The sequence below is a fragment of the Bidens hawaiensis genome, unplaced genomic scaffold, assembly GCF_021521415.1.
Source record: "Bidens hawaiensis isolate Kalapana, Puna unplaced genomic scaffold, B.hawaiensis_p1.1 tig00027334_1, whole genome shotgun sequence".
NCBI classification, from domain to species: Eukaryota; Viridiplantae; Streptophyta; class Magnoliopsida; order Asterales; family Asteraceae; genus Bidens; species Bidens hawaiensis.
Window position 1 is genome coordinate 112,001 of NW_027494424.1, and position 72,089 is coordinate 184,089.

At 37.9% G+C, this 72,089-nt stretch overlaps 3 protein-coding genes across 3 annotated transcripts; 1 reads left to right on the top strand and 2 right to left on the bottom strand.

Moving 5' to 3' along the window:
- Positions 1–21,756: 21,756 nt before the first annotated feature.
- On the top strand, positions 21,757–22,816 carry LOC143575307 (uncharacterized). Its single transcript, XM_077059714.1, has 2 exons — positions 21,757–22,584; positions 22,662–22,816. The coding sequence occupies exons 1-2, from the start codon at positions 21,757–21,759 to the stop codon at positions 22,722–22,724; spliced, it is 891 nt and encodes a 296-aa protein (XP_076915829.1). The 3' UTR covers positions 22,725–22,816.
- Positions 22,817–23,489: 673 nt separating this feature from the next.
- LOC143575311 (protein DETOXIFICATION 44, chloroplastic-like) lies at positions 23,490–33,735 on the bottom strand. The gene is made up of 13 exons (XM_077059717.1): positions 33,452–33,735; positions 33,255–33,376; positions 32,472–32,609; positions 32,256–32,398; positions 32,027–32,162; positions 31,829–31,925; positions 30,858–30,958; positions 30,596–30,759; positions 29,778–29,849; positions 29,569–29,685; positions 29,384–29,479; positions 24,265–24,386; positions 23,490–23,625 (listed from the first exon to the last, which is right to left on the bottom strand). The coding sequence occupies exons 1-13, from the start codon at positions 33,733–33,735 to the stop codon at positions 23,562–23,564; spliced, it is 1,656 nt and encodes a 551-aa protein (XP_076915832.1). The 3' UTR covers positions 23,490–23,561.
- A 4,855-nt stretch (positions 33,736–38,590) lies between these two features.
- On the bottom strand, positions 38,591–39,656 carry LOC143575309 (zinc finger BED domain-containing protein RICESLEEPER 2-like). The gene is made up of 2 exons (XM_077059715.1): positions 39,152–39,656; positions 38,591–38,961 (listed from the first exon to the last, which is right to left on the bottom strand). Exons 1-2 carry the CDS (start codon positions 39,654–39,656, stop codon positions 38,591–38,593), a joined length of 876 nt encoding a protein of 291 aa, XP_076915830.1.
- Positions 39,657–72,089: the final 32,433 nt, after the last annotated feature.

Below are 72,089 nucleotides of genomic sequence, written 5' to 3' on the forward strand. Positions count from 1 at the left end.
TTATAACGGATTTGGGATTTGATGGTGATTTGAGACAACGAACTAATAAGTTTAATAATAAATCTAAAGATTATTATATTTTATTGATGATTTATGACTTAAATTTTATATTTTATTTTATTCTTATTATCATTACTATTATTAATTTTATTGTTAAATTTTATATTATTATTTTGTATTTATATAACTAATCATGGATAAAGAAGCTTTGTTACTCTCACGCTAATCAGTTTGAATGATTTGTAGTCCACTTAGGGTTTGAAATCATTAATATATCGTTATTTATTATTTAATGCTATTGTTATTATTATTATTATTATTATTATTTGATAATCCCCAAATATATTATTTATATTTTTTTTCATAAAAAAGAATGATAGAAATCGTGATTAATTAATTATATACAATATCTATACACAAGTTTAATGAAAAGCATAATTGTATATATATTAACAGAAAAGATTATTTGATCCTCTAAATTAGTTCAGTTTAGAAGGTGTGAAAATAAATACGTATTAATTATTATTAAAGATATATAATGAATTTATATATAAACATATATATATATATATATATGTATATATATGTATGTATGTATGTATGTATAAATTCTAGATATCAAGAAAAGAGGGGTTCACAGCAAGGGAAAACATGAGTTTGGGGTTCGTTTTGCTAAACTAATGTTCCTCTAATATTATATTGTAGTTAAAACGGCTAAAAATAAAATAAATAAATAAAAGTAAACAAACCGGGCCTGGGGAGGTTCCAGGCCGGTTCTTAGTCTTAAATAGCATCACACCTGCCATCATGGCATGTGTGTAATTCGTTTAGAACACCAAACAGAATGAATATAAATGCAGGCTCTGATTCACCCCAACCCATAAACCCTAAATTTCGCAAATCGGTTATTCGTTTAAAGTTTGATAAAATTGATTTAGGGTTTACGTGATTGGGTTAAGGACGAACTTAATGCACAATTCAATTACCATTTATAGTTGCAGGTTGCGGTTTAACGAGCAACAGGTGAGTCGCGGTTGAGCTTGAATTCATTAGTGTGAAGTGGTACCATGATTCCTAAGTTGAAATTCATTGGCGTTAATGTAGTACACATGTCCTTGGCGTGCCATGTTTGGCTTGATTCGTTTGGGTTTGTTCGGTTTGGTTTGGTTGAGGCTGAATAGTTTGGATGGGTTGAGATTGCATTAGTTGGGCTTGATCGGCTTGATCGGCTTGTGGTTGAAAAGTTTGAGCTTGATATATTTGGAGTTGGTTGGTTGGGCTTGGTAGGTTTGAATTTGATAAACGAGTTTTGGCCATCTGTTGCGAAGATGGTTTGGGATACCGTAATGATAGCAAGCTCGTATAGTGGGTGCATAAGGTGGGACATATGATTGGGGAATGGAGGACTTGAGTTGCGCTCGAATTGGCTCTTGGCAATATTGGGTGAGGTGGCCGAATTGGTGGCAGTTGGTGCACATTCGATAAGTGGATTGGCCGGATGGTGACGTTGGTAAGTGTTGCAATATGGGTGTGGGCCGGTGTATGGTTTCTTGGTTGGAGGTGCTTGTTGGGCTTGTGATTGGACTAAGACATAGTTTTGTGAGTTGGGCTTTCGTTTGTTATTATGGTAATGAGATGAGTTGCGGTTGTGGTTGTGTTTAGAGGATTCGGGCTTTGAGGGTTCGGGCTTGAATTCTTTAGCGGGCTAGGATGTGGGCTTGTCATTGGGCTTTTTGGAACTCTTCAGCGTCAAGGTCCCGGCCTTAACGTGGTTTTCGGTGAGGGTACCGGCTAGGGTAATGGCATCATGAAGTTCCTTCGGGTCATGAATAAGGACGGAATCTTGGATTTATATTGGCAAACCCGTGATGTACTTATCAATGGCACACTCCAAAGGAGTAACCATGTGCGGGATGAGGACGCTCAATTCGTAAAACCGATCGTTGTAGGCGGTATTATCACCTCCCTCATGCTTCAAATTCCATAATTCTTCTTCCAACTTCTGGAGTTCATATTTCGGGCAGAACTTGTCTGACATGAGCTTCTTGAGGTCATCCCATGGCAAGGCCATTCCCAGCCCCAAGATCTTTCTTGTTGCTATTCCACTAAGTAAGGGCACTCAATTTAAAAAACTTGATGCATACATGGTCTTTTTGTCATCCGGACATGCACATTGGAGGAACACGCTTTCCATGTGCTCGAACCATTGAAGAAGGGTTTTAGCACCCTCAGTCCCAAAGTAATCGGTCGGGTTAGCAATTGCTTGATAGAGAAAACATTAGGGTTCGCGGGAACATTGGCGGCATTCACGGCTTGGAGTTGAGAGATGACTATTGGGAGGGCTTCCACAATTCCCTTCTTAATGCGAGACGACATGTGACGGCCAGAGTTGCCGACGCGACGTTTACGGTTAATGAGACTAGAAGAGATACTGCAAGGATAAAATTTGTAAAGTTTATGAGACTTGGGCAAATGTTGTAAATGTATGAGTTTGTTTAAATTGATACTAGTGAATTTTATTTAACAATTTGAGGTTGGGTTTGTGGTTAAGGTTGAGAATGAAGTCATTTATGAGACGTGATTTTATTAATGTTGACGTTATGAGGAATAAATAAATAAATGCGTAAAAATAAATAAATAATAATTATAACATAACATAAAATTGAAACATAAGGGTTTCATTTGTGGGTTAGGATTTCATGAACCACCATAGTTCCTTCCAACGAAATGAAAATATCGAAAACCAAATAAAAGTTGTTGAAATATTCATGTATTAACTTCACAAAATCAATGAAAATTGATGTTTGAGGGGCTTTGAGATAGATGGTTGAAGTACTTCGGGAACCACCCCGTATTTGTGTACTTCACCCAACTATTCAACTAAAACAAAATACAGAAATTGAGTTAAGCCACGTATCACCGTGAATTCGGTTAAAAATTAAGGATGTGATCGTCACATGACTACGATTGATACAATGAGGGTAGTAGATTCGTGAACGTTTGGTGTGATACACTTTGGCCTAACAAATTTCACACTCATGCCTCACCCTCCAGGAAGGCAACCTGGTCTCACGGCTGATTGAGATGTATACGCGTTGCACTTCCTTAGGCTCGCAAGCCTTGGTGTCAAGGGATCGGTGTACAGGTGTGTCCCCCTTACAGTTACTACATATCCGTTACATGAATCATCCTCAAGATGAGGGGAGGTAAAATGTGGGAATTCTTAAGGAATTTCCCAATTAAAAATCGTACTAAAATTTTGAAAAATGATTTTGAGGCATAGCATCGGAATAAGTTTATGATTTCGTGTACAATTGTATATGATAAACAATTTAAATAAATTAAGCTATGTACAAAAATTTAAACTAATATGATGCACGTATAGGAACACGTATAGGTACGCTAAACATGCTACTAGCTTGTAACGTCTAACCACCTATCTTATAGGCTTCGGATCTGATACCAATCTGTCACACCCCAACCTAAGACGGAATATGCCAGGGAGCGACATAGGTGTATCATAGCTCAAAAGACACTAAAGTAAAATACACGTGTCAATATCTAAATTATTTATTTCATATATCAGGTACGCAAAGCACGACGTTGTCTCAAAAGGAATAAACATTAAATCTTAAATAATTAAAAATAGATAGTTTGTCAACATAAAGTTGAGCAAGTAATCATGGTTTTTGAATACATATAATATTGAAAATGACAATTCCTTGCGCTAAATATGAACTACTACAACTAGCATAACAATAGATATAAAAATTGTCTTTTCACTCGAATCACATAGATAACGAGCTACTCTGACTGCGTATGATCATAATAACGAAGATGAGGATGAGGATGAGATACCAACCACCAAAACATAAAATAAACACATAGTCACATTTGCACGTACAACTAATTGAGCAATATCATATAACGCAACTAATGGAATTGTAGTGTGGAATAAAATGAGTAAATTATGAATGCATAACGCCCCCAAAATGTAAAACGGTAAAAAGGGGGATGTTAATCACTTATCTTATAGGTGGAATAAATGTCGATATTAAGATGACAACGATTGCGCTCCTCGAGGTACGTCAACAAAAATTGCCTAATTGTCAACGATATATTAATTAATAAACACAAAGAGGATTACGAGTCTTATAAAGGATTTGCGATTTGATGGTGATTTGAGACATCAAACTATTAGTTTAGTAATAAATTTAAAGATTATTATATCTTATTGATAATTTATGACTTATATTTTATATTATTCTTATTATCATTACTATTATTACTTTTAAATTGTTAAAATTCATATTATTATTTTGTATTTATATATCTAATCACGGAAAAAGAAGCTTTGTTACTCTCACACAAATCGGTTTGAATGATTTGTATTCCATTTAGGGTTTGAAATCATTAATATATCGTTATTTATTATTTAATTCTATTATTATTATTAGTATTATTTGATATTCCCCAAATAATTTATTTATATTTTTTTTTCATAAAAAAGAATGATAGAAATCATTATTAATTAATTATATATAATATGTATACACAAGTTTAATGAAAAGCATAATTATACATATATTAACGGAAAAGGTTATTTGATCCTCTTAATTTGTTCGGTTTAGAAGGTGTGAAAATAAATGCGTATTAATTATTATTAAAGATATATAATCAATTTATATATAAACAAATATATATATATATATATAAACATATGCATGTATAAATTCTAGATATCAAGACGGCAAGGGAAAACGTGAGTTTGGGGTTCGTTTTGCTAAACTAATGTTCCTTTAATATTATATTGTAATTAAAATCGCTAAAACTAAAATAAATAAATAAATAAAAGTATACAAACCGGGCCTGGGGAGGTTCGAACCTGCACCCAGGCTGGTTCTTAGTCTTACCTAGCATCGCACCTGCCATCAGGGCGGGTGTGTAGTTTGTTTAGAACACAAACAGAATGAATATAAATGCATGCTCTGATTCACCCCAACCCATAAACCCTAGATTTCACAAATTGGTTATTCGTTTAATGTTTGATAAAATTGATTTAGGGTTTACGTGATTGGTTTAAGGACGAACTTAATGCACAATTCAATTACCATTTATAGTGGCAGGTTGCGGGTTAACGAGCAACAGGTGAGTCGCGGTTGAGCTTGAATTCGTTACTGGTATTGATGGCTCTATAACGTGAAATTGAGTTAGGGTTTTAATATCGTGAGGTTATGAGGAATGTGTGTGCACGTTTAATTGATTCAAAGACATGTATTTATAGTGTAATAAGACCTAAATCAGCCGCGGCTTGCTTAACTTGAAATAACTGTCAATTCAAGATCATTTCCTCCAATTAAACTGTCGGTGGAATCGTATTTTGGTGGAGAAATCATTTAGTTGAACCAATTTCGTGATTCATGGCGAAAAAGACGAGTTACCATGTGTGAAAATAGGGTGTCGGCCATGAGACTTGGGAGGGAAGGAGGAAAGAAAAGGTCTTTTTTATATTATTGTAGTTTAGTCCCTAGTCAAGAGAGGTGGATGCACAATGGGTTAGAAGTTAGTTAGAGGGGTGTTTTGTTATTATATATAGTTGTTATCAATAGATAATTAAATAAATAAACAAATGAAATTTAAAAAAAAAAATAGGTCGGATTTTAAGTTGCGAATTTTAACGAATGTTACACCAAAACTGTAAATTCTGTACAGGAAGACGAAAGTCTAAAAACAGAATCAATTCCTTTACCAACGGCTAAAGGTAAAGAAAAATGAAGTCCGTTGACCCCTGATGCTTTCGGAAAAAGCATACATACGGCAAAAGATGAGCCACAATCATCTTCTAGTCCGGAAGTAAACGGCTCCGGTAAAGACGACTCAAATCCGTTCACGACTGATAGTTTGCCAAAAACTATTAAAACCACCTATGCTCAAAAGGTGACATCTCCATGAAATCAAAAGATGAGATTCTACGTCATTTTTTATGGAGACCTGTAACATCTGTATGTTGAGAATGATAAATAAAAGAGAATTTAATACGCATTGTGTGTGTCGTTATTTAATTTCGTTAAATATAATAGATTGAGTGTTGGGCCGAGGAGTTTTGAATGGGCTTGAGAGAATGCATACGGGCCCAAGGCCAATAGGGTGGGGTATTTAAACCCCAACCTTATCCACTAACCTCGTTTTCCCATTCTTTCTCTTTCTTTCCAAACACACACTCAAGAACACACACATATTTTTCTCAACCCGGACTCAAATCCGAACCAAAGAAAGGACGAATTTCGTGTGTGAACACCATCAAACAGCTAAGAGCACGTCCAGATCTACGAGTGGTCCAAATCCGAACTCGAACCCGAGACCGAAAAGGTGCATTTCGGCAAAAAAAAAGGTTAAGTTTTATGGTCGGATTCGACATGCAACTTGATATATTAGTAAATCGGGTTTTAAGAAATTAGAAAAGTGTAAACTTGATGGGCTGAGTGTTAACGGTTTCGTTTTAGGACAAAAAGGTGATGTTTGGACTTTGTAAAACACGGGTATACAAAGTTGGTACAACCCAAAACCCATAAAAAAGGGTAAAATCGGGTCCTAAGTAAGAGTCACGGAGGAAAAGTGGCTTTAAAATGGCAAAAATGAAGAAAAGAAGGTTTTATTCGCATAAAACGACTTCGCATTGCACAAGCCATGCAAATCCATGAATTCGCATCGCTCGGTCATGCGAAGCGAACTTCCATGCGAAGCGAACTCCCATGCGAAGCGAACTTCCATGTGAAGTGTAACGCCCGTTAATTTCCGTTAAAAGGGTTTAACCTTGTAGCGTTGTGTATATCTCTCGGGACTTGTCTGGCATTCCTCGGGGGCCTTCACGTCATTCCTGTAAGTTAAACTAATTAAATTTTTCACCAAGTTGCTACTTATTTCCATTTGGAGGGGCTAGAGTGTAAGATTTTTATATCATAAACAAAAAAACCCTAACCCCTCTTTCTCCTTGGCCGATCGGAACACAGCAGCAGCCTTAGGGCTTCGTTTTTTCTTTTTCCAGCCGCTCCCAAGGTCTAAAACTCAAATTGAAGGTTAGTTTTATGTTCCCCCAAGTCCTATACACCTTAATTGATCATATTAACGCGCTTATTGGTCTTTAGGGTTAAGTTTTGATGATAACAGTTTGCTGACAGATTCGTATTCATTTATTGTAGGGTCTGTAACGCGATGATAATCCATTGTTTTTGATAGATTCTTGTTTCCATGATGTTCTACTTTGAGTATAGTTTCCAGAAAGGTATAATATGTAATTTTTGGACGAGATTTGAATGGTTTTATGAATTTATAAGATCAAGTGTCAAAGCTGATGTGGGATGACGGATTCTGGTCTGTCTTCCCGACATCATAAGTCTTTTTCAACAAGTACAAATTAGTTGGTTCTACTTCTGGGACTTAATATTTTAAGTTAAGAATCAAACCTAATTGGAATCGTTTAATTTGGTTCGGTAATGAATTTTATAAAAATAAAACCATTTTGTTGCGCACTGAAATAGCTGCACGTACCTTTCTGTATTGGAAGAATTTTTATAATTTTTTTGTCCACTAGAAAAATATAATAAAAATATTTTTATAAACCTAAGACATTTATGAAAGTCTGGTAAAAATTTAATAATTTATTTCAAAGGTTATCCTATGTAATTAAATGCATCTTCGCATGCTAAAATCTGCCCGTTTTACTTGTTATTGATTGATAAGTTCGTTTTAGGCTTAACCGATGGATGTTCAATTATGTTCTTGTCGGGGCTGTTTGAAGTGAGTTTTTGCACCACAATCTTCCTAGGTATGTCCCATATAACATACTTTAAAATCACGTCTTTTGGTATTCGTTTGATTGGTCAACTAGTTGTTGTTCGAAAGATAGTTTTCGGTTAGCTAGAATGGTAGATTGGTGCGTTTAACGCGAGGGATGAAGTAAGTGATGACCAATTCAGTTCGGATAGCTGCGGTTTATTATACGGGCTGTTGGAAAATGATTGTTATAAGTATTGGGGCTTAATTGGTTGTCGGTTACTCAAACGGGTCAGTACAACGCGCATTTGCGTTTATTGAATAGTTAGTGCGTTGTACTTGCGAGTTACCTACCCATCCAACTCGTGTAGTGTCGTGTGGACTTGTTGGCATTTTATTAAATTTGGTCCACACAGAGTTGGTTGTTAAGAGCATAAACAACTCATGAACACGCATATTCGTTCAACTAGCAACTTCCGGGGGTATTTTGGGAATCCTTTGTCACCGGGATTAGCTAAGGGAGGTTTTGGTAAATACAAGACCCCGGGGGCTGTTGTTATTGAACTTGGTGAGTTCGAGGCTTTAGGTAACTCGAACCATGCTAGAACGTCTCGTAGGATAAACGTGTCCTTTCGGTGTCGTTAGTAATCTTTGCGTGTAATCCGACAGGCGTTTGAGTTGTGGGAATACTTAGGGATTCTCTAGCTCGTTGTTGACTGTGTGCCTCTTACCAGGTGAGTTCATGATGCCCCTTTTTAACCTTTTTACGTTTTAGGCTAGCATACAGACCTTATTATGATTTTAACCGATTTTATTCGTTTAAACTATTAGGTTGGTATTGTATGATCTTGTTTGTGGTTGTGCCTTTATGAAGACATGTGTAAATTATATTTTATGCCTTAGGATATTTTAGACTCGTTATAGGGTCATATATCCCTTAAGGTTATACATATTACTTGGGCTCTAAGCCTCGAGGTTGCTATTAGGCTTAATATTGAATGCCTAGATTATCCATTATTTATGGATTGTATGTGGTGATATTGTTGGTTGGATGTTCGAATTAGATGTTTGTATGTGTGTATGTGAATGTGTATGTGTTGGTAAACTGTGACCGGGTCAAATATATTACTCGGGGAAGACCCGGGTGAGGAGGCCCGTGTTGCATGTTTATGACGCGGCTGGGTCAAATATATTACTTGGGGAAGACCCGGGGTGAGGAGACCCGCTGTTCTGAAAACCGTGGTCGGGTCAAATATATTACTTGGGGAAGACCTGGGGTGAGGAGGCCCGTATCACGTGTTTGGGTATGTTAAACCGTGACCGAGTCAAATATATTACTTGGGGATGACCCGGGGTGAGGAGGCTCGTGTTGCGTGAATTGTTTTATTTAAACTATAACCGAGTCAAATATATTACTTGGGGATGACCCGGGGTGAGGAGGCTCGTGTTACATGATTTAATGGTTTTGTTAAACCACGGCTGGGTCAAATATATTACTCGGGGAAGACCCGGGGTGAGGAATCCCGTGCTGTGCGAAAAGATGTTTAATGTTTTATTTACTTATGATTTGAATAAGAAAAGCTATTTATGATTTTATGGACTTATGTTTTGATCAAGGGAAATTATGTAACTAATTACTCATGATTTTCCCCTACATTTCATACTCATGGAGTTTAAATTATTTAATGAATGTCGATTATGAAAAACTTGAACTCACTCAGCTCTAGCTGACTTTGTGTGTATGTTAGATTGATTGTCAGGTTAAGGATTGGAGGTTATCGCTTGGACATGCTGGGGACTACTCGGAAGGTTGAAGGCATTTCTGGTCGAGGAATTCAAATAAAACAAATATTTTATTTAAATTTGATTTTGGACACATGTACCCGTGTTTTGGGATTTTTAATACTTAAACTTTTCCGCTGTTATTTACTCTGAACTGGTTTTAAATACAGAGAATTGTTGGGTTTTAAATTTTTGTTAAATTGTGGATGTGATTACCAACTGTAGGATTCCCGGGATTTGGGGTCTTACTCGAAGCGAACTCCCATGCGAAGCGAACTTCCATGTGAAGCAAACCTCCATGCGAATTCTTTCAAAATGTTGTAAAGCGTGACTCGACCCCAGCCAGGGGCTCTGCCCCTTGGACCCTGCTAGGGGTTGCCGCCCCTAGATCCTGCTACCAGGGGCGCTGCCCCCGGACCCCCGTTAGTTGAGGGTTTCATTAGCGTAGATGTATGAAGTAGTAGTAATATATAATTGACACTCGTAATGTGTTACACAGTTAGTCGTGCACAACTAAGGAAGGGTACTACCATTAACTCGGAGAGAAACCGACTCCAGGTGAGTTCTAGCCCCCTTATCTGTTATGTTTTTAGGGATGTGTACATACTCCTACGTGATAGATAATACACTTACTTGAATGGTAGGTGTATGATTATGTATTGAATGCTATTATTACAGAATGTTTATATGAATGAGTATGTATATATATTTTATAACTAGAAGATATGTAAAGTATGTGCGTATGATAAAATGTATGGATGATTAACGAGATAGTTATGGTTGTATAGTTGTATGGTTATTCGAGACAGAAGGGACCAAACCCTTATAATATCTGTGATGTTAGGGACCAGAAACTTATAATATCTGTGATGTTAGGGACCAGACCCTTACAATATCTGTGATGTTTAAGATAAAATAGCTTATGGTATACCATAGGGTTTTACGAAAAAAAGTATGTAAGTACGTATGAATGTATATAAAGTATGTATGAAAGAAGTAATAGTAAGTAAGGTATGAATGCGTATCTTCGGACATGTATGAGTAAGGATATGAATGCATTGTATGTTAATTGATTCTCTAGAACTCACTCAGCGTAGCTGACTTTTAGTATGCACGCAGGCAAATAGGTTGAAGCAGTTGGCTTAAGGAGAGGCACATGGCATGAACTGAAAATGCTGGTATCTACGAATAAGTGTCATGAGACTATTTTAAATTAATGTTTATGAAAAGACAATCTGTACGTTAAGATAATAACGAATGTTTTGTGATTTAATGTTTGAAGTTTTAAATTATTCCGCGAAAGTTTTAATTAACTCTTGTAACATCCAACTTTTGTTAAATAGTAATTAACAGAAAGTTTTGTTATTAACTGTGTGTCGTTAAATTAGTCGTGTGTTAAGTGTTTGGATAATATTTGGATTTGGAAGTGTGAGTGGGTTGTGGGGCCTATAACCCCCCTATATAAACCCAACCCCTCCACCCTTTCACCATTTTTTCTTTCTCTCCACACACTTTCACACACATCATAGAACACACATACTCTCTCAAGACCCGAATCCAAATTCAGGTTAAAGTAAGGAAGATCTTGGTGCTCAAGTGTCTTCAAATAACAAGAATCACATCCAGATCCTCGAGTCGCCTCGGATCCGAACCAAACCCGAAGCAAAAGGTAGGTTTCAGTTTAAATGGTTAAGTTTTTAGTCGGTTTCGACATGCAAACTGATAGGATGATAGATCGGGCTGTGAAATGTAAGAAAAACATAAACTTGGTGAGTTATAACCACACGGGTATGTTATAGGACAAAAAGGCGATGTTCAAACCTCATAAAACACAGGTATACAAAGTTGGTACAACCCAAAACCCATAAAAAGGGTAAAATCGGGTCCTATGGAAGAGTCACGGAGTAAAACAGCTTTAACATGGCAAAACAAATAGATGTAAAAAAAATGGGTTTTTCGCATGACAAGAGAAATTCCATGAGAAGAGAAATTCCCCATGAGAAGAGAAATTCCATTAGAAGCGAAATTCCATGAGAAGAGAAATTCCATGAGAAGCGAAATCCCATGAGAAGAAAAATTCAATGAGAAGCGAAATACCTTGAGAAGAGAAATTCCATGAGAAGCGAAATCCAATGAGAAGAGAAATTCCACGAGAAGCGAAATTCCATGAGAAGAGAAATTCCATGAGAAGCGAAATTCCCATGAGAAGCAAAATTCCCATGAGAAGAGAAATTCCATGAGAAGAGAAATTCTATGAGAAACGAAATTCTTCCATGAGAAATTCTTCCATGCGAAATTCCATGACCCCCGTTAGTTGAGGGTTTCATTAGCATAGATATAAGAGATACTAGTAACAAATGATTGACACGCGTAATGTATTGTGCAGTTAGCCGTGCACAACTAGGAAGGGCATTACCATTGACGGCGAGAGAAACCGACTCCATGTGAGTTTCTAGCCCCTTATCTGTTATGTTTTCGGGGCTGTGTGCATACCCAATGTGATAGTTGTTAATACACTTACCTTAAGTGGTGAGTGTATGATACGCGTATGATATGTGTATGATATATGTATGATTAAGTATTGAATGTTATGATAGAATGAATGTTTATACGAATGAATATGTATGTATATATATATATACATGATTAGAAGATATGTATAGTATGCACGTATGAAAATGAATGTATGAAAGAATGAAGAGACAGGTATGGTTGTATGGTTAGTTGAGACAGAGGGACCAGACCCTAATAATATCTGAGACAGAAGGGACCAGGCCCTAATAATATCTGAGACAGAAGGGACCAGACCCTAATAATATCTAAGACATAAGGGACTAGACCCTAATAATATCTAAGACAGAAGGGACCAGACCCTAAAAATATCTTTGATGGTAGAGATGGTGTAGCCTATGTTATACCATAGGGGATTAAGAAAGAAAGTATGAGAGCACGAATGAATGTATGTATGTATGTATGTAAAGCAAGTATGAAAAAAGTAATAGTAAGTAAAGTCCGAAATACGTATCTCCGGACACGTATGAGTAAGAACATGAATGTATTGTATGTTAATTGATTAACTTGAACTCACTCAGCGTAGCTGACTTTTACTATGCACGCAGGTGAATAGGATGCGACGGGTTGCTTGAGGGAACACACGTGGCAACAAAGTGAAGACTGGCATCGAAGAAAAGAAGATTCACGTGTCGTTTACGTTACCTTTTAAGACTTAATGTATTTTGTTTAAACACAGGCACTTATGTTATGTAAGAATGTTTAATATTATGTATTCCGCGAAAAGTTTTTAATTAACTCTGATTTTAGAACTGTGTTTATGAGTAAATCCAACGCCAAAGTAGCGCTTCCGGGAACGGGGCCTTACAAGTTGGTATCAGAGCATAAGTTCGAGAGAAATAAGCATCCTACATGCTTAGACTCGGACAGAGAATGGGACTTAAGGAAGAAAAGAAGGAAGATGCCAGTCAGAGAATGCCATGTGTCACCCAAGCAAGCTTGAAAGTGATCATCTTGTGTATAGTAAAGAATGAGTAAGAAAGCTAACTATATAGTTAGATATAGAATTGCTTGTTTTTGGTGATGATGTGAAATGTGTGAATGACCAATTATTATAAGTAGACACCAGCACAAGTGGACTCACAAAGGGAAGTGTATAGAACACGGAGAGTAACGTGATCAGCTAATCACAACTGGCCACTATTATTACCTGTTAGCCTTACTGTCCTTGTACTGAATAATTCCTGAAGTGACGACATTTGTGTTTTCCTATAGAATTCGAATGGCTGGTGCTAAGAAGACTACTGGACAAGGAAGTCGCACAAGTCGCCGTGGTAGACCACGCGTTACTCGAGTGCCCTCCGAGGAACCGGTCCTCGAGTCAGAGGAAGGGAGAAGCATGATAGTGCGAGAGGAAGAGCCTCAGCTCAACCCTGCTATACAAGCTGCCATTACCCAGGCAGTGGCTGTTGCAGTGCAGAATCTTCAACAAGAAAAATCAACTGAGAGCCATGCAGGAACCGCTGAGAAGATAGGGGAAACTAGTAAGAAAGATGAAGAGACTATGAGAGAGGAATCGAGTGAAGATCGGTCTATGAAAGTCAATAATGGTAAGAGAGGCCGAGGTGGGTGTAGCTACAGGTTGTTCAAAGGTTGTGACCCACCAAAATTTTCTGGTACGGGGGATGCAATCGCTACTCTCCAATGGATAACTGCAATGGACAAGGTTATCCGGATTAGCAAGTGCCTCCCCAGTCAAGCAGTGGGTTTTGCTACCCAGTCATTTGGGGATGAAGCTATGTTTTGGTGGGAGATGGTAGAGCAAAGGAAGACTGCTACTGAGATCAAAGCTCTGAGGTGGGAAGATTTGTAGGAGATGGTCATGAAGAAGTTTTGTGCAGATGCTGAAGTCGAGAGGGCGGAGATGAAGTTCCTGAATTTGAGGGCGGGGAAGATGACACTCCGCGAGTACACTACCGAGTTTAACCATATGTCAAGGCTGGTGCCTGATATGGTGAACACTGAGGCTAAGAGAATTAAGTGCTACTTGAGGGGACTACCACAAACTGTCCGCACCTTTGTCTAGGCTAGTAAACCCGCTACTTTTGATTCTGCGGTCGAACTTGCAGAAATGGTTTATGATGACCTGGCTGTGGATGATGTGGTGGTGGAAGAGAAGAAGGAGAATAAGTGGGTTGCTCCCGCTAAGCGACCCGGTACCCAGTTGTGGAACCCCAAGGAGAAGAAGCAGAAGGTTTGGGAGAAGAAGCCGTGCAAGACTTGTGGGAAGATGCACGGTGGTGAGTGCAAGTGGGGAAAGGGTGCTGATGTTCGTCGCAAGTGTGGAAAAGTTTATGGCGGTGAGTGTAGATTGGGATCGAATGCATGCTACAGATGCGGGAAGGTGGGGCATTATGCTCCAGATTGCAACGCCAAGCCCACTTGTTACAAGTGCGGCAAGACGGGTCATTTGGCAAGGGAGTGTACTGAAGGTGAAGCTAGGGGAAGCGTAAGAAAGGATGCTGAACAAGCTAGGCCAAGGACCAGAGCCTACATGTTGACACAAGAACAAGCCAAACAAATTCCAGACATCGTGATAGGTACTTTCTAGTAAACGGCATTTCCGCTTCCGTATTGTTTGACTCAGGTGCAACCAGGAGTTTTGTAGCTATCCAATTTTGTAAGACAGCTAAGATGGAATGTTGTCGTGTGCCTGAAACTTTTATGGTAGAAACCGCTAGTGAGGCCTCAGTTAAAATTATGGGAATGGTTAAGAGTTGTAAGATAGAGTTGGAAGGACACGAGTTCCCTGCTACCCTGTACGTGATGACCTTAAGAGGATTCGATGTAGCATTAGGGATGGATTGGTTGTCTGAATTTGAGGCTCAGATAGTGTGTAAGAGTAGATTGATAAGACTGAAGTCTTCGGATGGTGACACAGTAACAGTTTATGATGATAGAGAAAGTTCAGGGCTTAACGTCATTTCGATGATAAAAGCCGAGGGTTTGTTAAGGCGAGGGTGCAGTGCCTACCTGGCGTATGTTGTCAAAGCTACGGCCGAGACGAAAGATGTGAAAGATGTCCCGGTAGTGTGCGACTATCCCGAAGTGTTCCCTGAGGACCTTCCGGGGTTGCCACCGGAACGTGAGGTAGAATTCCATATAGAGTTGATACCAGGAGCACAGCCCGTCGCAAAAGCACCTTATCGTCTGGCGCCATCCGAGATGAAAGAGTTAATGTCCCAACTACAAGACCTCCTTGAAAAAGGTTTTATAAGGCCGAGCGTTTCCCCATAGGGCGCGCCGGTGTTGTTTGTTAAGAAGAAAGATGGAAGTATGAGAATGTGCATAGACTATCGTGAGCTGAATAAGCTTACGGTAAAGAATAGATATCCGTTGCCACGGATTGACGACTTGTTTGATCAGTTACAAGGTGCAAGCTAGTTCTCGCGTATAGATCTCAGGTCGGGTTATCTTCAGTTGAAGATGAAAGAAGTAGACATCCCTAAGACAGCGTTTCGGATGCGGTATGGACACTACGAGTTCCTCGTGATGTTGTTTGGCCTGACCAATGCTCCCGCAATGTTTATGGACATTATGAATAGGGTATGTCGTCCGATGTTAGACAAGACGGTTATTGTTTTCATTGACGATATATTGATTTATTCGAAAAGCAAGTCTGACCATGCTAAGCATCTGAGGGAAGTATTGGAAGTTTTGAAGAAGGAGAAGTTGTTTGCAAAGTTCTCAAAGTGTGCATTTTGGTTGCGAGAGGTACAGTTTTTAGGTCACATAATCAATCCCGAGGGGATTACTGTGGACCCAGCTAAGATTGAAGCAATAAAGAATTGGAAGACTCCGCGAAACCCAACCGAGATACGTAGTTTCCTAGGGTTAGCTGGCTACTATCGGAGATTCATTCCGAGCTTCTCCAAGATAGCCGCACCGTTGACCAGTATGACCCGAAAGACTGTGGTGTTCAGTTGGGTAAGTTGTAGGAAGAGACGTTTGAAGAACTGAGGAAGAGACTCACACAGGCTCCAATCCTTGTTCTGCCTGATGGTGAAGAGGATTTGGTAGTCTGTACTGATCCCTCACATCAAGGGTTAGGTTGCGTGTTGATGCAACGAGGGAAGATCATAGCCTATGCGTCTAGACTGTTGAAAGTTCACGAAAGCACGTACCCGACGCATGACCTAGAATTAGCAGCTGTAGTGCATGCTCTCAAGATTTGGAGGCACTACTTGTATGGTACCAAGTGTACTATATATACAGATCATAAGAGCTTGAAGTACTTCTTCGAGCAGAAAGAGTTGAATATGAGGCAGAGAAGGTAGTTAGAACTGATAAAGGATTATGACTGTGATATCAAGTATTACCCGGGAAAGGCTAATGTGGTTGTTGATGCCTTAAGCCGGAAGAATGCAGAAGTCATCGCGACAGTGAAGTCTTATAAGTTGATCATCAATTCAGATTTCTTCTAAGAGATCAGCAAGGTGCAGATGGAAGTGTTAGCCGACGAAGGGCTAATGAAGAAAGAGAGGATTTTTGGGCAGCAGAACGAGTTGATAGACAATACTCATGGCGTAAAGACCAGATTTGATCGGATGTGGATTCCTCGTCATGGGAATCTCAGAGATCGGGTCCTAGACGAGGCCTATAAGTCGCGGTACTCAATTCATCCAAGATCTACTAAGATGTACCAAGACTTGAAGAAGGACTATTGGTGGCCGGGTATGAAGAACGAGGTGGTAGATTATGTCAGCAAGTGCTTGACTTACTTGCAAGTCAAGGCAGAGCACCATAAACCGTATGGAAAGATTCAACCTCTGGAGATACCGGAATGGAAGTGGGAACACATCACCATGGATTTCATAACTAAGCTACCGCGTACAGCTAGAAATTACGATACCATATGGGTGATTGTGGACCATTTGACGAAGAGTGCTCATTTTCTGCCTATACGAGAGGCCATCTCGTCAGAAATGTTGGCAAACGTGTTCGTTAAGGAAGTGGTTTCAAAGCATGGGGTGCCGTTATCGATTGTGTCAGACATGGATACCCGCTTTACTTCAAGATTCTGGAAGAAGTTCCACGAAGCCATGGGAACAAGACTAAACATCAGCATGGCGTATCATCCTCAAACAGATGGGCAGTCTGAAAGGACTATCCAAACCCTTGAGGATATGCTACGTGCTTGTGTGTTAGACTTTGGAGGAAGTTGGGATGATCATTTTCACTTGGCAGAATTCTCCTACAAAAACAGCTACCATTCGAGTATTGGTATGCCTCCCTTCGAGATGTTGTATGGCAGACGTTGTAGAACTCCTGTTTGTTGGGGAGAAATTGGACAGAAGGAGATTGGTAGTCTGAAAGTTGTGCAAGAAACGTCCTCAAGATTTGACCAGATCAAGGCAAGGATAAAAGCTGCTCAAGACCGTCAGAAGTCATATGCCGATAAGCAGATACGGCCAATTGAGTTTTATGTTGGAAACCACGTGATGCTTAAAGTCTCGCCTTGGAAGGGGATTATTCGTTTTAGAAAGAGGGGAAAGTTAAGTCCAAGGTACATAGGACCGTTCAAGATCGTGGCCCGTGTGGGTGAAGTGGCTTACAAGCTTGATCTACCTGATGAGCTGAAAGGAATTCACTCTACGTTTCACGTCTCTCACTTGAGAAAGTGTCTCGCTGATGATACGTCTCACGTACCTCTTCTAGACATTGAGGTAAACGAGCAGCTGAATTATGTTGAGCAGCCCGTTGAGATAGTTGACCGCAAGGAAAAGAAGCTTTGTCGTAAGGTTATTCCCTTGGTGAAAGTAATATGGAAGCATCGTAAGGGATCGGATGCCACTTGGGAAGTTGAAGAAGAGATGCGCAAGTTTTACCCGCATTTGTTCAGTAATAATAGTCAGGTTTCGGGGACGAAACCTATTTTAAGGAGGTTAGACTTGTAACATTCAACTTTTGTTAAATAGTAATTAACAGAAAGTTTTGTTATTAACTGTGTGTCGTTAAATTAGTCGTGTGTGAAGTGTTTGGATAATATTTGGATTTGAAAGTGTGAGTGAGTTGTGGGGCCCATAACCCCCCTATATAAACCCAACCCCTCCACCCTTTCACCGTTTTTTCTTTCTCTCCACACACTTTCACACACACCATAGAACACACCTACTCTCTCAAGACCCGAATCCAAATTCGGGTTAAAGTAAGGAAGATCTTGGTGCTCAAGTGTCTTCAAATAACAAGAATCACGTCCAGATCCTCGAGTCGTCTCGGATCCGAACCGAACCCGAAGCAAAAGGTAGGTTTTAGTTTAAATGGTTAAGTTTTTAGTCGGTTTCGACATGCAAACTGATAGGATGATAGATCGGGCTGTGAAATGTAAGAAAAGCATAAACTTGGTGAGTTATAACCTCACGGGTATGTTATAGAACAAAATGGTGATGTTCGGACCTCATAAAACACAGGTATACAAAGTTGGTACAAGCCAAAACCCATAAAAAGGGTAAAATCGGGTCCTAAGGAAGAGTCACGGAGTAAAACAAATTTAAAATGGCAAAAAAAAAGATGTAAAAAAAATGTGTTTTTCGCATGAGAAGAGAAATTCCATGAGAAGCGAAATCCCATGAGAAGAGAAATTCCATGAGAAGCGAAATCCCATGAGAAGATAAATTCCATGAGAAGCGAAATTCCCATGAGAAGAGAAATTCCATGAGAAACAAAATTATTCCATGAGAAATTCTTCCATGCGAAATTCCATGACCCCGTTAGTTGAGGGTTTCATTAGCATAGATATAAGAGATACTAGTAACAGATGATTGACACGCGTAATGTATTGTACAGTTAGCCGTGCACAACCAAGGAAGGGCATTACCATTGACGGCGAGAGAAACCGACTCCAGGTGAGTTTCTAGCCCCTTATCTGTTATGTTTTCGAGGCTGTGTGCATACCCAATGTGATGACTCCACGTGAGTTTCTAGCCCCTTATATTTTATGTTTTCGAGGCTGTGTGCATACCCAATGTGATAGTTGTTAATACACTTACCTTAAGTGGTGAGTGTATGATACGCGTATGATATGTGTATGATATATGTATGATTAAGTATTGAATGTTATGATAGAATGAATGTTTATACGAATGAATATGTGTATATATATATATTTATATACATGATTAGAAGATATGTATAGTATGCACGTATGAAAATGAATGTATGAAAGAGTGAAGAGACATGTATGGTTGTATGGTTAGTTGAGACAGAGGGACCAGACCCTAATAATATCTAAGACAGAAGGGACCAGGCTCTAATAATATCTGAGATAGAAGGGACAAGACCCTAATAATATCTGAGACAGAAGGGACCAGACCCTAAAAATATCTGTGATGGTAGAGATGGTGTACCCTATGTTATACCATAGGGGATTAAGAAAGAAAGTATGAGAGCACGAATGAATGTATGTATGTATGTATGTATGTAAAGCAAGTATGAAAGAAGTAATAGTAAGTAAAGTCCGAAATACGTATCTCCGGACACGTATGAGTAAGAACATGAATGTATTGTATGTTAATTGATTAACTAGAACTCACTCAGCTTAACTGACTTTTAGTATGCACGCAGGTGAATAGGATGCGACGGGTTGCTTGAGGGAAGACACGTGGCAACAAAGTTAAGACTAGCATCGAAGAAAAGAAGATTCATGTGTCGTTTACGTTACCTTTTAAGACATAATGTATTTTGTTTAAAAACAAGCACTTATGTTATGTAAGAATGTTTAATATTATGTATTCTGTGAAAAGTTTTTAATTAACTCTGATTTTAGAACTGTGTTTATGAGTAAATCCAACGCCAAAGTAGGGCTTCCGGGAACGGGGACTTACAACTCTGATATTTAGAACTATGTTTATGAGTAAAACCAACGCCAAAGTAGGGCTTCCGAGAACGGGGCCTTACAAGACCACAGAGGAATCTATGAAGACTGGGCTATTTTCTCAAGATATGTCCAGAATACAAGGGTTCCTTTCAAAAAATTTGGCTCTTTGTTACAAGCTCAACAAGAAGCCACAAGATATTCTACAGAATTTGGAAGAAAAGAAATACCATTAAAGGTTACTATCCTTCCCATGCCTATAGTAACAACAAAGATATCATCACTGGTTAGCTTTTCAAATTCACCATTTGAAAAAAGAAAGGAGAAAAGAATAGATATCCAAAATGAAGAAATCGATCTAATCAGTTTAAACGAATTCCGAGCTTAGCCAAAACCCAGGGCCCTTAGTCCTAAAGACTTTGAAGTCGAACATGTATTCACAGAAGACAAAACGACAAAAAGTCCCCTTACAACTTCTGTCCAGGAGCAGATCCCCATTTAGTCAATCTAGCATTCTCTGTTGGATTAATTAAAAATATTTATCCTTCAGCAAACTTAAAAGAAATCAACTTGTTTACAGAAGGAATGAAGAAGGCTATAAAAACCTTCAGAAAGAAGATAGCAGCTGCTAAAGATGCCAACATCTACATAGAATGCACTTCTGCTTTACCAGATTGGTATCAATGAAGAAGCTTTCCCGCCTTGCATCTTTTGGAGGTAAGAATAGCGAAAACAAGAAACGTCCAACCCTCCAAAATAATGGAAGAACGAGAGGACGTTAGCAACTGGGTCTCCATTAGAGTTAATGGGTATCTAAAAATTTTAAAAACTCTTCAACAAATTACGGTTGGAAGTTTCAAGAAAATTAATTACTGCAGCCAAAACTGCGTAATCATTAGTTACAGTGGAACCCTCTACCGGTGCATGAAAAGCATGCCATAGAAACCTTTGAGCAGCGAATTATCTTCAATAAGCTCGATGTAGGTCCTGCCACCAAGAAACTATTGTGTCAAGAACTTGCATGCATAATAGAAAATCATGCATGTGAAGAATGCAGAGAAAGTAACATCCTCTCAGACGAAATAATGGAGGATACACGTGAATTGGACCCTACACATGGGTTCATTGATTAAAGAAAAGCAAGCATGTGAATAAAGCAAGCGAAGCGACAACCTCTCAGTCGATTAATGGAAGACACGTGATTAGGACCCCACACGGGTTCAATTATGTAAAAGATTACGTAAGCACTTACGTAAACAAAAAGAACTTTATGTTCATTTTTCTTTCTATATATTGTAACATATGTAAGGGAAAGAGGCATCGAATACTCTCCCAAAAAATTTTAATTTTCTTAGTGTAATCTTAAACAATGTGTGATTAAGCTCCCTCTTAGGGTAAAATGATGTAAATATTCAAGAAGCTCTTCCTTCGGGAAGAACAGTTATGAAATAAAATATTTCTTTTTGTCAACATCTCTGAGTGTGGTCATGAAACCTGAAGTCCCAGAGTCATTTTTAATTCCGTTAAGACAGGAGGCCATAGAAAGATAATAATTGGATTGATCACTCGTCAATAAGATTCAGAGTATATCTATCTTATGACTATTATACTTATATGATTTTTACTTACTTTTTCTTAAATCAAAAAACTAAAATCTTTTTAAATTAATTTCAAAAATCATGAAAAAGATATCCCACTTCTAACATTGCGCTCTAGGAAAAGGTGAGGCATAAAATGTGAATCCCTCAAAAATAAAAGTAGTCCATAATAAGCCATTTCTTGGCCATTGAGAAAAACGCCAAGCCAAAGCTTCCGCCATGGGCGACGACATCTCTTTACAAAAGATCCAAATCTCGGGCCCCACCCTGGCGTCCTTACTCCAGCGCGTCTCCTCCGCCGCCGGCGACCTCGACGGCCTCCTCTTCGGCCGCGTAGCCCACCTCACCCCCTCAACTCTCTCCGACGACCCTTCTTCCACCTCCGATGAACCCACCCTCATCGCCACCGTCACCGGCTTCTTCTCCTCCTCCTCCACCTCCACTTTCTACTCCCCCTCCGGCCAAATCCACGCTCCCTCACTCAGCAGCCTAATCTCCACCTCCGACTGCCTCATCGGCTGGTTCTCCGCCCGCCGGAAAACCCATCTCCGGCCATCGATGCGAGAGACCGCCGTCACTGCTTCTCTCGTCCAAACCCTAAGCTCACCCAAATGCTGTCCTGGTATATTCATCCTCTTAACGACGCCGTTTCACGACCAATTAATCCACACCCATGAATACAAAGCTTTCCAATTCCGATCTTCAACGGACACCTTTGAGGCCAGGACCCTGGATGTGGTTAATTTGGGGCCGGGTTTTCGAGGGCATTATGGTAATTTCACGCCCAACTCTCCGTTTCCGGATCTGCCCTTTGAGGTGAAGGGTTTGGGCAATGAGTCTATGGTGGAGGATGAGGGTAAATTTGAGAGTGAAAAGTTTGGGTTGCTGTGCGATGATGGGTTTAAGATTGGGAGGTTGAAGGGATTAATGAGTTCCGAGGCGGCTAATTACACGGCTGAGTTGGAGGAGTTGTATGGTAATATGATTAAGAAGATGAATGGGCTGGCCAAGGTTGTTGAACAATCTTCGGCTCGGGTGCTTGAACAGGTTGGTTTGTTTGTTTGTGTTTTGAGTTTGGTTTTAGGCTTTTGGAATGATTTTGTTTAATTGTGTTTTGGGTGCAGGAGAAACATAATATGAAACTGAGGTGTAAAGTTGCAGGTATTGAATGGAGCCAATTGGGATGAGGATGTTTTTGTTTTTATGGGAAATGAAACGACTTTTGGATGTATTTGATTCTTGGAATGAGATCATGGTTTGGTTGGAGTTCAGTTAATATGAGGTTATTCGTAAGCCAGTTGTTTTTATATGATTATTATGAGATGTTAAAGTACCCACATTTTGCAAGATTTCAATGTGAAAACAAAATTCTTAAAAGTGAAAATGGTTTATTGTTTTTAGTACTCATTTGTACCTGTTTTAAGTTTACAAGTTGTTTTAAAAGTGACTCATTCTAAGACGTTATCTAATTTTTGTCGGCCAGATTGACCTGTTGTAACATTTTGTTAGGACGCGAATGTATTTTTTTTACTCAAATCAAACCCATGTATGGTTAGCAGTTGATGATTGTCACACTGATCTTAAATGCTTATGTAGATGACTTTGACTACCATAGATGATACAAATGAGGAAAAATGAAGCAAAAGAAATACAATGATTTTACTTTACAATGTAAACTAGTCATGAAAACAGTTTAAATTCGAATTCAAATGCATGCCTCTTGGCTCTTGTTGTCATGGATGTCTATCTAGTAATCAATTTTGTGTCGTTTTCAGGTATATAGTTTGGTTTGAATATCCACTCAAGTTCTTATCTTGCACTCTAGTTCTTCAAATTCATGTGTTCTTTAAAGGCGCCACTAGTATGTTATGCTTGTGTTCTTGTGCTTGGTCACCTCAAATACATATTTTGTATCTGAAATCCCACCTGGAAACCAATAGAATCCACTTCATATGGTTACCAAGATATCGTTTACTTGTGGAAAACTGTTTTATAGCCACATATTCTTGTAAGGATTTCATAAATCATCGGTTTTCTTGATCAGTTTCAGAGTAAACAAGTTTCCATGGTCCCGTCTTTGCTCCTAACCTATGAAGTCCAGAGAGTAGTTAACTAGAAGTTACATATGTTCAAAATCAACACGTGTAATGCTTATGGATATAATGTCATATTGTTGGTACCAAAAATGTAATTTGGACATTTGACCCGTTTCAAGCGAGCCCATTCTGACCAGAACCGGTTTTGACTTGAACAAAATTGGCAATTTGACAATTTTGAAAAACTACCCAGTTTAACTTGTTTCAACCTGAGCCCATTTTGGTGAAAACTAGTTTTGACTAGAACCCAATTGACACTTTAAATAATTACCCAGTTTGACTTGTTTCAACGTGAGCGTTTTCTGGTTGGAACGTGTTTTGACCTGAACCCAATTGAAACTTTCTAAAAACTACCCAGTTTGACATGTTCCCACCTGGGCTAATTTTTGTCATAACTCGTTTTGACCTAGCCGAATTGACTCGTTTTAAAAAGTACCCGGTTTGACTTGTTTCAGCCTGAACCTATTTTGGTCAGAACCCATTTTGACCCGAAACCAATTGACAGTTTTAAAAACCTGGTTTGACTTGTTTCAACCTAGGCCCATTTTGGTCAGAACCTCAAAACCCGTTTTGACCAAAACTCAATTGGCACTTTTAATAAAGCACCCAGTTGGACTGTTAATGAGCTCACCTCCATATTCCAGCTAATACTCGCAATGTCATAAATAGAAACAATCCGGCCCAAACTCCAGCAAGACCATATTTAGGACCCGCAAGAAGAAAGAATGCACATGTTCCTACTCCGATTACCACCTGCAAATTGTATATTATTCAACACATGGAATATATTTGATACGAATGTGGCACACATGGTTGCTAAAGATAAAACACCTTTACATTTTGTATATTCTAGAAGGGGAAAAGTGTAAATGGCACAAGTGGCTAGAGTTTGTTACGTTTGTGTGGGGCCATTAAACGGGGAAGGGTAGTCATTTCAATGGCATGAATAAGTTTATTTTGTCACTTTTAGGCTTTTGCTTACGTATGGAGAGAAGGATTTATCCTGGATTATTTTGAGAATTGAGTCTGTGTTGGGTCGGATTTTTGATAAGGAAGATTGGAATCTTCTCAACCTCCTCAGAAAACGGCTAAGTATGGAATTCGAGCAAGCCCAGACGATCGAGCATGGTTTTTACTACTTCGAGCAAGGTTCTGAACCTTAAATGGTTGATTCTTCTAAGTGTTAAAGGCTTCGAGCAAGCTACACTTCAACGAGCAAGGGTATTCTTCTATCGAGCATGGATTGCCAACTGAGCAAACAGCTTGATCATACAAGTTCCAGCCAAGTGTTACGAGCACAGGATGATCGAGCACATGGGGACGAGCATGGATGCAATAAGTGGATGTCACGTGAATCTAAGCAAAGACTTCGAGCACAATTCAGTTACCGAGCAAGATTTACATCCGAGCATGCTAAAGATTGCTGAATAAGAAAAGCTGAAGACATCAAGAAGAATGAGCTTGCTCGATGGACTTATTCGAGCAAAGTTTGGACAAGTCAAGATGAATGAAGCTTACTCAAAGGGAATATGTATTCTTCGAAAGAGAATATATTCTAAGTAAAGTCTGCTCGAAGACACTCATCGAGCACACCTAGTATAGGAACTTTGCTCGAGCAAGGTATGTACCTTGCTCGAGGACTGTAACACTTGTATTTGATTTGTCTTTCATTATGTAATGACTAGGACTTATAGAAGGAAAGTCAGAGTCTATAAATAGACGTCCTAGGGTACCTTTAGGGTACGGATTTCTAGGTAAAGATCTCAGGACGGAATTGGTAGGCACTCACTGATTACGAAAAACAGCCGCCGTCACACAAAACCCTAGACATTCCATTCACTGTACCTTTGACGTATCATAAAATATAGTGAATCTTTGTCTCTGAAAGAGCATTTACTGATTATCATTTACTGTTTTGTGTTTAATATATGCTCACAATCCTTCATTCTCAATCATTGGATATCCTGATTCTGCCGGGATATTCAATCGGTCTTTTGAGTATTTGTGTCGGTGTGTTCTTGTCAAACCTTTGCTAAGGTTTCACCCGACGGACGGTCCTGACAGTCTGTACTTGTTCTTTTCCTTTTTTTGATTTCAGTATCACCAATAAAATTGTTCCCCTGTTTAGATCTTTCTCGTGTAGTTTAATCAACTCATTTAAATATTTCATCACTGGTCGGACCTGCTCCTGGCCTGCCGATTATGGTGAATCAAAACTCTCGTCTCGATACACATGATCAGGAAATCTCTCAATTACAGCAAGATGTTGCTGAGATTAAGGCTTCGCTGGTTGCCAGTCGATCGGAATCTAGTGACTTTCAGAAGACCGTCCTCGCGTGGATGCATCAACAGGATAAACGTTCGGTTGATTCTTCTCTGTCTGGATCTGGTCTTAGCGGGAGTGGCGTGTTTACCTCACATCCGTTTATTTCCAAGTCCGATAACGGTTCACCATCTGTTTTGCCTTGGGCGGTGAAGAAGGTCAAATTACCGGAGTTCAACGGTTTCGATCCTCAGGGGTGGATCCAAAAGGCAAACCTCTATTTCGACATCAATGGCACTCCGGAGGATTTACGCATTCGATTGGCTCAATTGAGCATGGTGGGAACCGCTCAAAACTGGTTCACCATCGTCACTCAGGTTAATGATTTTCTCTCTTGGGCGGAATTTCAGGGTGAATTGTTTCAACGATTTAGCGGATTAGAAATTCATAATCCGTATGAACAATTAGCGACGATTAAGCACACAGATTCTATTCACGATTACATTGATGATTTTGAATATTTGTTATCCTTGGTTCCTCGGTTGCCGGAATCACAGGCAATTGGTTATTTTGTGGCTGGTTTACGTGACGATGTTAAACAGTTGGTTCGTCTTCACCGTCCTAAATCACGATTAGACGCAATGTATTTGGCTAAAGATGTGGATGCTATGCTCCGACCGAATTCCGGCATGGGCCGTATGTCTCGTTTCAGGTATTCGGATCGATTTGGGCCTGCTCGTTCAACTTCAGTTGATCCATTTATTAATGTGGGCCGTGGGGAGCCCAACAGCCCATTCCACTCTAAAAACCCTGACAAGGGTATGTCTTTGACTCCGCCTCTAGGGCAGGTTTTTGCTCACGATAGGGGTGTTCTCGCACTGAGGGAAAACTTCGAGTGCTTTTATTAGGTGATGATGAGGATGATTTGCGGGAAAATTGCATCCTCGAAACCACACCGAATCCTGAGGAGGAATCGATCACAGTGACTCCTTCAGGAAATGGAGGGCGGGTTAACCCTAAAACTCGAAGGGGCTCTACAGGGGATTCCGGTGAGTATGTTGGTGGTGCTTCCCATAAAGTCGATTAGTCACAGCCTTGGCGCTGCCATCATCTTCCTTTGCTGGAATTCCTATTAAACTTGGTGATGGTCACTTTGTTTTGGTTCGTGAACGTTGTGTCCCGTTCTTGTGGGCTCCTGTACATTTTTCATCGATGCTTTAGTGCTCGATGTGGGTAATTTGGATGTCATTTTGGGTATGGATTGGCTGAAGTCCGTGGTTCATGATTGGAAACATGCGTGGATGAAGTTTACTTATGACGGTCTTCCAGTCATGTTGCAAGGGCTCTCCAACAATGGCTCGCTCTCGATGATATTTGGAAACATGCGTGGATGAAGTTTACTTATGACGGTCTTCCAGTCATGTTGCAAGGGCTCTCCAACAATGGCTCGCTCTCGATGATATTTCTAATTCTGATCATGACCTTGCTGTAATGAGTCATCTGGATGGTTTGTTCTCTTCGCTTTTGTCTTCGGTCGAAGTTGCTGACTTGCAAGCGCTACTCAATATGTACACAGCTTTGTTCCAGAGTCCAACCGGGTTACCTCCGGCTCGCTCTCATGATCATGGGATTACTCTTGTAAATTCAGAACCGATTGCGGTTTGACCTTACCGTTACCCTCACATCCTAAAAACCGAAATTGAGCGCCAAGTTCAGGAACTTCTGTCATTGGGAATGATTCGTCCTAGTTGCAGTGCTTATTCCAGTCCTGTCATTTTGGTTCGCAAAAAAGACAACTCAGGGCGAATGTGTGTTGATTATCGGGCTCTTAACAAAGCTACCGTACCGGATAAGTTTCCCATTCCTGTTGTGGATGAACTATTGGACGAGTTACATGGTGCTCAGTTTTTTACCAAATTGGACTTAAAATCCGGTTACAACCAGATCCGTATGCGTGAAGATAGCATTGAGAAAACCGCGTTTCGCACGCATGATGGTCATTACGAATACCTCGTAATGCCGTTCGGATTGACGAACGCACCGGCGACATTCCAAGCCATAATGAATGATATTTTTCGTCCTCTTCTACGTAAGAAAGTGGTCATTTTTTTTATGACATTCTGATCTATAGTCCATCTTGGGAATCCCATTTATCTGACTTGCAATTGGCCTTTCAACTCCTTCTTGACCATCAATTTATGATTAATCGTAAAAAATGTTCCTTTGGGCAGACCTCGGTCGAGTATTTGGGTCATCTTATAGATGACCAAGGAGTTTCTATGGATCCAAAAAAGGTGGAGGCAGTTATTGCGTGGCCTATTCCAAAAAATTTGAAAGGGTTAAGAGGTTTTTTGGGCTTAACAGGGTATTACCGAAAATTTGTCAAGAATTATGGAAGCATTGCGAGACCCCTCACTGGTTTGACAAAGAAAGATGCTTTTGGATGGCAGGAATCCGCCCAACAAGCCTTTGATCAGTTAAAGCACGCTCTAGTTACAGCTCCAGTTTTGGCTCTTCCCGATTTTTCTGCTCCTTTTGTTGTAGAGTGTGACGCTTCTGGCCGTGGTATTGGAGCTGTGTTGATGCAGCATCAGAAACCTCTTGCTTATTTTTAGCAAGGCTTTGAGTGATCGGAACTTGGCTAAGTCAGCTTATGAGCGAGAAATGATGGCTTTGGTTCTCGCGGTCCAACATTGGCGGCCTTATTTGTTAGGGGCTCGGTTCATTGTGTATACCGACCAAAAGAGTTTGAAGTTTCTTTTGCAACAACGGGTGTCCACGCCTGACCAGCAAAACTGGGTAGCTAAATTACTGAGATATGACTTTGACATTCAATACAAACCTGGTCGAGAAAACCGAGCGGCTGATGCATTATCTCGACGAGCCGACACAGGCGAATTTAGTCAAATTCTATCTGCCCCGATCTGGATACAGGGTGCCCAGTTAATCAAGGAATCTAAGGCCGATGCTCACATCCAACATTTGAGTCGAGATTGCCAATCCCAGCCTGCCAAATACCCCGGGTACACCGTCAAAAATGGAATCCTGTATTATCAACATCGAGTTGTGATCTCTCGTCATTCGAAGTTTATACCGGCTCTGCTTCACGAATTTCACTCAGCTGCTACCGGGGGTCATTCAGGGTTTTACCGCACTTATCGGCGTCTGGCAGCCAATTTGTATTTGCCCGGTATGACTGCTACAGTTAAGAAGTACGTCCGTGAGTGTGACATTTGCCAGCGTTGCAAGGCCAGTTCAACACTACCTGGGGGATTAATTCAACCTTTAGCGATTCCCGACGCCATTTGGGAAGATTTGTCTATGGATTTCATTACAGGGCTACCCACTTCTAAAGGGTATAATGTTATTTTGGTTGTTGTGGACCGATTGTCCAAGTACGCCCATTTTATCCTGTTAAAACACCCTTACACGGCTCGATCTGTTGCTGATATATTCAACAAAATAAAATTAAAAAATAGCAAGTTACCATGGTATATGAAGCAAATCCAAAGTCTGAAACTCCATAATATAGCCCATCAAGAACAAAAGCTATAGCGTTTACTGGCTGAGATGCAGCTACAAACTACATCAAATAATTAAATTTATTACTCATTAGAATTTAGAAGACCGAAACACGAGCCACAACAATAATGAGACTTTTAAATTTCTTACCAAGGTACCAGATCTTGCAATATTTAGAACTTCAGAGTCAGTGCTGATTAAATAAGACAGCTGTCCAAACCCGAAGAACAAGATAAAAGCCAAGCCACCTCCTGCTACTAAGCCAATCTGATCATCATTGAGAAGAGAAAGTTGGATCAGTAGCCAGTTTGTTTTATAATTTTGCCTTAATACTTTAAGCCAAACAATACATCCCTAACCTGCAAAACTCTGTGTATTACTCTGCGTGCTTCACCATAGTTCCTTTGTGAGTAACTACTAGCAAGAATCGCCTATAGCAGAATATGAAACATTCTAAGGTTTACTTTGATAACCATGAGAACGCATCACAGGAAAGAGTACACCAATATCCTACTAACCAATGGACCAGCTAAACATGTGAGCCTTTAGACCCCTTTAATAAAGTTCTGCTTATGGGGTGTAAACGAGTCAAGCCAGGCCCGAGCTCATCTAGTCTCGGAGCTCAGCTCATTTACCTTACAAGAGCTTGAGCTTGACTTGTTTCGAGCTTTATATCTAAAGCTCGAGCTTGGCTTATGTATTGTTTATTAATTAATTCATATACATTTATTATTATTTTTTTATGTCATTGTCAATTATACAACAAAAATTATTTACACACACACACGTAAATTTTATTATATATATTTAGTTATTCTAATCAGAAATTCATACATAAAAATAGTTCTTACAAAATATATATAATATATTATATTATATTATATTTATATAAATAATTGGCTCGTTTAGGCTCAAGAGCTAGCTTGAGCTTGACAAGTGAAGCTTGGTCTTGTTTATTAAACAAGCTTATTTTTAAGCTTAAACTTAGGCTCGAGCACATAAGCTCGGCTTGATTTGAGCTTTCATGAGTGGCTTGGCTCATTTACACCCCTAGGCTATCAAATAGTTTAGCTTAATCCATTCATTATTCTAGAATGAAGGTAAAGTGTTAAACAGTAAGAACCAACTCAAAAACATGAACTGAAAGAGCTACAAACAATAAAAGATAACTAACTACCTGTCCTGCAAGTGCTAAAGCATCCGTAAGCAAAGACAGAGCCAACCACACTTCTAGGCAGATCTGGTGACCAGCCATTGGCACAGATCCTTCTCTTGCTGCCACTGATGTAGATAGAGTCATAGTTACAAGTACAGCAAAGCTTCTAGACATTAAAAGCCCGCCTGCAAAATACCAAGAATGAAAGCTTGTGCTAGAAAATGAAGTATTATAATTTTTTGAGATTTACATCAGTTACTTATCTATTGTTATGAAAACATACCGGATTTTAAATATCGAGCAACTTTTTCACCATCTATATTTGGAGTAACAAGTACTACTTCTTCATTTAACTTCCATAGTAGGATGAAGGCAGTCAGATATCTGCTCATAAGTTCATACTCGTGAGGAAATTAAAGGATTACTGTACAATATTAAGGGTGTCAGATGGGATTTGTGTTTGATGGGTTTCTGATTGTTGGGTTGAATGTTAAAGCCGAACATGATCCATGTATTTATTTGTATGGAAGACAAACTTTTATCCGAACAAATAAAATCGTGTAACTCCCACACGATCCGTTTAACCCATTTACGTAAATGAGTCAAATGGGTTGACGACATTGAGAGTTGTAACGGATAATAATCAACTTGTAAACATGTTAAACGGGTTATAAATTGGTTAAACCGGTCGTAAATGAGTTGGCTGGTCGATTTGTTTAATTAAACAGGTTGACAGGTCGATATGTTTGATTAAACAGGTTAAACTAGTCAGCACGAAAGTGACCAGTTTATTAAATAGGTTAGCTATGGTCTATTTATATGAAGCGTTGGCGGGTTGAACGTTGAACCCAAACATGACCCCTATATTTATTCACGTCTAAGACACAAACTCTAACCCAGAGACACTTAAAATCGCCTAACAAATACAGTCTTTTTTTTATCCCATTTATGTAAATGAGCCAAATGGATTGATGACATTGGTCGGATGTAGATGTGTTAAACGGGTTGGAGGGTTGTGATAAATGAGTTAAACTGGACATAAATTGGTTGACGAGTCAACTTGTTCACTTAAAAAGGTTATACCGGTAAACATGAATGCTACCTGTTTATTAATCATGCTAGATATGACAATCTAAATCTTGATTATTTTTGTGTCGTGTTAATAACTGTGACCCCTATGATATGCATAAATATTTAGCAATTACAACGTGAAAATAACTAGAAACACATGAGAATGATGACAGCATGACGTACTCAGAAATTACCGTCGCAATTGCAGCACCACTAACCCCAAGTCCATAAAAGAAAATCAATATCAGATCAAGTATCGCAGTTAGCAAGTTTCCTGCAACTGTGATGCCCACAAGCAAAATGTATTTTTTAAGAAATAAAATAATAAAATATCATATATACATGATGATCTTATAATAATTAGAATGATAATATACTTACCAATCGCATATAAAGGAGTCTTAGTGTCCTTAAACCCACGAAACGTTCCTTGTGCAGCTAAAGCTAACACAATTGCTGGTGCACCAAACGCCCTTATTGAAGTAAACTGTTCTGCTGGTACTCGCATTGGTGAATCCTAAAAAAAGTTAGTCTCTGTCAACTCCAAGTTAAATCCTTTAATGTGCAAGACACATCATGTTTGAAGGGTATTTTGGTCATTATCACTTACAACAGGTATACCCATGGTGTTCAATAAGAAACCAGAACCAAAATAAAGTGCAATGGTTTCTGCAATGCCAAAGGCGGTAGCCATGGCCAAAGAAGTTGAAACTGATGGCAAAAACTTCTTGTTTGGAAGGTCCGCCATGTCATCTGAACAAACAAAATCAAGAAAAACAATTATTAGGTTAAACTTGGATGTTATGAATGCAGAATTTATCATTACCGTCATCAGTCTTGACTAATACTGCCTGTTCTTCAGCAACAAACGAGGTTGTGATATTGAGCAAAGGGATGTTTAACAATTTTGCCACCAGATTGAATATTGATATTGAAACACCAACAGCAGCTAATTCAGCAGAACCTACAACAACAACCAAAATTACAAAACTCTGACACAGATGCATATATGAGACTGAGTAGGGTTTTTCGAAAAGCTCATGGTTCGCTTGAAATTTACTCGCCTTCAAGCAAGCCAAGCCTAGCCGGCTCGGACTGTAAACGAGCTGACCCAAGCTGAGGTTGGCTTGGCTTGTGGCTCACTCGTTAGCTGGCTCATTGACTTGTTCATTTGGCTCGCCCAAATGTGTGTGTGTTAATCATAATTCTAAGAATATATTGTTTTATTGACCTGCAGTGCTCCGAAAAAGTTCAAGATGTTAAAATAACCTGTTGTTTTAGACAAAATTTATTTGCTTTAGTTACTGCTTGAACAGCATAAGTAGTAATGATTACTTACTAGAACTTGGTTATGCATTGAACTTGAATTATTAAACTATGTAGTATATAAATTCTGCATTATGCGCATGTGAAAAATATTGTTGTTGTTGTTGTTGTTATTGTTTCTGTATATACTAATGCGTAAAAAATGAAGAATAAAAACAAACGAGCTGGCTGGAGCTCAACATTTCATCTCGTAGCGTGATTTGAGTTTTGGATATATATATATAGTTGACAACAAAATAAGTAACTAGTTGAAAGACATTAAAATGAGAATTGGTTTAGTTACCTAAATGGCCGACGAATGCGGTATCAACAAGTGAAGTAATTGGATCAGCAGCAAGAGCCAATGCTGCAGGCAATGCAATTGACATGATCTCCATTCCAAGTTCATCAAACTTCACCTTCTCTCTGCACTCCAAATCAAATCAAAACAACCTAGGGGCTTATAAAAGTCCACAATTTGAGTGAATAAACCAACCGTACCTGAAGCGGTGAATTATCGAATCGGAACTAGAAGAAGGTGAATCAGTATCATCCGAATTCTCATCATCGTTTCCGGAATCGGGCTTTTGAACAGGGCGTTGTGGAGCCGATGTGCTCAGGTTTTGCCTGGGTGATGATTTAGGTAGGGTTGTTCGGAACCGAATTGAAGAATTAGAATTAGGGATTTGTTTGAATGGGTGAAGCTTGAAACAATGATGATTATTATAATCATGTTGAAATATTATTCGTGAATTAAGAAGATGATGGAAGATGCAGCTGCTCATGGTTTGCAGAATCAATATGGGGGAGAAGAAGAAGATGATGATATAGAGTCGTTTGTTATCCAACTAATTTTAACGGCTATAATGCAAAACACGCCTGCCTATTAAAATATCTCATCTCATATTCTCTGTCATTTTTAGACTCTTCTACCACGTTTTAGATGTGTGTGAGCATTCAAAGCCATTTTCCGCTAACTCGCTAGGTATGTGATATGGTTACGGGTGTTTGTAACTAGAAGAGATAAAAAATATTATAAGGAAAGTTAAATTTACGTTTATATAGTATATTTTATAATATTTTCTGAAAATAGTTGTGAGGGAAGAAGAGGTAGATACGTATAGGTATAAAAGTATTATTTAATTGTAAATGTTTTTTAATATAATTATATAGACATGGATAGAGAATGAGCTAGGAATGCTCTCATATGCTAATTACCAGCTTTGTCACTTTGCTACAGTGAATATGTCCGATAAGCAATTTGCTAATATCATGAATATCTTTTACGCGTCTTGTTCATATTGTTTGGTTTGAGTATCATGGTGATAGTGATAACTCTTCCAGCTTAGTCTCATTTTCAGTTGTCCTTCAACTTTTTTTTTTTTATATTTTTAAAAAGGATTTGGGAGCACAACGTTAATGATGGGTTGAATTATAAAAATGACAATAAAAAAATCTAGTGGTAAACCGATCCTATGTTAGTGGCTCCAGGTACTTAACAAAATATGGTGATTCATACGCAACATATATTCTCAATCTTCTTTAAGGTATTATTTTTATACGTGTTGTTGAAGTAACTGGAACATATACTGCAAGCCCATATATTTTGAACTTAAACATAGTCGTAAAATATTTGGTTATTGTTTAAAAAAGAAAGCCCAATTTTAATTGGAGAAAGTATGACAACTAGTTAGCATGGTGCTTATTAGCTTTGACGCGTGTAAGATAGATTCCAATTCCATATGTGTTTAGTTCGCAGAATTTGTTGTTATTAGATTACAATTCCAGTTTCAATGTATTTGATTCTCATATGAATTAGAATTGGGATTTGATTTTAGTTCCATCAGATTCTTGCATTTGGTGGATGTCAGAATCCTTCCAAAACTTGGAGGATTTCAAAATCCTTCTAAGATGTCAATACGCTTTTGGTGACTGATTCGTATTTAGTGTCTATTATGTTGGTTACGTGTCTAAAGCCAATAATGCGTGTGACGTCGGTAACGCATCTGATGTCAGATGTGCGTTCAATGCCGGTTATATATGCAAGTAACCCATTCGATAAAGGCTATGCCTTAGGTGTTGGTTATGCGTCGGGCATCACTTTTGTGTCATGTCAGTTTCTCCGACCTTGATTATGCGTTGACGCCGGTAAGCATCGATACCTATTAACGCATTCGGCGTCGGTTACACTTTAAGCGTAGATTTCACACAAGATGTCCTTTAAGTGTAATTTTTACGTAAGACATCGGTTACACATCTGGTATGCTTCTGTCATCGATAATCATATACACACCCGACGCCGTTTAACATGCTGACATTAGTAACCAGCTACTCATCCAACGCTTGCTACGCGTCCGATATCAGTTGTGCTTTTGGCACCAGTTAGACTTCTGGCGGTAGTTACACGTTTGGCACCGATTAACAGTTACGCGTCAGGCACCGATACCCACTTACACATCTGGTGTCGGTAACATGTTTGGTGTCGGCGACACGTTTCCTTTGGTGTAACATCTCGGATTTTTCAAACACATATTCGTGTACGTTTAACCCGATCCGGAATATTTTAGATCTTTGTTATCTATCAAAAATCAAGTATTTATAAGTAATTAAGTTTATAATGTTCGCTTTAGGCCATCGTACTATATTTAATACTCATTCCTTATTTATTTCATAGAAACTTCAATAATTGATCAATTTATAAACTTAAGGGACTAAACATGTACAAAATGAAATTCCCTCTCATTTTTGCCGGAGCACCACGTGTTGGGGTGGCCTAGGCCCACCGTACGGAGCTATGGTGCCTCTGTACAGATCGTTTAAGTTATTTCGTTTCCTAGTTCGTTTTTGGCATTAAAATCGCTTATTTTAGACATAAGTTGAGTGAATTAAGGTCTAAGAAAAAGATATTAACAAAAATACAAGTCCATACTCTTAGCTTAACCATTAAGCACAAAATCTCTGGCTTTTTTCATTGATTTGGTCATTAATATCGTATTTAGTTACTTAAACGACTAAATCTTCCAAATATAGTTCGTTCTTGCTATTCCTATATAAACAAGCCTCATAATATCTGCCACAAACTTCCTCATACCCTAACTCACTAATCCCAGTAGTCACCTACCTCTGATCATCATCAAATCCTTTGGTTTTTGCATTATTGTTGAAGATACACGCTTAAACGGTTGACTTTGCTTACGCATGGACCTTTGACTCATCGTATCTGTTGATTCTTTCACTTTCCGGGTAAGTTGTAAATATAGGAATCGTTCATATATATTCCTTAGTCAATGACCTTCAATCAATTTCAGTGGTTGAAGGGTGTTGACTGGTCAATTCGTTTAAAACTCGTTAAAGGGCAAATCAGTCAACAAGTTTGACTTTACGTTTTCTCATACTTCTGGTCGGATTCAATGTTCGGTCCAGAAGACTTTTATTCTCGTAATGAATTTTAAGGCTACTGAACATAACCCAACTTCCGACTCGCTGTTCAGATTCTAGTCAGTACCAGCTCGCTTAAATCTTAAAACAAACATAACTTGAATTCTAAATGTCCGTTTGGATTGATTCTAGCGGCAACATGTTCGTTTTTATTTATATTATCATATCCTAAAGTTTCAAATTCTGAATTATTTATATCATTTGACATGTATTGGACGACTAGCTTATTCGTTAGCTCGCTTATTCATATTTATATTTGTTTGTCATTAATCTAAGGTGAGTTTTATCATTCCCCCATTTTACTCAATTTTCACAACATTTTGGAGGCATATACATACATATTCGTATTTCGTACTATATATATATATATATATATATATATATATATATCAAACAAATGCATACGCGTAATTGTAAGTGACTTAATCAAATATGCGTGTTACATGCTTACTTGTGTTAATATTCATTCACTCGTATATTCGGAGGGGTCCAACGTATTCCCATGTATTGGGTGCTCATGCTGTTAACCAAACGCCTGATTCTCTTGGCAACGGTCTACATACTTGTTTATGGTTTGATTACATTTACCGCTTTTATCACGTTATGCTTATTTATATTGGCATGCAAAACTGGTGATATTCTCACTCAACTTTATGTTGACAAACTCTGTTTTCTACGCAAATGCAGGTTGCTTGAATTGAAATTTGGATATTTAGTCAAGACCATAGGTTTTAATGAAGACAAATTGTTAAATCACGTTTATAATCCTTTATTTGAATTGTTTTGTAATATTTGTAAATTTGTGTGTACATTTGATATAAAATAATTAAATAGATATTGTCACTTTTATATTATGATAGTATCTTCGAGCTGTGAGCAATCGGATCACGCACCGGCATTTACGCCTTAGGTTGGGGTGTGACATTTGGTGCCCGAGTCGATTAATGCACTAAATGTCAGCTACGTGCCCGATGCTAGTGAACGTGTCTGATGCTTGTTAACGGTTGGGTGCCAACGTTGGTTTTGCATTTAGAGCCGGTTATTGATCCCGACACACCAGACGTTGGTTACAAGTCTGACGTCGATTAATATGTCAAGTGTCAGTTATGCATCCAACGCCAGTTAACGCTAGGGGTGTTCACGGTCCGGTTTTGATGGTTTTTGGGTCAAACCGTAAGCCAAACCATTAGTACAGTTTTTGCTAATCAAAAACCGAAGCCAAACCGTTGAAAATAAAAACCAAACCAAACCGAACCGTTACTAACGGTTTGGCTTCGGCCGGTTTCACGGTTTAGGCTTTAACATAATCATATTGTCCAGAATTTAAGCTTGGAATATGTGGTCAAAATACACAAAAGCTTAATACAAGTTGTCCAAAACAAACTACCTATTGCCCACAATTCAGTTCTAAACTTCAGTAGTAATCCAAAGGATCAAAACAACCATGCACCATCTACCCAAAAAGCTAGAACAATAGTTCAAATACATCAAAACACATATCGAACTGATAATTAGATATACAAAATAAACTAGTAGTAGTAGTTGGTGTCCAAGTTCTAAACTTTAAACTTCTTCCAAAAGTCCAATCTTAAGCTGCAAACACTAAAACAAAGAAAACTGAAGTTATACCACTAAAAAAGAAATGAAAAAAGAATAATCAAGTTACCTATCAATCGATATGATCCGTGCAAATATTTAATTTGCTTGAAAAATCTGAAATAACATGAATAAATTGTTAGAAATAATAGTATAAAAATATATAATAACTGAAAACTGTAATAAGTTACCATTTTCAAGTTCTTCGAGCTCGTCGATGTCTCTCAACACATCTTGGTAATCAACTCTTGCAGTTTTTTTAATCTCAGCTCGAATCCAGTTTTGATTACATACAAGCGCTTGCACTGTTTTAGGAGAAAGACTACTCCTAAATGGATCCAAAACTCGACTCCCGTGCTAAATGCGGACTCTGAAGAAACCGTAGAAACTGGAACAGCCAAAACATCCCTGGCGATTTTTGCCAAAATCTTATATTTTGCTCCATTTACCTTCCACCAACACAACAAGTTAAACGACTCATAATTTGGCTCTTGATTATCACTCAAATATCTTTCTAACTTATTTAATTTTCCTATTTTTTCAGCTTCCATTTGTGACTTAAACTTTAGCATTCGCCTCTCTTGTATGCTAAGACTATCACTAACCTCACCCGAGCCTTGACTGTTGTCGCAGAAGATTTTTTGGCATGCATGGATCTTTAGCACAATAAAAGTCATAAAGTTCAATCAAAGTGCTCTTTAACTTCTTTTTCATGTTGTTTGCAATATTACCAATAGGGTACATTTCTTCCGAACTCCAATTGACATATTTTAACTTGTAGAGAGGATCGAGTACGACGGCTACATATAATAAAGGATTCATCTTCTCCCCATCTCCCCAATATTTATCATACTTCACCTTTATATCCAGAGCCATACAACTCAACCTAACATCTTTACTTCCAATGCATTCATCAATATGAGCATGCATTGAACAAATATCATGAAAATAAGCACTTGAAGTTACATACAAAGACCCTGAAAATCAGTTTGTCACTTTATAGAACACATTAAGAAAAGTCATAAATGAGTTTGCAACATCCCAATCACTATCACTAGGTGGCCCAAGTTTACTCAGGTCATACTTTTTTGTTGTATCTACTTCATTCAACAAGCTACTAGGACCCACATTAAAATACCTAGAATAATTTCCATCTTCTTCCAAAACGATTAAATGCTTTTCTATACTTCAATGCTGACTCTAACATCAAGTAAGTAGAATTCCACCTAGTGGAAACATCTAAACAAACAGTTCCCATAACATTTAGCTTTTCTATCTTTGCACATTCCTTGAACTTAGCCAACCTTGAAGGTGAGGATCTCACATAACTCACAACATTTCTAATAACTTGAATTGCAGGATCATAATCTTTTAGCCCCGCACACACAATCAAGTTTAACACATGAGCACAACAACGCATATGCAAGTATTGAGCATCTAGAATCGCATGCCCCCAATTTTGTATTTTATTTTTCAAAAAAGAAATAGCTGTATCATTCGAGCTTGCATTATCCACAGTGACCGTAAAAACCCTCTCAATACCCCATGCAATCAAACAACTCTCAGCCATTTTACCAATGGTATCACCTCTATGATTAGAAATAACTTCAAAATTCAAAATCTTTTTTTGCAAATTCCAATCTTCATCAATATAATGCACTGTTAAAACCATGTAATTAATGTTTTGACATGAAGTCCATGCATCTGTTGTAAGACAAACAGATTGTGAAGAACTTCTTAAAAGCTCTTTTAACTTGTTCTTTTCATTCACATATAATGATAAAATTTCTCTAGCAATTGTAATTCAACTCGGTAACTCTAGCTCAGGTCGGATTACACTACAAAAGTAACAGAAACCTTCTTTTTCAACAAATCTAAATGATAGTTCATCAATAACTATCATTTTAGCGATAGCTAGTTTATCGAGTTCCTTTGTGAAACGAGTACACACTAATTTTCCACCCTCACCTTTCCCTTGAAAACGTAAAGTTTTTTGTTTTTTATCTTCTTGGCATTTAAGTGGATTAAACTTGCATAACCTTTTCAAATGATTTAACAAAGCACTAGTACCATTCCTACTTGGTTCATAAACATAGCTTGTCTTACAGTGCTTGCATGATGTGCGTGCGCCTTTTGCTCGATTTTTTGGTTTGTTAAAGTGTTTCCAAACAATTGACGGCTTTCACCCGTTTTTGTAGTTATCATCTTCAGGTTGCTCCAAATCAACATCATCACTCTCAACCTCTTCCATATCATCATCCTCAATGATGTTAACATGTTCACCATCATCATCATCAATGTTTATAGGATCATTGAGATTTTGTGTATCCATTTCAAGACCTGCATAAGCACCAAAAGAACACATGCAGAAACAACATTAACATAAAGTCTTGTACATACTTAAGTAACAAAAAAAAAAAGACATAGCAGATTAACCGAACTCAAAATGTCGCAGTCGTGTAAGGCCAAATGGATGCATCTGGGATATATGGATCCCAGTTGCAGCAAGAAACTCACTTAGAAACTTCATTATCGGTAATCTGAACTTTCCGTTGGTAAAATACTCCCCTATAGGGCAATCTTATTCGCCGTAGAACCGGCAGCCAGAAGCTCTGGTCCCCACTCCAGTGCCAATCCATAAAGATTGACGATGTCTCGGAAATCTACTTCTTTCCAATTCACGGCGATGTTCTCAAAGGTGAACGGTGGACCTTCATTTTTGCCCCCAGCCATTAGAGCAACAGTTAATGGCGCACAACGAGCTATATTGTTCAAGAAAAGAAGCAAAAGGAGAAGATGAAGAGTTCTCAGAAATTTTTTGCAAGTAATTTGTTAACCAAAACGCCCACCCCCCTTTTTTACACATCACAATTAATGTGATTTGAAGGGGAATAACTCACCACAATGCCATCGTCCAATAAGGAAGCAACACGTTAAGCGGGAACTGGCAAAAACAAAATGATTTTGAATCAGTTGCCTAAAAATACGTGCAAGCATCTCGAGAGTCACCCCTGAAAGGACTCAAACTTAAACCGTCACAACTCAGACGACGAAACAGTAGCCCTAGTCCAAAAGAAATGGAAAAAATACGCGGACCAATAAACTCAACCCACACTAAGGGACAGAGAAGTGAGTCCATAATTCCACCCGCGACATCGCATCATGGAAGAAACAATGGATTGGGGGGACTTATAGATATAAGGTAGTAAAACTACCCGCGGATCAAGAGACATGCCTCACGGGTCCCTAATACAACCCGCGGATTACCATTGAGCATTTGCGAAAGGAACCCGCGAGCTACACCAAGGACCCATCACACGCAAGGTCCTCACGTGATATGGAAGAGCAGTTGTAACAAACTACTTCTAGAAGATTTTCCCAATATTCCTTGATAACGACATCGACCAATGGAAAGATGACACCTAGGCACATGGTAACCGTCCCTAAACGTGGCCAGGCTGTAACATCCTATAAGCGCTAGACACATGTCCATTCAGGTAGATATGGAATATCTTGATAGTGACAACTCCACCAATCACCTTCCCTCTACCTTCGGCTATAAATACTTGAGTCATCTCCTAGAGGTATTCATTCACTCCCACACGCTCTAAGGAATTACTAGTATTCGTACTTATTTCCGATCAGTACAGTACTTATTCTAGCACCGAAGGGTGGTTACGGGAAGATCCCCCATCGTTTCCTTCCTGTAACGAGACTCACGGTGTTCTGTTTTACAGGCAGTTGGCAGGAATCTGACCTCATCAACAATCAGTAGACTCACACTTGGGGAAAACTCAGATTCAGACTATCCAGTTCGATCTAGTGTTTCTCAGTAACATAATTACTACAAAGGGTTCTCAAATTCTCTTTCAAATCATTCCTTTATCACGCCTCGATAATATTAGACCCACTAAAAAAAATGTCATTTAGTGGGACGCGTTTTTTATAGCATTTAACTTTTGTGCCACTATTTTAGGTTTTAATGGCACTTTACGTATGCCATATTTGCTTTGCACTCAATTTTAGTTACATTTATCATTTGTGTCGCTAAACTTTAGAATTTAATGACACTTTGTGTATGCCACATTTGCTTGGCACACACCTTTGGTGTCATTTATCATTTGTGCCACTAAAATTTAGACTTTAATGACACTTTGTGTATGCCACATTTGTTTGACACACATTTTTAGTGGCATTTAGTATTTATGACTCTAAAATATAAGTATTTAATGGCACCTTGTGTATGCCTTATTTTCTTAAGAACAATTATAGTGGCATTAAACATTTTTGTCATGTAAATCTAAGGTTTTATTGTTTGTGTGTCACTTTATGCATGCCATATTTGCGTGAAATGGATTTTAATGGCATTTAGATTATGAAAACCGAGAAGAACACATAAATAAAAAAAATGCAACACAAAGAACTTGATTTGTGAATCTACTCAAAACCTTGTTTTCTGGGTTGATCTTCGATGCCTCGGGAAACCTAAATGATATTCATGCTTAGGGATGTGCAATAAAAGTGAAGGAACTTGCAGTAGAGAAGAAAAATATCCAACGACCTACTGACAGACAAGAATATCCAACGACCTAAGAAATCGAACCTCACTTTATGTCCTGCTGTTGTGAAACTTGGGGTTCAAATCAAAACTCAATTGCTTGGATTCCAATTCAACCCAAAAAATGAAAGTGCAGGCATCAGAGAAATGTTCAAGGCTAATATCATTTTTTTAAAATCCGAATAATCGATACTCAGGTTTTGGTTTTGGTATTGGAAGTAAAAACTTGTCGAATTAGTATTTAATTTGAGTTTTGATTTTAATTTGAGTTTCTATTTGCAATTTTGATTTTGAAACATAGAACAGAATATTGGAGTAATTTTGATTTTGGAACCAACAGTTTGGATCGATTTTGATTCTGAATGAGAAGGGAAGAATTATATTTTTGGAGGGAAATCCATTAAGTTGAGAGGGAAACCAAATAATTGGTTATGTTGACTTTCTTTGCTTTTGTTTAATTATGCATGTTAAATAAACAATTAATTCTTTTTTTAATCATAATAACATTGAATTATAAAATTAATATGATAATTTTATCCGAAAATATGTTCTTGTTATAACAAACATAAGCTATTGTGAAATCTGATTCAGTTTACTAATTGATATATGTTACGTATATAAATTATAAAAATGTAAATTTTAAACCCATATAATATAAAAACTTGTATTTTTTATATTATGAATATGTAATATAAAAGTGTTACGTCTATAATAAAAGGACACAAAAATAATATAAATTATGTACGAAGCTTGTTTATACACCAACAACAAGATTATGATTTACCAACTCTAGTTAATAGTTATGATGTACATTATTATATAGACTAATCAAAGGTCATATACACCATTGCTTGGCAATGATTACTATGATAAATCACCATCGGCCACTATGACTAATCATTACATATTTAAGTTGACTTTGTTTAGATATGTAATGATCGAAACTAGCGGAGCTCGATCTTTAGAAATAGTGGTCGCAACGAGTTGAGCTCGAGCTGTGTGTAAGTTAAACAAGCCAAGTTCGATCTAGTAGAGCTTGAGCTCAGATCGGCTCTTTTCCACCTATATTTCCTTTGGAATTGGTGACTGGTTGGGTTACGTCACCAACATTGCAATCTTGGGCGTGGGTGGCCTTAACATACACACCCACACACACCCAAGTATACAAAAAATCATTATGTTTGGTCGTGACCTCTGTGATTAACCATTACTTAGCCTATGTCGACTAGGTTTAACCATAAATCATTGTGAATTTACCAAGTATGACGTTCAATTACTATGTTTGACATAATGTTCTATGCTGTAAAATAAGTGTTACACTCTGTTCCCGAGTTTAATAGATTGAAGAAAGGAAAGGAAATAAAATTAATAAAAGAAAAGAAAGAGATGGAATAAAAAACATAGAAGTTACTATTGTGTTCCCGAGTTCAGAGGAAATGAAAAGAAATTAAAGCTTTCATGTGTTCCCGAGTTAAAAGGAAAAGAAAGAAAACTTACAATTTTACAACTATACCCTTGTTTCTTATAAGTATTCACTTATCATAAAATAAATAGGATGAGGGTATCTTTATAATTTGAATTTGGTTAATCTTGTTCAACTTTTCTTTCTCTCCAATTCTTTCCGATTTGGAAAGATTTAGAATAGGGTCAATTTTTCTTCCAAATTAATTTCTTTCTTTTTGTTTCCTTCCTTAAAAAACTCAGAAACACTCTTTTTTTCTAATTCTTCTCACTTTATTTTCCTTTCCTTCACTAAATTGGACTTGGGAACAGAGTCTAAAACTTGAATTCTACAACTTTTTACCAATTTGACCTTTACCCGTACCAATTAATTATTTGGTGACTTTTGAGGAAAATGAAAGTTAGCTATTATTTGTCACAACCACAAAACCTTATTACACTTTTTTACAATATTTTAGCATAGAGTCGGGTTCACATTAATTCCACTATATAACGAATGACTCTTTACAGACTTGCCACCTTAAAAAATATATAAGATTCCTTGCTAAAAAAGAACAAAACTTCGAGTCCATTGACCAATCTACACCATTATCAGTGGATTATTTTACCCTCTTTACCTATTTCATTTGTTATTCTTAGTTGATTACAGAAATAAATTTCATTCCATCATTAATAATAAATAAATACACATGCAAATATAGGGCAGGCTTTCTTATATTATTATCAGTTATTGAAAAGACTGAATTCTCATTATAAGAAAGCGTATAAGACAATATATTCCATTACTCCCAACCCAATGTCCCAACACACTTTTGCATGGTATTAGCATGGTTAAAAAAAAATAAAAAAAGCTGCAAAAAGAACTTTTTCCCGAAAGTATTCAGTCTTTCCTTTTCCTATGCCCTTTTTGCCATATGGATTTCACGTTTCCACTCTAAAAATTTCTAATCCCAACCCAAAATGCAATACCTACATGTACATAAAGCACCGTTGCCATAACTGTAACAAATCCAACTCTGGGAAAGCATGCATGCCAAAAACATGGAATAATATCTTGTACGGCAAGGAATAAAATCATAAACCCTAACTGTTGTTGTCTTCCTTCCTTGTTTCTGCTTTTTGTCTCATGCTGTTCTTTTGACTATAAATAAGAAAATGTCGCTAATACTATTACAGTGAGTGAGAGTTTAACCGTTGATCATATGGAGGTGCAAAAAGAGGCCGTGAAGGGTGGCAATAAACCTGCTGGTCCATGGGTAGTTCGCCGGCCCACCAAAGATGGCCGTGTGATCATCCGATACCGCCATCCCTCTTCCCAGGAGCGACAAAACAACCGTGTACGAGAAAAAAACCGGCGATCCGTAACCCGGAAAATATTCTACGGGTTACGCAAGTTCGGAAACTATAAGCTTTCCGAGAAGGTTGACACCATTGATCTCTTGAAAGCCCTTTGTGAAGAAGCTGGTTGGATCGTTGAAGAAGATGGAACCGTTTACAAGAAGGTATTTTTTTTTAAACAAAATAATCTTTATTTTTTATTTCTTTTTCTAGTTTTGTATTATTTGTTAATTAGATATATTGTTTATACCCATTGATGTATGTGTGTTTTGTTGGCAGAAGGTGGCGTATGACGGTGGCGGTTGTTACAACCATATGGAGTACTCTACTGATCCAACAACTGTTTTGCCGGAGGTGGCTCAAGAAGACCATAACATCGACTTGAGGCTTTCACTATCTTTGGCCAGTCACTAGCTAGTGCATTTCATTAAAGATTTAAGAAACACACAAAATGATTTAACACAAACTTATAGAGAAACGTAATTTTAGGAAATTTAATTTGATAGGCCGTACTTATGATTATGGTCCAACTAGATTATATGACTATATAGAGTGCATATAGAAAGTCTAATTGTAACATGAAGTATGTTATAGGAAACTTGGTATATAACTTTATATATATTCTAGTTTAAATATTGTGATTCAGGTAAGAAAAAACTTTCTTTTACCCATGTCAGATATAACACTAAAATGTAATTGGGCGGGCTTGTAAGTTGTAACTAGGGCTGCAGAAGCAATGTCTTATTGCTTGTTCTTGAAACATGATCATATTATAACCCAATATATATATGGTGGCTCTTTGATCGATGGTCTTTGTTTGCCTAAAAAGAAAGGAGGTTTATAAAGTGAATATGGTTTATGGGTAAAGTAGACATTTTACAGTACTTGAAGTCTTGAACTCAGATAATGTTTTGTTGAATATATTATATTTGAATGTATAATAGTTGGATGGCTTTGTTAAAAGTGCATAACATGTCAAAAGATAGACTATTATACAAGCAATATATCCGTCAGTTATCTTCAGAATTTCAGAATTTTAGAGCTTAAGTTATTAATTTTGTCATACACAAAATCTCTCAAATTATCGCTCATTAGTTGGAAGAGTCTAGCATGATTCAACTATTAATAGCTGTATATATAATTTATTAAAAGAATGATATCAAGGTGCTAAAATAAAGTGTTTTCTTTCTAAATGGTAAGAATTCAAGCATTGTTACAAAACTTGTTAGCCACTATTCGAATGTTGGGATATGGACTAACGATTATTCGGATTGGAATTTATATGTAGTTTTTGAAATATACATATGCATATCAAATTGTATATTTAAAATTTTCAATTTTGACAGATTTTTACCAAATAAAGAGTAATTGGCAACTAATCCGTGGTGAATTACTAGTAATTAATCAGGATTATTTGAGACCTAGGTAAGATTTTTACAACCATTCAAGTCCAATGGTTGATTTGCTGCCTTAAAAAAAGGAATAATAACAAATAAAAAAAATAGTTGTATAATTCAACACTTATTTGGTATTTACTATTTCATGGAGAAACGTCTTCAAATAGGAATGAACAATTATTATCGAGTATCGATACCGATACCAACCGGTCACGCCATCGGTACCAGTACCCCAGTTCTTTTTCACGCATGCTTTTGGGTACGGTATTTTCAAATGATACCGCTACAGGCCGGGTACCAAACCAAAAATATAACATGACAAAGAATTGCACCAATGGCGACAACTTTTGTTGTTGCAAATACCGCTAAAAAGTAAAAACTATCACCAATACCAATAGCTACGACATATCGCGGGTATCCCTTCGTTTGAAGATTGGTTTTATATAGTTTGAAGATTGCTGCTTTAATTAGTGTGATTAAAGTGTAGAATTACAGACATATGACATTAAAATTTAATACGAGAAACTATAACACAACACAAACTTTCTTTTACATGTGTAAGATATAACACTAAAAAGGTATTGGCTAGCTAGGGCTAAAGTGATGTCTTGCTTGTTCTTAGTAATAAATCATATTTCAACCCAATACATTGGCTCTTCGGTCGATGGTGTGTATTTGCATTAGGAAAGAAAGATGGTTTAAAAAGTGAATATATATAGCATCTTCAAGTAGACATTAAAGATGGTTCTTTGTTGGCATCGTTTAAAATTAAATATAGAAGCAACAAATTCTTGGTCCCATAGGAGTGGCAGCGTTTTAGCAATAATAGTTTGTGGCCAAAAACTTGAAAGAACCATTGAGAGTGAGCCTATCTAAATTCCAAACTCACATTCGTCTTATTCCACAGTACACACACATTTAAATCAATATCAGTTTGATAAAAGGAAAAGCTGGTGATGAGATGGTGGTTTGAAACAACGACGAGTTATAACCACTGGAGGAGAATAAAGATTTTTTTAGGTTGGTTTGAAATGTAATTTAACATGCTAAGTTGACAGTTTAAAATAATGATGAGTGCAACTTGTTCTCTATTAATGGGTTGGGTGTGGCGAGAAGCTAGGAAGGAAAAGGGCTCCGTCAATGGAGGGGCTTCAGGTAAGGAGACTTCATTCTATGTATCAAACATCCCCGAGGGCGTAACAATGTCGGATCTATGGATGGTTTTTCGGGACCGAGGGGCAATGGAGTGGTTTCGGCTTAATTAGATTCAAAGGGGTGGGGAATGCTCAGCAGTTTGCGGGAGAGTTATCCGGAACGAAGTTGAGAGGGTCGGTAGTGGCGGTGTCAAAAGTTTGGGAAAGGAGGAGTGGTTTTGGACCATGAGAGAAGGGGTGCATCATCCACCGGAGGTGAGCTTAATGTGAATAGGGAGAAGTACAAGAAGGTATTTTTTTTAAACAAAATAATCTTTATTTTCTATTTGTTTTTCTAGTTTTGTATTATTTGTTAATTAGATATATTGTTTATACCCATTGATGTGTGTGTGTTTTGTTGGCAGGAGGTGGCGTATGACGGTGGCGGTTGTTACAACCATATGGAATACTCTACTGATCATCCATGAACTGTTTTGCCGGAGGTGGCTCAAGAAGACCATAACATCGACTTGAGGCTTTCACTATCTTTGGCCAGTCACTAGCTAGTGCATTTCATCAAAGATTTAAGAAGAAACAAATTATGATTTGACACAAACTAATAGAGAAACGTAATATTACGAAATTAGGATAGATTCCATGCGATATACGCGTTGTTAAAAAGTAAAATCCTACTTTTAATAAAAGAAAATAATGATAATGATGTGTCAATCCCATATTCATTCTTAACCTATTTTTTCCTCCTAGAATCCAAACTCTTCTCTCATTTATTCTAATTATATTCATGGGTCAAATAAAATGATAAATAGATCAAACTAATAAATTTCCAAATCAAACCACTAGTTAAATAATTATTGAAAAACAAAACTTCAATTATAAGATTTATTTATAAAAATTGACGTATAAGATTTTATTGAAATTTTCAATTCATAGGATTTTTAAATTTCAAATGTTTAATTTAATTTTAGAAACATAATAATCGATCTAAAAAAAACTTTATTATATATATTAATGATATTAACAATTAACAAAATATAATAAATGATAGGAATCTTAAAAAAACGTATTACTAACCAAAGTAGCTAAATTACGGGATTCAAAATTTAATATAACATCTTTTCAAAATTTAATTTAAATTTAAATAAAATTAGATTTTTAAAGGGTAACTTATTTTGTAAAACTTTACATAATAAGATGAATGTGAAAATTTTAGTTCCTGAAATGTATTACATGAATTTATCAGAAAATATAATTTTGATTGTATTATATTATTAGTTGATTGAATGTGAAGATGATGGTTTTATTGATGATAATAATAATGATGTTCGATATGGAAATCGTATAGTTGAAGCTGTTGATCTTCATGTTATATATAAAGTTACTTTGACTCCGTCTGATAAAAAGTTTCCTTTCAAATTTTAAAGAAGACAGTTTCCGATTTATGTATGATTTGTTATCACGATTAACAAGTGTCAAAAACAATCTCTTTCTAGGGTTGGCTTGTTCCTTCGATATCCTTTTCTTTTTCATTGGACAACTATATGTTGCCTTATATATCCATAGCAACCAGCAGACGTGATCTTAAACAAGTGATATTGGAAGATGATGAGATTACTTGTGACAAAACAACAAATATTGTATATAAAGAGATTTTCTCAAATTTGTAAATTTGAGATTCTAGACTTAGGGACTGTTTGGCAGACGCTGAATCATTAAGTGCTAAACCATTAAAAGGTCTGAATAATTAAGAGACTCTGAACCAGTAAGGGCTGAACCAGTAAATGCTGTTTGGTTGGACATCTAAATGACTGTGCAGAATGACTATTTTACCCCTCTAAACTATTTCGTGTTTGATGAAATATATCTGCTTAGTCAGAGCTTTTAATAACAAAGCTGAATGGGCAAACTTTCATTCTAACCAACCAAAGTATATCTTAAAAATAGTTCACCAAGTCAACAAAAATATACCTATATAATAATTGATGTTTGTAAACATGTTGTAAATCAACATAAATATACCTATATAATAATTTAAGTTCGTAAACAATGACAAGACAAGACAACTCTCACGTTATCAACGTATAACTCGTAAAAACTTTATGTACGCTTCAACAAAACTTTTCTCCAATTCAATGATGTGTATTTAAATGATCCGAGTGTTTGATCTTCGTCCCTATTTCCACTCCCGAGTTTCACCTAAGGCATTACAACACAATTGATCTTCGACAACATACTGCAACTGCAAATTTAACACATTAATTTGGCATTTTTAGTCGTAAGACATCATGATAAACCTACAGTTTGGACGGCAAACTGCAGCAACAAGTTTGAAATTAATTTAACATTTTCAATTACAAAAATAGCTAATAACCTTATAGTTTGAACTAGGGGTGTTCACGGTTCGGTTCGAATCCATGAAACCGTTCAAACCAGCCATCGGTTTGGTTTCACGGTCGGTTTTTTCATTTAACTTTCGGTCGGTTGGTTTAAATGTTTTAAAACCGTAATGAACGATTTGGTTCCAGTTTGAAAATTTTCAAACCATATGAAACCGGACCGGATCGTAAGATTTATATATATTTTAAATACTTCATATAACATATTTGAATATTAATATTTTGACTCAGGTTACCCATAATTTGCTTGTCTATGAAATGTAATGGGCCTGTAAGTTAGATAGCTTGATTATAATTTGGTATTTACATTCTACTGTATTTTATAAAATTATAAAATGCATAACTAAGTATCAATAAATGGAAATAACATAAGTCTATTTTTATTCTATTATGTATTTAGACCTCTATGTCAATTTGGACTACGATCAAATAATTTATAAAGAACTAGATTCAGATGTAATTTCAATATTTTAAATGCTAATTTCATAAAAAAGTAACACAATTTGCTTATGTTTCAATATAATTAAAATACGAGCACATGTGAATACAAGTCAACATGCAAATACAGAGAGGGTTGTTCACGTTGCAAATACGGTCGCCCAATAAGCCTAAACCATGAAAGCAAACCGTTAGTAACGGTCCGGTTTTATATTTCAATGGTTCGGCTTTGGTTTTCAATGACTAAAAACTGTTACTAACGGTTTGGTGACGGTTTGAAATTCAAACCGTCAAAACCAGACCGTGAACACCCCTAGTTTGAACAACAAACAGTTGCAACAAGTTTAACACATTGGTTCGACATTTTTAGTTGTAAAACAACATAATAAACTTACATTTTGGACAGCAAACACAGCAATAAGTTTAACACACTCGTTCATGATATTTATATTTGCAAACAACATAATAAACTTACATATTTGGAAAGCAAACTGCAGACACAGATTTAACATACTAAATCACCATTAATGGCTATTATGAAACCATCATCCCATGTCTTAACTAACAACAAATTTGTCATATCCTTTCTTTACAGTTTATATTATCCAAGTTCATATTGTTATGATACGTAGGGAATGAGCGTTTCCGGTACGAGTACCAAACCGAACATTTCAGCACTAGTACTGGTACCAAATATTTCTGAATTTCGAGATCAGTACCGGTCCTATCCCGAACTCATCCCTAATTGAGACGTTTGCTAATAGGTTAAAATAAAATCAACTTACTTAACATTTCCAAATCTTTTCAACAATGCACTAGGTTAATTCTCGAAGTTCATATCCTTGTGAACATAGTGTTTATTTATGTAATAGCCCGTATACTAGTAAGTCACTGCATATACTCCTAGTTATTCAATAAGAAAGCATGTACATTTTACCATGTATATTTACATATTTATGTATAACTTGTATACAAGTAACTCACTGTATATACTCAAATGTTTAAAAGTTAAATTAGTAATTTCATTCAAGGCATTTTATCAAATACCTTATATGCATCATAATTTTGTTTACAAAACCAATTATGTCTGTGGGCTCTTTCAACTCAATTTTTCTTCACAAACTTTATATAACCAATTTAAAACGAAAATAAGTTATTCATGCACATTCTATTATGTTTCAAACACACATAAATTACACATACCAAGGGTTCGACCCTATCTCGAAACCACATTCAGTTGTGAAATTTTCAAGGAATCGCAATGCTTGTGTAGTTTATGAATGAACCAAATGTGTAAAAATCATATTTAAGCATAGATCGATAACAAAATTTTACGCTATCAGATTCATCCCAATAAACCCAAATACCTTGCCATATCATCAAATGGTTAAAAACATCAATTAACCGTTCGAACCAAATTGTCAATATAAAAGCAAGATTCAACCAAATTGAACATCAATTAGCATAAACTAAACATCAATTAGCCATAAACCCTAGCTTCTAGGCCTATAGGTTGTGAAAGACAAATCGAAGAGGGTGCGGAAACATAAGAGCAGAAATCGAAGAGGGAGCAAAAATCAAACCTGTTGGTGCTTGAAATCGGGCGAGGAATGAATGATGGTGTTGTGCCTGGGTCGCTGGAAGAGAAGGAAAGGAAGGAAACGTTGTATTAGGTCAGGGCATTATGGTCCTCTTTCTCATTCACCTCCAAATACAAGCTCCCATTCAGATGAGAGTTTTAAACAAACAAACACCCCCCTTAACATTCACAATCTATGGACCAAATTATCTGAGTAAAGTTTTTATAATATTAGGATTGGTTTATGGTGCTATGAGGGAATAAGATAGAAAATATTGTGATTTTTCTGTATATTTGAATAGTTCTTCTATTACCATATAAATGTTTTTTATATTTTTTTAAAAATGGTTGTGAGCAGAGAGAAAGAAAATATAATGATAAATGTAAAAAAAAAATTATATAATTAAACATGAGAAAGGGAAAACAGTGATTTTTAGTGTAATTTTAGATTTAAAGATGAGTGAAGAGACGATAATGCTCTTATTGTTAGTATTATATATTTCATTAATTTTTCTTTTAGTTTTAACTTTGTTCTTTTTCTTTTTCTATTTTTTTTCAAATAATAGACCTTATTTATTTTATCATTTGATAAATCCCCTTTAACATTCGTTACTTTTCAAAACCCGAAAACTCAACCCAGTTTAAACTTTCAGATTTTGTTTATATATATATCATGTTTGTTTTATGCATTTGTGTGGCATTCGTTAATTACTATTTGAATTCGTACTCATAATCGTTAAACCGACTCATTTAATCGTTTCAATGTATTCTAATTGGTTGTTCATCATTTATATAATATTCCCGATGATGTACGATTATCGCTCGTACGTCTTTTATTCGTTTGGTTCAATAAACGAAATTTTCGGGATTAACGTTTTTGTGTAAAGTTTTATTAAATTTAATTGAGTTGCCAACTAAACGGGTGCAACATAAAAATATCCAAGAATTACAACTTCCGAAGCATTTTTAAAACTTTTCAAAATACGAGGTCCAATATGGTAATTAAATTCTATTTATTGTTTTATTAGAACTTCAAAGTTCATGGTCTAAAATATATTTTACCTTATAAACTTTGTTTTAAAGAAACCTTGAAACTTGAGGGGTTAAAGTGAAAGATGTATTTAAATTATATTATTAAAAATTCCCAACCCAGCCGCCCACCCCCTTACACGATTTTCTGCCGTTTCAGAAGCCAGCCACTACGGCCACCTCCGACGACATTCAAACCCCCGTCAAACCCACATAAAAACCCAATTAATTCTCGTAACCAACTTAGACTATAACGTCGACCACTAATCCACAATAATATCGTATAATAACGACCATTAATGGGTGAATTAAACCCGTGAACGGTCGGATTTTTTAATTAAACGCAATTACGATCATTTACAGTCCAACGTTCTAATTAAAACTATATATAGCCTATACACCATCAACTAATGTCGTTCACATCAGCAAATCAATTTGATATACACTTTTTGATCCTGAAATTTCAAGTTAAAACCCGTTTTCCGGCGAACCATGGTTCATCCTCAATTCTTAACATTTACAGGTAATTTGAATATGCATTATGATCGTTTTCATTTGTTTAATAAAACCCCTAATCTAATTTGGCCAAACTTGGAACCAGTTTGAAGAATTGAATCCTAGGGTTTTAGTGAGCAAGATGATATGAAAAGTTAATATATATATTTTCTGTTTCCAACTTAAACCAAATATCATGCCAGACCAGTTGGTTGTTCACATACTTGTGGTCATTAAGACCCGGATGTCAATCAGTCCTTCATTTTTATTTTTTTTAAATCAATTTTCCTTTATAACTAAATAAATTATTATAAAATTATTTTAAACTAAATAAAATTAATTATAAATCATATTACCATTTTTCACCTAAAAACCGACTATTGTTTTCGTTAAAATTTCAGAAAAACTCGATTTTTATTATATTACTAAATCTCATTCCGTTAACATTATTATACACTAAAATAGCTGTTTCGGGAATAATATTAAACTGCTAAAATCCCTAATATCATATTACTCGTAATATTGTTAAATTATTATTTTAATGTTAGTTAAATTAATACTTAATTAATTTAAGACGTTTAAATTTCGTTATAACTTAAAAATAATATAATATTATAAAATGCTATAAAATACATCAAAATAATACAAAACTCCCTTCATCTAAATTATTCTTTAACTTTATCAATCCCGTTAGTTAGATTTTGTTTTGTCTTTAATTATAGTGTTAGGACCGGACCTGGTGCAAACCTTAGTAAGTTGATAAGAACACATAGATCTAATAAACCCAAAGGCCTATTGAATATCCTGGCGGAATCAGGATATTCAATGGATGGGAGTGAGTGCGTGAGAAATAAACGAAACAACAATAAATAATCAGTAATATCAATAAACAAAGACAAAGATTCAGTGCATTGAATATATCATTAATGTAACAGTTAAAGGAATGTCTAGGGTTTCGTGAAGGCGGCGACGGTACGAGGAGACAAAGGGAATATTCGTTGGAATGTTTGAGCTCTCGTATTTTGTGCCTTTCCACACATACCAATAAAGGAAACCTAGTACCCTATTTATAGGCCCTGACATTCCTTCTAGAATACCTTAATCATTACATAATGAGTGACAAAATAAATACAAGTTTAAAACAAGTCGTCGAGTATTTTATTAAAAGGCTTAAATATTGAAATGAGTAATTGAACTCATTATTTTATATAAATAAATATTAAAATTTTAAAGACTTCTGCTAATAACCCGCAACTCTGATATATTTTCAAAACCAGATACCCACTAACGGGCGTCGCACCCAGGCCCTAAGTCGGGGTGTGACAAATTTCCAGCCCTTAAACACAACCTATTTCATGTGTAAATCAAACTTTACATTAACAAATCAAGTCTATCAATCAAACAATCCAACAAACTCATCAAACACTAACAATAATCATCATTCCTAGGTTGAACTAACAAGTTTAGCCTCTAATCGTATATGGATATCCATGAATACTCATTAAAAACATCATAAAACTCATACCAATCATCTTAACAATCATTAAATGATCAACAAATATCATAAACAAGTCAATCTCTAACACAATTGCAAAACTAATTAACAATTGAACTAGAAAATCAAAGTGTATGAACAATGAAAAAGATGAAAGGATATGAGATGTTCCAGGGCTGCTCTTGGCTGTAAAAACCGATGGTGAATGATCCCGAGCCTTGGTTCTTGCCTCTTCTTCCTTCCCTAGCTGCCACAAGTCCAAAAACCTTGCACAAAAAATCACTTTTCTCTTGCCCTAGCTGCTGCCTCCCATCCCTATCGGACCAGCTCTATGGAGCTTTTATTTGACTTCCCAAAAAACCCACGGCCCTTGTTTCTTATTGGACCTTGCAAATTTTCTTTTTATTATTCAAACTCAGCCCATGAAATAAGTCTAGGCCTGGTGAACTTTATTTGCAAGGCAATATGTTGACTTTAGTTCTTGCTTTGAAGTCTACGTTCCAATACACCAAGATGCTCCACCAAATCATTTAATATGCATTTCCCTTGTGAATCTTGAACTTCAATTTGAATCATATACTCGATTTCCTGTGTTCTATTTTTAAAGGGGAATAAACAAAATATACTGTTAGTATTTTATAATTTGAATATATAGACAAAAGGAGTTATCATTAAGTCTCTTGAAACCCTTTAAGAATCAAAATATGAGCCACTTGAGATAAATATTAAATAGAAACTAGCTCAAACGTATCAATAAGTGTAGGAAATACGTATATAATTTATATATAATTTAGACCACATCAAATATCCACACACTTAACACTTATTCGTCCCTGAAAAAGAAATCTACATAGGATCATAACCAAGTTTTAACCGACAACTATTGGTTTTATTTTTTTATTTATTATTATTATATTTTTTTTTTCTTTTTAAAGTATTAGAACAAGTGACCCGTTACCCAAATATTTCTTCCAACTTTCACAACTAAGCTTTAATATTAAAACAAAAATCCTAAACCACACCTAACCGGCAAGTGTACCGGTCGCAAGTAGTATAGACCTAGGAAGTCTGAGTATCGAACACGAGGACACGTAAGAACGCTAATGATTACTAACCCTAGACAAGACCAACCTAAGAATAATATTTAATTGATTTTTGATTTTTAATTACTTAACTGGACTAACTAGACTGACTGACAAAAGTTACCTAAAATAGAAAACTTAACGGCGAACTAACTGTTTTAACTTCGGATGGAGAAAAACGTCTACCTAGGTCTGAATCAAACTGTAGGCTTAACAAGCTAATGGATTGGATGATATCTAGACACCGGTTCCTAAAGATGACACGATTAAGGATCGCTCGGGCTCACTAGATTACCTCCCGGTCACACTCAATAAACCTTAACTACTCTTAATCGGGTAAAACGACCAAACCGGGAAATAATTGTTAACGTGTTCTAATGTTGACTCACCTCTCGGTCTCACCAGCACTCGACCCTAATGTCAATGAATACTACACAACCAAGGATAGAGGAACAATTCAACTTAAACCAAAATAGATCAACTAGTCTCTCAAAACACCTAAACCTGACAAGAAACGAACTCGCTCTCGCGCAATTCTTATTCTAACATGCAAAGGCAATGAGACAACCCTACTTCTTATCACCTCTCGGTCTCTAAGAAGATGCCTAACCGCTGTACTTTAATCACAAATTCATGCAACAAAACCCTACGGTTGTACCTACCGCAAACAAACCCTAAACAAAAAGTCTAGAATCAAACAAGCACCGATCAATCAATACAAAACTAATCAACCAACGCAAGAGGTTTAAGCAATGAATTACCAAAATTTCCAGCCCTTAAACACAACCTATTTCATGTGTAAATCAAACTTTACATTAACAAATCAAGTCTACCAATCAAAACCGATGGTGAATGATCCCGAGCCTTGGTTCTTGCCTCTTCTTCCTTCCCTAGCTGCCACAAGTCCAAGAACCTTGCACAAAAAATCACTTTTCTCTTGCCCTAGCTGCTGCCTCCCATCCCGATCGGACCAGCTCTATGGAGCTTTTATTTGACTTCCCAAAAATCCCACGGCCCTTGTTTCTTATTGGACCTTGCTAATTTTCTTTTTAATAATCAAACTCAGCCCATGAAATAAGTCTAGGCCTGGTGAACGTTATTTGCAAGGCAATATGTTGACTTTAGTTCTTGCTTTGAAGTCTACGTTCCAATACACCTAGATGCTCCACCAAATCATTTAATATGCATTTCCCTTGTAAATCTTGAACTTCAATTTGAACCATATACTCAATTTCAGGTATTCTATTTTTAAAGGGGAAGAAACAAAATATACTGTTAGTATTTTATAATTTGAATAAATGGACAAAAGGAGTTATCATTAAGTCTCTTGAAACCCTTTAAGAATCAAAATATGAGCCACTTGAGATAAATATTAAATAGAAACTAGCTCAAACATATCAATAAGTGTAGGAAATACGTATATAATTTATATATAATTTAGACCACATCAAGGTTCTAATAACTATATAGTAAGATAACTTAACCATATTCCTACCTTCAGCTCTTGCTTCATTTATTTGTACAACAGATCATTTACAGCGTCTCGGCACCTCGTTTCTTCATGGAATCAAGCCCTCAGAACCTCGGAACACCTTGGCACGCTTCCCTAGGCTAATTACGTGAGATTGAAGGTGAAAATGGGATGAAATGGGCTGAACCCGTAGCTGCCCTTTTATTCTTGAGTTTTGCAGGGCATCGTGTAGCATGATGGGCCTTGCCCTAGGGCCATCGCGTAGCGCGACGCCGCAATTCTCCAGAATTTGCCACGTGTTGACACGTGGTTGGGCAGGTGTCTCACTTACTGATGTGCTGTAAAAGACACGTATTTTTCGCACCTTTTATCTACGTATTGTATTAAATTTTATGTATTTTAACTTGTTTTAGATAGGTTTTACATATTTTTATTTATCTTGTAGGCAAAGGGTGGAAAGGAAGAAAAACCGAGCTTTTCGGAGAACTTACGGGTCTTTTACGTATACAATTTCAAGACAAAGCTTAAGGCCCGGCCCGGTTATATATTGGAAAAGCACAAGATGCCATTATATTATAATATATAAAAAAAGAAAAAAACCCTAAGGCAGGAAGGACCTGCGATCGGCAGCAGCTAGGAGCAAGGGGAGAAAGTTTTTTCGGCGTAGGTTGTGGACTTATGGCGGCTAGGGAAGGAAGAAGGAAGTAAGTGCAAGCCTCGGGATCGTTCATCATCAATTTCACAGCCAAGGAGCAGCCCCAAAACCATCTTATATCCTTTCTTGTCAAACTTTGTTCATCACTTTCATTGTTCTTGATCAATTGTTGAATTGTTTTGCAATTGCTTTAAGGATTAACTTGTTTATGATTATTGCTGATCATTGAATGCTTGAATTGATTATTGAGATGAGTTATATGATGTTTTTATTAAGTGTTCATGGCTGTCCAAAGATGATTAGAGGCTAAACTTGTTAGTTCTACCTAGGAATGATGATAATTGTTAGTGTTTGATGAGCTTGTTGGATTGTTTGATTGATAGATGTTAATTGTTATTGTAAATTTTGATATAGACATGAAATAGGTTGTGTTTAAGGGCTGGAAATTTTGGTCATTCATTGCTTAAACCCCTTGTGTCGGTTAATTAGTTTTGTGTTGATTGATCGGTGCATTGTTTGATTCTAGACTTTGTGTTTAGGGTTTGTTTGCGGTAGGTACAACCGTAGGGTTTTGTTGCATGAATTTGAGGTTAAAGTACAGCGGTTAGGCACCTTCTTAGAGACCGAGAGGTGATAAGAAGTTAGGGTCGTCTCATTACCTTTGCATGCTAGAATAAGGATTGCGCGAGAGCGAGTTCGTTTCTTGTCATGTTTAGGTGTTTTGAGCGATTAATTGATCTATTTTGGTTTAAGTCGAATTGTTCCTCTATCCTTGGTTGTTTAGTATTCATTACCATTAGGTTCGAGTGTTGGTGAGACCAAGAGGTGAGTCAAAATTAGAACACGTTAGCAATTGTTCCCCGGTTTGGTCGTTTTAGCTGATTTTGAGTAGTTTAGGCTTGTTGAGTGAGACCGAGAGGTAATCCAGTGAGCCCGAGCGATCCTTAGTCGTGTCATCTTTAGGAACCGATGTCTTGATATCATTTAATCCATTAGCTTGTTAGGCCTACAGTTTGATTCAGACCTAGGTAGACGTTTTTCTCCATCCGAAGTTAACACAGTTAGTTCCCCGTTAAGTTTTCTATTTTAGGTAACTTTTGTCAGTCAGTCTAGTTAGTTCAGCTAAGTTAAAAGAATTCAAAAATCAATTAATATTATTCTTAGGTAGGTCTTGTCTAGGGTTAGTGATCGTTAGCGTCTTACGTGTCCACGTGTTCGATACTCGGACTTCCTAGGTGTATACTACTTGCGATCGGTACACTTGCCGGTTGTGTGTGGTTTAGGATTTTCGTTTTATATTTAAAGCTTAGCTATGAGGGTCATTGTTATAGGTTATGTGACGCACATCAAGTTTTTGGCGCCGTTGCCGGTGACACGGTTTTAGGCGTTTTGAGGGCGACTCGAGTTAGGACTTACCTTGTGTGCTACTTGTAATTATTTTTGTTTTGTTTTGCTTATTTGTTAGAATAGTTTAGTTAAATTTTTTTCTAATTATAGTTTTATGCGACAGACTCGATCTCAAGGACCACCCGACACGGAAGCACTTCCCGAGCCAGAGAGAAAGTTTCGTGAGAGACGTCGCGCCGTTTCACCATCTTCCACTTCTTCATCCGTTGACTCCGACGATAGGGATAGGATCATGGGCGATAATCCACCACCGAGGAGGACAGTTGCAGACCGGGCCCGACAGGCCAATGCTGGCGTGAGATCCAGCATCGCACCACCCGCCATTGGAGTTAACGCAAACTAGCAGATTCCTTCGAATATTCTAAACACCATTTCTCATTCTGCTCAGTTCCACGGGTTACTTCACCAAAGCCCGCATCATCATCCCACTTGTATCGCGCGTATCTGCGACACTTTCCATCTTGCCGGCGTATCCGATGACGCCGTGAAACTCCGCGTTTTTTTGTTTTCGTTCATCGATAAAGCGAGTCTGTGGCTCGAGTCCTTCCCACAGGGCTCCATAGCTACTTGGGCTGCCATGCAGACTCAGTTTCTTGAGAAATACGATCCTTCGGCTAAGGCCGCTCGTCTACGTAATCAGATTCATTCTTTTCAGATGGAGGACACCGAGAGTTTCTACGAGGCATGGGAGCGTTTTAAGAATCTATTAGCGTTGTTCCCAAACCACGGCTTGCAAGATTGGGCGGTTGTCGAGAAGTTTAACAATGGAGTGACGTACGTGACGCAAAACATGCTTGACACGGTGGCGGGAGGAAAATTGCTGACGATGAAGGACCAGGAAAATTGCTGACGATGAGGAAAATTGTTGACGAGAGTTTCTACGATGAAGGACCCGGATGCTATCCCAGTCCGTTTTCAGCTGCGGCAGAGTCTATTGCAGGATGCGGGTGAAGGAGCAAGCAGTGAAGAGAAGAAGCCCACCTTAGAGGAGATGATGGCACGGCAGATACAGATGCTATCCCAGCTCATGACATGAGAGGATTCCCGTTATAAAGAAACCCAAGAGAAGTTCCGTGAGCACCGAAACCTTCATGAAAAATCAGGGAGCATCGATTCAGAATCTAGAACGGCAGATGGGGGAGATGGCTAGTCGTTTAAATGAGAGGCCGCCGGGTACACTTCCGAGCAATACCGAGCAAAATCCGAGAGGATTCGTGAAAGCTGTGATTGCTAGGAGCGGTGCAGGGGCACGAGACGAGCCCGTGATTCAGGAGAGATCCAGACGAGGAGTTGTCGAGCAGCCTGCAGTCGATGGAGAGCAGTAGGTGGATGAGAAGATTCAGATGGAGTCTCCGCCGACCCAGGTGCATCAGAGGAGCAGCCCAGGGAGTTCAGTACAGGCCGAGAGACAGCAGTTACCGATCGAGCCACCGAGAGTCTACAAACCTAGATTGCCATACCCCGGGAGACTCCGTAGAGATAGAGATGAGGAGAAGAACTCCAAATTCCTTGATCTTTTGAAGCAGCTTTACCTTAATATTCCATTCCTTGAGGCACCGACTCAGATGCCTAAACATGCGAAGTTCCTTAAGGATATTCTCTCGAATAAGGAGAAGTTAGCTGAGGTTGCTTTCATCCCTTTGAGTACTAGTTATTCTGCTGTCTTACAGAGGAAGTTACCAGCGAAGATGGTCGATCTAGGGAGTTTCACAATTCCCTGCATCTTGAGTGATGATACGGTGATCCATGCGCTGGCCGACCTTGAGGCCACTATTAATGTTATGCCGCATTCCGTGTACAGCAAGCTGGGCTTAGGCGAACCGAGGCCTACTAGGATGAGTATCCAGCTTGCTGATCGTTTTGTGAAGTATCCGCGTGGGATTGTTGAGAACATGCTCGTTTGCATTGGTAAGTTCATCTTCCCGGTAGACTTCGTTATTCTTGATATGAACGAGGATGATAATGTTCCACTCATTCTGGGCAGACCTTTTCTAGCCATCGCGCATGCGTTGATCGACGTTCACGATGGCAAACCGATTCTTCAAGTCGGGGATGAGAACGCCACGTTTGACGTTCGACAGTCACCTAAGCATCCAAAATCGGTTGATGACTCCCTATACTTCATTGATACGATCATGACTCATGCGGGGTAGTTTTCCAGTGACCACTGTGGAGGCTCCACCTCAGACACACAGATTTTAGATAGGGAGACTCCAGAGGTTGAGATGGTCTCCTTGACTGAACAACCCTTTGATGTTGACACTGAGTCATCCTCCCTTGATTCTGAGTTATCTACCGGAGATAATCGTTTTCATCAGTTGTATGAGTTGGAGGAGTTACGGGACCATACTTACGTGCATTCATATCGTTATAAGCATCGGGCGAATGAACTGCAGGATCGTAAGTTGACGGGTAATAAGCAGTTTAAGTGTGGGGATTCGGTCTTATTGTATAATTCCTGGTTGAGGTTATTACCGGGAAAGTTGAGATCCTGTTGGTCAGGTCCGTTTACGATTACTGAGGTTTTCCCGTATGGTACTGTTGAGATAAAAGATAAAGGCGGGACGTTTAAGGTGAACGGTCATAGACTGAAGCACTACATTGGCGAGCCGGTGACTGATCAGACGGTCGAGGTATTCTACCTTGACTCGCTCTCCGAGACGTAGACGTGATGGATGCACCACTCGGGAGATTGCCCGAGTTGTAGAGTTTGTATTTTTGTTATATGTTTGTGCTATCTGTTTTATTTGTTTTATCTATTTCAGGATGTTCCAAGATGAAACCGCTCGTACTCAATCTCCATTCGAGTCGGTCAATTTAAGGGGTGTTCTATTATTGAAATATATATATATATATATATAAATAAATAAATAAATTAATTAATTAAAAAAAATTATAAAAACCAAAAACACAAAAATATGTTTATTTCTTTATGTTTTTGTTTTCCGTATTGTACGCCGCGACATGCGAGCGAGTTTGAGTTTTGCAGGTTATGTTATGCGCATGGTAGCTATGATGGCGTCTTGGAGCAGGTTCTCCCGAGGTTGCGGCCACGAATGAAATGCTATACGGTCGTTTGGTTACTACTCAGCTATTGAAGATTTCGCACACAAACCAGGGGAGTAATCCGTTCTTTGTTTTATCCTTGTATATTAATTTTTTTATTTTAGTTTTAATTTTATTTTATTTTATTTTTTTTCCTTGTTCTTATCGAGGACGATTTCGTTCTAAGTGTGGGGATGGGATTTATTTTACTTAGTTGTAGAAAAAAAATTGAAAAAAAAAATTTGAAAAAAATAGTCTCTTGAAATTTGTTTTCTCTATGTTAAAACAGGAAATGATATTATTACCGAGTAGTGGTCATTTTATAAATTCTTGGTGGTTTAAATATATATATATATAATAAATAAGAACAGTGCCCATTAGACCCACACGTAATGTATGGCAACTGAACGGTTTAGACTCAGTAATCAATGTGTCAGTAGGCTCTGCTGTCACACCCCGACTAGCACAATGCGGAAGCGTAAAACGAGAATGTAACAGACACCTCTGATATCAACACATTGGTTATAAAGAAACATTACAAACTAATTTACAATATATTACATTTCTTTGTTCTATCATTGTTTTACGGTCTAGGTGATACAAACAAAACTAGTTCGTTAACTATACATTCTTACTACTAACTCCCTTGCCTCTATTCACATAGCATCAACCACACACTTCAGGCAAGTAACAGATCATCAAATTACTCCGATTTAGGTACACCTGAAAAGCAGTTTAAAATGGGTCAACTACTAGAGTTGGTGAGTTTCACGAGTTTTAAGAAATCAGTAATGAGTATTCACAAGTCAACACTTGTAATCATGAAATAAGTACGTATGTATGTAAATGATGTATGTGATGTAATTATGCTAAGCTACAGTGAAGCCTGGACTGTTCGTGCTGCGTGCCTCCATTTCCCACGCTCAATCAACCACTGTGGCTCCCCTTCCGCCCACAACATGCCCCGGTAGTTATGTCTAACACTACATAGCCTGTTTGTTTAAATATGGTCATGTGCAAACGGCGCTATGTGACACGACAACCAGGCCGATTCCGTTTGGGTTTGTCAAACCAATAGTACTATTCACAAGCCACCGGCTCGAAGTTAATCACTGTGATTGTGGGGACTTTCGTGTGTTAGCACTTAGATAATTCACATCAGTTAATGTTTCAGGTATGTATATGTAATCAAACTTGCTTTTCACCCCAAAAGTTTGTAAAACAGTTTAAAAGTGGGGTCATGAAACTCACGGTTTTTTAGATATTCCGAACTGTATCGGCTCGTGGTTTGTTCGGTCCGCTATCAGTATTTCCTATAATCAATATTATAATAATATTAATACTTTAATATTATTATAATCTCAATACTAAACTGGTCTGTATAACTAATCTGGGTGTAGCTGGAACGCCCAGAAAGTGGCAATAGGCTTAGGTTGTGATGTTGTTCAATGTCTAATACTTAAAATCGAACTTGGCTCAGACTCCCGATTTCTCAGCTGGGCCAAGTTGCTCGTTTACGCGTTCAGAAAACACTTATGGGAAAATAAGCTTGAGTAAATGTATTGATTAATAAAATGATTAAATTATAAAGAAGGATCACATACTGGGGTCCCGGATTAGCCACGGGGCCCATTTCCGTTTATACAGTTTGATTTAAGAAGAAACGCGCACAATCCATTCGGATTGTCCAGGTTTTTCATAGAAAAGTTCGTTTTTACTTAATTAGTCCAAAAATATGATTTTTGATCACTCTTGGTGTTTTGATTTTCCCGCAGGTTCACTAGTCGCGAACTTGCCGGTTTTTATAAAAACTGAATTTGTTTAATATTCAGATTAGCATAATTAATTAACCGTTAATCATTAAATTATGAAAATTTAACCACTTATCAATTAAAATATGTAGATTTTTATAAAAATATTTCTGGAATTTATTTACTGATATATTAATTTATAAAAATTCATTTTATCAGCTATATTTCGCCTGAAAATCGTCCGTTTACCCCAAACAATTTCCAAAAAAATCCACAAAAATTCCTGAATGCTCAATTCATGTCCCAAAACAACCTGTATCAATTCCAGAATGTAAAAAGCTCGTGCGATATTCATTTCGGCCCAAATTCAGCTGTAAAAATTCACACGAACGTAAATAAACAAAACACCTTTAAGCTTCTCCAAATGATCCAAAAATTCATATGTGATCAACATACATCAAATCTGAGTTCCCAGAAAAATTTCATAATTTGTGAATTATTTTAGCTATTTTTCCCAAATAAACGTCCCAATTTGGTAATAAATTCGCCAAATATTCTCGGACAGTCGAAAAATTACCAAATCTGAACAGGGACTCACTGACATGATCCCTGATGTCCCTGCAAAATTTCAAGTCCTAAAAATATGCACATCACAACCTTAACCTAAATAGCCCGTAAGCGAGTGTTTCGGCATTACCTTAGCGGGTTTGGCTCGTTTCCGACCTTTTAATCAAGTTTTCAGGTTCTTGTGCTTCTAAGCAAGCTAGGTACAAGTCCTTTATCACAAACCAAGCAATATTTCATCAACATAACAGCCCTTAAGTTAGGGTTTCGGCTAGTGCACAAAAACGAACTTTTGAACCGTAAAAACGTCGTTTCAACCCTTTAATCCGTGTTTATGGCCAAAAAAACTATCAAAACAGGTTCCTTACCATGTGTATGATCAAAACATGTTTATGTACCATTTTTAGGATTTTTACACGGTTAGGAATGATTTTGAGTAACCAAGACATGTTTTTATGGTATTAAACAAGTTCAAACAAGTAAAAAAGCTACTTATTTAAGCTCTTACCTTAGGGTTTTGGAAGTTTTCTGGCTGGAGTAAAGTTTATGTCCAGAATTTTCAAGAGTTGGTGTTGGAAATGGCTTGAATCTAGTTTAAATGTGAAAGAAAAATAAGGGGGGGGGGGCTGCTGATTGCGATCGGACCATCATGGGCCCACTTTGGGCCCATTTTGGCCCAAGTTTCTGATTTCTCAAGCCCAAACACGAAAAGCCCGGTCCAAATTTAGTTTGGGTTCGGTTTTTGGCGCGAAAAACTTATCGGGTGCGTTAAACAACGCGAAAACAAGTGTTTTTCGGCTAGTTTTGTGTAAAATTATAAAAACATACTATACGTTTGTAAAAATCAAAAATATTTTCACGGATCTCTTAAAACGTTCCAAATAAGTGTTTGGTAAGTCTTTTTCGGCTTAACGGATGATACAATGCTTGGTTTGTAACTATCTTTCGCGTTTAAATCTATAGCGGGTGGTTAAACGAGCATGTTTTCGTTTAACTTGTTTGCTATCAAACCAAGGCCATATTTCTAATATTTTAGCTTGTATAGATCATATATCACTTATAAATGGCCCCCCGAGATATCTGGGTCATAACCCGACCTGTTCGGTTAATCGTTCGTTTGTTACGCAAAAGGCGTTTATTTGCTTAATCGGTAAATACGTACCGAGGTGTACCTTGTTTTGGCTCAAATGTCACATTCTCCCCTCGTTAGAAAATTTCGTCCCCGAAATTCGATTATTCAACTTTGTCTTTGTTTGGAAACAGGTGCGGGTATTTCTTTTTGAATTCAGATTTCCGCTCCCACGTGAATTCTGGTCCCCTTTGTGAATTCCACCGAACTTTTACTAGAGAGATTTTGTTGTATCTTAATTGTTTTATTTTTCCCTCTAATATTTTCACCGGTTCTTCAACGAAATTCAGTTTTTCGTTTATGTTTAAGTCTTTTAATGGCACGATTTCGGTTTCGTCAGTAAGACACTTTTTCAGGTTCGAAACGTGAAAGACATCGTGAATAGAGCTCAACTCCACAGGAAGTTTCAGTCGGTAAGATACCGGACCTATCTTAGAAATGACTTCATATGGCCCAATGTATCGCGGGGCTAGTTTACCGGTTTTTCCGAATCGAATGACGCCTTTCCACGGGGATACTTTCAGAAAAACTTTGTCGCATATTTCAAAGGATAACGGTTTTCTACGAACATCAGCGTAGCTTTTCTGTCGATCTCGGGCGATTTTCAATTTGCTTGTAATTTTACGGATTTTGTCGGGGGTTTCTTGAATCAAGTCAGATCGTGTAATTTGGGTATCTCCAACCTCAGTCCAACACAAGGGTGATCTACATTTTCGTCCGTACAGCGCTTCATACGGTGCCGCTTGAATGCTACTGTGATAGCTGTTATTGTATGAGAATTCAACTAGTGGAAGATGTTGATCCCAATTCCCACCAAAGTCTAGTACACAAGCGCGAAGCAGATCTTCTAAGGTTTGAATGGTTCGTTCAGATTGACCGTCGGCTTGGGGATGGTAGGCGGTACTTAGGTCAATTCGGGTTCCCAAAGCTTCTTGTACGGCTTTCCAGAAACGAGAGGTGAAATGGCTATCACGATCAGAAATAATTGAAACGGGTACGCCGTGTCGGGATACGATTTCATTGATGTAGATGTGAGCAAGTTTTTCGGTTGTGAACGTGGTTCGGATTGGAAGAAAGTGTGCGGATTTGGTTAGTCGGTCAACTATCACCCATATTGCATCGTTTCCTCGGGAAGTTTTTGGGAGATGTGTTACAAAATCCATGGTAATCTGTTCCCATTTCCATTGTGGTATTTCCGGTTGGTGCAACATTCCCGAAGGTTTTTGATATTCAGCCTTAACTCTCGCACACGTTAAACATTTACTGACGTACGTGGCTATATCCCTCTTCATACCGGGCCACCAATAATACTCCTTCAAATCCATATACATCTTATCTGTTCCAGGGTGAATGGAGTATTTGGACTTATAGGCTTCGTCCATGATCAGGTCACGCAGATTACTGAAAGTGGGAATCCAAACTCGGTTTTTGTAGTATAGAATTTCGTCAGTTCTTTCTTCAAAGTTTTGTTCGGTTCCATGCAAGTTTTCATTTTCCAAGTGATCTTCTTTCAGAGCTTCGTTTTGAGCAATACGAATTTGCTCGGTGAGACTGGTTCGGACGATCATTCCAAGTGCTCGAACCCGTAGTGGTTTGATCGTGTTTTTTCTGCTCAAAGCATCTGCCACTATATTAGCCTTGCCCGGATGATATCGAATCTCACAGTCGTAATCGTTTAACAATTCTACCCATCTCCTCTGCCTCATGTTTAGTTCTTTCTGGTCAAAAATATGCTGTAGGCTTTTGTGGTCGGTATATACTGTACACTTGGTGCCATACAAAAGTGTCTCCAGATCTTGAGTGCGAAAATAACCGCGCCCAGTTCCAAGTCATGGGTGGTATAATTCTTCTCGTGCACCTTTAATTGTCGAGAAGCGTATGCTATGACTTTGTTTCTTTGTATAAGTACGCACCCTAAACCTTTCCGGGACGCATCACAATAAACTACAAGATCTTCAGTTCCCTCTGGAAGACTCAGTATCGGGGCTTGGCATAGTTTCTGTTTCAGCAATTGAAAAGCCGCTTCTTGATCTTCTCCCCACACGTAAGCACGATCTTTTTGAGTCAAAAGAGTTAAAGGTTGGGCTATGCTGGAAAAGTTAGCAATAAAACGCCGATAATACCCAGCTAAACCCAAAAATTGGCGAATTTCTTTTGGTGACTTTGGGGTTTGCCAACTTTTGATGGCTTCAATCTTACTTGGGTCTACATGGATACCGTGTCGGTTAACAACGTGCCCTAGAAATTGTACTTCTTGTAGCCAAAATTCACACTTTGACAGCTTGGCATACAACTTTTCCTGCCTCAACAGCTCCAAAATAGTTTGTAAATGTTGTTCGTGTTCCTCCTTGGTTTTCGAATATATTAGAATGTCATCTATAAACACGATAACGAATTTGTCGAGGTATGGTTTACAAACTCGATTCATAAGGTCCATGAAAACTGCGGGAGCATTAGTCAGTCCGAACGACATAACTAAGAATTCGTAGTGGCCATACCGAGTTCGGAACGCCGTTTTAGACACGTCTTCCTCTTGGATTTTAACTTGATGGTAACCGGATCGAAGGTCAATTTTCGAAAAATAGTTTGCCCCTTGGAGTTGGTCAAACAAATCATCTATTCGTGGCAGAGGGTATCGGTTCTTGATGGTAACATTGTTTAATTCCCGGTAATCGATGCACATTCTAAAACTTCCATCCTTCTTCTTTACGAACAATACCGGTGCTCCCCAAGGAGAATTACTAGGACGAATGAAACCCTTATCTAACAATTCCTGTAACTGGTTGGATAGTTCTTGCATTTCAGAAGGTGCCAATCGATAAGGTGCCTTAGCAATAGGGGCTGATCCTGGAATTAAGTCTATGCAGAATTCAACCTGTCGGTTCGGTGGTAATCCGGGTAAATCGTCAGGAAAGACATCGGGGTATTCACGTACAACGGGAATTTTTTCTATGCGTTTCTCATCAGGATTCTTTATAGTCACGTTTGCCAAGAATGCCATACAACCTTGGCGTGAACATTTCAACACTTTGAGATGAGACACGAGAGGTAATATCGAACCAGACTTCTCTCCTTGTACTACAATCACCTCACCATTCGAAAAGGGAATTTTAACCGTCTTGTCGTTACACACAATCTCCGCCTTATACTTGGTTAACCAGTCCATGCCAACGATTACATCAAAACTTCCTAACTACACCGGGAGTAGGTCAATAAGGAATGGGTAGTTGTTAAGAATAATGGAACAGTTTTGGATTATTTGATTGACAGTTATAGAGTTACCGTTAGCGAGCTCTATAGTATAGGGATTTGTTAGTTCACTAACTGGCATATTACCCAGGGACATAAAACTAGTGGAAACAAAGCTTCTATCGGCACCAGTATCAAATAACACAGAAGCATATTGATCAGAAACAACAAATGTACCTGTTACCACGTTTGGGTCTTGTCGTGCTTCTCCTGACCCAATAAAAACGCGCGTCCCCGAGACGCACTTGAAGTCGATGCTTGGTTTCGACCGGTGAGTGCTCCTCGATTCAGTTTGGGGCAGTCCCTTCTAAAATGCTCCGTGCTCCCACATTCAAAACAAGCACGGCGATTCACTACAGTTGAGTTTTGCTGAGCTGGTTGCTGACAAATTGGTTGCGGTCTCGGTAGTTAGGGACGACGGGGTTGGGTTGTCTGGGCTGATCGGCTCACAATTTCTGCACCTGCTCTGCAATTAGGGGCATAATGCCCACTTCGACCACATTTCTGGCATACCGGCAATCTGCACTCTCCCACATGATGGTAATTACATCTGTCACACTTTGGCAAGGGTCCCTTGTACCTGTCTGGCTTCGTATCGGAACCAGTTATAGCATAATTTCTGATTGTCGGACGTGCACGTTTGCTTGATTGTCCTCCTTGTGCTCTCGTCCCATAGTCAGTTCGTTTCATGCCTGATGATTCCCCGGCCATTCTCAACACTCCGCTTCTTACCAAGTCGAAAGTTACGATGCTGGACTGAGTCACGACATTCTCGAACTAAGTGTGACCCACAGAGTTCACCAAACTCCTCACTCCCGGGGCTAAACCCCAAATATAACGTTCAACTCATTTATTTTCAGGAGTCACTAACCATGGTACTAAGCGAGCCAATTCATTGAAGCGGTTCGTGTATCCCAAATGATCCGCTCCTTTCATCTCCAAACTCCAGAGTTCGTGTTCTAACCTTTGTATCTCGTTCTTTGGGCAGAAATGTTCCAGCATCAGTGTTTTGAGTTCAGCCCATGTCATGCGATTCACCGTATCTTGACCTTTTATCTGTACCGTAGTGTTCCACCACATCAAAGCATGATCCGTAAAAGTAGAAGCAACATACTTGACAATGTTTTCGGGTGGACAATTGCTGATATTGAGGACAGATTCAGTCTTCTCGATCCACTTGATTAATCCGTTTGGCCCTTCAGTGCCCTTGAAATCAATCGGTTTACAGGCCATAAAGTTTTTGATCGAATATTCCCTTCGAGGGGGATTAGGGTTGTTATTGTTATTGTTTGGGTTCGGTGGGGGATTATTTGCATTGGTAGGGGTATTTGTATTAGGTGGGGGATTGTTATTTGCAACTGTTTCATTGTTGGTTGGGGGAGCATTATTGTTTTGTTGTTGGTTTGTTTGCATATTTGCGTTTACGCTGGCAGTTACTTGTGTTACAATAAGCGGAATTACTGCCTGCATTTGCCGAGCAATCATCTCAGCTATTTCTGCCTCAGTCATAGGGTTTGCTTTCTTTGGGGCCATTCTATAATGATAAACAAATATAAGCCAATTAGTACTAATTCCAGTCTACGGCACTGTGTAATAATAATCACAATAAATGTTGTACAGGTAAACCAAATAACATACTGACATTTCACAAATTGTCCTGTACATTGATATCAAAAGTACATAGACTTAGCATGATAAAGGCCAGTGCTTGCATGTATATATCAAAATCTGTCACTACGTGACTGTTAGACTTAACCCTATAAGGGTCAGTGCTTGTAATAATGTACAAAGTTGTGTCCCATATTAACATAACATATTACTATATACATACATGGGGTATCAAAAGATCATGTACACATAGTTGTAATATTCCGCATCTATCCATACAGACGATAGGCTAGCCACAAACATAAAAATCATAGCACCGTAATCACCCAGTAACAGTTCCACAGCCGAATTGTCACCCTATCCAAACACCGGTGGTGGTAGGCATCTGACTGCTGCAAGTTCAGTACTGTCTGCTGTAATGTCGACAGGCACTGAGTCACGTCCCTCCTCTCCCGGTTAATGTTAGCTATGGCTATCGAGTGGTCTATCACACGGTCAGTCAGGACAGGCATCCAAAAGTTGTTTCCTGCGTTTGGGAGGTCAGGACGAGGGGTAGGTATACTCAATGAATGAGAAGTTGAAGTATCTACCCTAGGGCGTGAAGGTCCTCCCCGGTCATGGGTAGATCTGAATGGAATCGAGGTAGGGTCAATCGGGGTTACCCGAATACGAGCAGTCTGCCGGACTCGCGCAGTAGCTGAAGTCGTCGGCGACAGGTGTATAGGTGGAGTGGGTACTCTGGCTACTCTAGCTGGTGAACGATACTGACTATTAACTTCGCCTTGATCCCTACGTGGTGACCTGGGT

Coding starts and splice junctions, on each gene's coding strand:
- LOC143575307 (XM_077059714.1), top strand. CDS start 21,757: ATGGGCGACGACATCTCTTTACAAAAGATCCAAATCTCGGGCCCCACC. Junction 22,585..22,661: donor CGGCTCGGGTGCTTGAACAG/GTTGGTTTGTTT, acceptor TTTTGGGTGCAG/GAGAAACATAATATGAAACT.
- LOC143575309 (XM_077059715.1), bottom strand. CDS start 39,656: ATGGTTTTAACAGTGCATTATATTGATGAAGATTGGAATTTGCAAAAA. Junction 38,962..39,151: donor GTATAGAAAAGCATTTAATC/GTTTTGGAAGAA, acceptor ACTGATTTTCAG/GGTCTTTGTATGTAACTTCA.
- LOC143575311 (XM_077059717.1), bottom strand. CDS start 33,735: ATGAGCAGCTGCATCTTCCATCATCTTCTTAATTCACGAATAATATTT. Junction 30,959..31,828: donor ATTGCGACGGTAATTTCTGA/GTACGTCATGCT, acceptor ACTTATGAGCAG/ATATCTGACTGCCTTCATCC. Junction 24,387..29,383: donor GATTTGCTTCATATACCATG/GTAACTTGCTAT, acceptor TACAATTTGCAG/GTGGTAATCGGAGTAGGAAC.